This window comes from Rattus rattus, chromosome 1 (assembly GCF_011064425.1).
Source record: "Rattus rattus isolate New Zealand chromosome 1, Rrattus_CSIRO_v1, whole genome shotgun sequence".
NCBI lineage: Eukaryota > Metazoa > Chordata > Mammalia > Rodentia > Muridae > Rattus > Rattus rattus.
In genome coordinates this window covers 252,541,565-252,611,045 of record NC_046154.1, presented here as the reverse complement: position 1 = coordinate 252,611,045, position 69,481 = coordinate 252,541,565, and the positions used below count along the sequence as shown (strand labels likewise).

The 69,481-nt window shown below is 49.2% G+C and overlaps 2 protein-coding genes and 1 non-coding gene across 6 annotated transcripts; 2 read left to right on the top strand and 1 right to left on the bottom strand.

The window, feature by feature from the left end:
- The first annotated feature begins 13,210 nt into the window (after positions 1-13,210).
- LOC116914394 (NADH-cytochrome b5 reductase 3) lies at positions 13,211-35,330 on the top strand. 3 transcript variants are annotated; one of them, XM_032918626.1, is made up of 10 exons: positions 13,211-13,398; positions 15,808-15,811; positions 23,909-24,040; positions 27,079-27,151; positions 27,419-27,525; positions 28,609-28,738; positions 29,069-29,152; positions 29,321-29,406; positions 30,430-30,529; positions 34,178-35,330. In XM_032918626.1, the coding sequence occupies exons 3-10, from the start codon at positions 23,957-23,959 to the stop codon at positions 34,348-34,350; spliced, it is 837 nt and encodes a 278-aa protein (XP_032774517.1). In that variant the 5' UTR covers positions 13,211-13,398; positions 15,808-15,811; positions 23,909-23,956; the 3' UTR covers positions 34,351-35,330. The 3 variants fall into 3 exon arrangements, with proteins under 3 accessions (XP_032774517.1, XP_032774525.1, XP_032774508.1); XM_032918634.1 differs by lacking the exons at positions 13,211-13,398; positions 15,808-15,811 and adding an exon at positions 17,177-17,340; XM_032918617.1 differs by lacking the exons at positions 13,211-13,398; positions 15,808-15,811 and adding an exon at positions 17,421-17,534.
- A 2,890-nt stretch (positions 35,331-38,220) lies between these two features.
- Positions 38,221-38,371, bottom strand: LOC116890300. The gene has a single exon (XR_004386535.1). It is a non-coding gene; the product is annotated as a U12 minor spliceosomal RNA (small nuclear RNA).
- Positions 38,372-38,642: 271 nt separating this feature from the next.
- Poldip3 (DNA polymerase delta interacting protein 3) lies at positions 38,643-67,464 on the top strand. Of its 2 annotated transcripts, XM_032918595.1 has the most exons (9): positions 38,644-38,814; positions 54,854-55,244; positions 55,903-55,989; positions 58,181-58,276; positions 59,825-60,004; positions 60,512-60,589; positions 61,545-61,674; positions 64,300-64,366; positions 65,419-67,464. In XM_032918595.1, the coding sequence occupies exons 1-9, from the start codon at positions 38,756-38,758 to the stop codon at positions 65,591-65,593; spliced, it is 1,263 nt and encodes a 420-aa protein (XP_032774486.1). In that variant the 5' UTR covers positions 38,644-38,755; the 3' UTR covers positions 65,594-67,464. The 2 variants fall into 2 exon arrangements, with proteins under 2 accessions (XP_032774495.1, XP_032774486.1); XM_032918604.1 differs by lacking the exon at positions 55,903-55,989 and having other exon boundaries at positions 38,643-38,814.
- Positions 67,465-69,481: the final 2,017 nt, after the last annotated feature.

Sequence of the window (69,481 nt, the reverse complement as noted above, 5' to 3'; positions counted from 1 at the left end):
TTAAAATACTTTCATGACTCCAGTCCACAACTCTGTACTAAAACAGCTGAAGCTTTATCTCCAATGTGCATAACAAAGACCTAAGTCCTCTGGTAAGGTGAGGTACTTAGCCAATTAACATCCTTAGAAGCTTAACATTAGCTTCAAATATACTTTTCTGGAGTAGTGTAACATGCTACTCCCCAAATATTAAAGCTCATTTTGAGAGCAAAAGGTTTGTAGTAAAATTTTTCATATACACTGAAAGATTTAAGGTTCTAACCTTTTACATTGAAGAAGTAACAAAATTATATAATATAAGGCTGTTAGCCACTTTTAATGATATCACTCTATGGGCTCTCTAAAATTATAAGCAAGCTCACAAAGTAAAAACTCATAATCGCCAGGATGTAAACAAACTGCATAAAAACAATCCTCTAAATCTATCTTGAAATGGCAGTTGGAGTAAGCAAACAAGCTGTAATGTTCTCATAAGTTCTAAAACCTCATCAATCCTTTATAAATCTTGTAACAATCTCTATCCAATACAATCTCTACCTGTTTGATTTTTCTTCAATTATAAATAAATTTGAGTTAGTCAATGTAACACTGGCAATCCTTAATCACAATCTTAAATTCTCCTTGTAACAGCAGACCACCACCACAAGGTCACCTGAGCTCTTAGTATGTGACTAGGCAGCTGTTCTCCGGGCAGTGGAAATTAGCATTAGAATACAGATAACTTCAGGGCAAGCCACACCTATGGAAAGCAAAAGTCAATCCCCAACAATCTAGTCTCCAAGGCACCACAAGTCTATCTATTATGTTGTAAAGTTTGACTATCAATTCTACATTAGAACGCACAATGGCGTGGTCTCCAATACCTTTCGAGACAATGTCCTAAATTCTTTTAGAAGCCTGGTTTCTAGCATAAGAATTTCATAAAACATTACCTCAATTTAGACCTGTCTCACTAGGGTGGCCCAATGTCACGTGTATCTAGAATTACTTCATCTAAATTACAGTTTTAAGCCAACTTTCTGTTACCAATATTATACCTTTTTAACCATATCCAATAACTTGAAAGCCAATAGTCCACAACCAAGGCAAGCAGAGCATATTTATACATTTAAAACCAATGAGAAACAAAATTGAAGTGGCTACACATATCAAACACCATTTTACCTTTTTTAGCTATGATTTTAAGAGATGCACCTTGTCACCTGTTGAGTCAATTAACCAGTCAGGGATTTTTCTAAGAGAAACAGCTATCAACTCTCGTACCAAAGAAGCTGAGAAGCTGTTAGCACCTTTAAGATCAGCCCGTGTAGACGCTTAGCCAGCTTCTAAGCAGCTCCTCCAGCTAATCTAGACACCTGGCTCTAGGCACAGGGCTTTAAAGACCTGATTGAAACTGTTTTTCTATTCATTTGTTCCTTTGAAACGAGTTAAAACCAAGTCAAGGTGTGCACGACCGCAGATAAGGTTTTTACCATTTTTTTCTTTTGAACATGAAACGTAAAACATTTAAACAACGAGAAACAAAAATCACAGACATAAACTGACAGACATGGAGACATCCTGGTGCACCAGAGACAAACAATAGACAAAGAGGGAAAAAACCAGATGGTGTCCACGGTGACTATCCACTCGGGTGGAGTTGATATGGGCGATGGATTGTCTCAATTCCTGGACTAGTCCACCAACGTGTTGAAACCCAATTCCTGTAAGATACTAAGATATATTATCTGAGCGGCACGACCGACATTTGTCAATGGTATGGAAGTGAAGCACAGCCCTGAATATTTTTACTCACAACCCAATTACATAAACTCCATCAGGCTGTGCACGGGCACTGAGATGTCCTTTTGTTTGATTCTCCTGAATAAATTTTCAGGCGGTCTGCCTCGATCAAATCTGATCAGCATGACTCTGCAAAGCTGTCGCGTCAGCGCACGGACGCCGCGGCTTCCCGAGAGCCGGCGCCGGAGCTTAAGTACACCTTTTATAAGCACCAAGACAAAGTTTTTCTGCCAACATACTGTGTTCCTTTTACCTCCTCTTTTATTCTCTCCCGGGACATTCTTTTCCCAACTTCTCACCTCCGAATTGGAGGGGACTGCTACTTGAGATCGATCAGTTTCCTTTTCTCGTTGCAACTTTTCACTACCCCCTGTTTCTGACCATCTTTTTCCTTCCCCCAACGCTCTCCGCTTTGTTGTTTTAACTGAGCAGTTCCCACGCGACCTCTGAAGCCGTTTGGTGGTAGCTAGAAACTCAAAGGTCAATAGAAAAAGCCCGAGGGTTGCCAGAGCAACCCCAGCGGCACCTGCCGCGTCCGGCAAGGGGCTGAGTTGGAGCGGATCAAGGCTAGCCATGGTCTCTCAGGGTCTTACCCCACTCATAGCTTCTGAATTTCTCCCACGAAATGGAGGCTTCCCGTGGCACCGGCGATGTTTTTATCCAGGGTTTCTTGGCACCAAATGTCCCACGACGACTTCCCCGGCAAGGAGCACGCTTGAGACATAGAAATTCTTACTATGAGTGACTTTTATTCCTGTCTATTCTCTCTCATGGTGGAAGTTTCTTGCGCCGCCAGGCGCCTTTATTTATCCCCCGTGCACGCACCACACCTGATTGGTTGCTTACTCATGACCTCATCAGGTACGCCCCGGAAATGGGCAAAGACCTGGCATGAAGGCACTCTTGCACATGCGCACACAGCCAATCTCCCGATAGGGAGCCGGCTTGCGCGGTAAAGGCTAGCGCCATCTTGACTGACCTGGCCTTCCACGTGGGGCTCAGTGGAAGCCAGCGCCATCTAGTGGTGGCGAATGTTATTGCGGCCCTCTACACAGGTACAATGCTTCTTTGTGTTCTCCTGTTTCCCAGATTGAATAACAGCTTGACGTTTGAATTGCAAGAGAGGATTTGGCCAGCAAAAAGCAGTTGGGGAACAAAAGCCCTTGCTACTGTGAGGCAAAGGAGAAAAGGGGGGATCTGCAGAAGGACAGGGGTCCAGGTTCCCTCTGGGCACAGAGCAGGGCACCAGACCCAGAACAGAAGTGATCTAGGGGTGTGTGTGTGTGTGTGTGTGTGTGTGTGTGTGTGTGTGTGTGTGTGTGCTTCCTCCTGAAGCAGGACTCTGTCCTTCTATGGAGCTATGAGGAGGCTTTCATCCATGCTTTGAGGTCACCCAGGATCTATAAGTGAGCCTAGTGAACTCGTCTCCTCAGGGTAAACTCTGGTGGCCTTGAACTTGCTTTGTCCATGGGAAATTCAGAGGGTGTGTGTGTGTGTGTGTGTGTGTGTGTGTGTGTGTGTGTGTGTGTAATAAGGAGAAATGGGCAGAGTAAGGGGAGGAGGCATGAGGGAGGGTCCAACAAGAGTTTAAACTGAGGTAGAGACTTGCTCAGCACTGCTCCTGGGAGAGGGTGTAGGTATCTCCAGGGGCCAAAGTCAGGAGGTCTAAACCTCTTGGATTTTCCAGTACCACAGCCGATAAAGAGTCAAGCTTGCATTGTGTTGAACTGATCTGAAATTTCTTTGAGGCTTTCTGATAAATGACTTGATAGGGAAGCAAACTGGTCTCTTCACTAGAGTTAGTGTTACTGCGATGGAACACCGTGACCACAAGCAAACCGGGAAAGAAGGGTTTATTTGGCTCACTCTCCCATATCACTGTTTATCACAGAAGGAAGTCAGGACAGAAACTCAAGAAGGGTAGGAACCTGGAGGCAGGAGCTGATGCAGAGGCCATGGAGGGATGCTGCTCACTGGCTTGCTCCCCATGGCTTGCTCAGCCTGCTTTCTTATAGAACCTAGGACCACCTGCCCAGGGATGACATCACCCACAATGTGGTACGCCGCCCCTCCCCCCATCAATCACTAATTAAGAAAATATCCTACAGGTTTGCTACAGACTCCATTTTGAAAAAAACAAACACACACACACACACACACACACACACACACACACGCACACACATTACATCTTTTTAAAAAGTTCAAAGAAGAGATCCTATCTCAAGACAATAAAAAAAAATCCAAACAATGCCTATTTCCTATTCTTTAACATTTTTTTTTTTTTTTTTTTTTTCGGAGTTGGGAACCGAACCCAGGGCCTTGCGCTTCCTAGGCAAGCGCTCTACCACTGAGCTAAATCCCCAACCCCTATTTCCTATTCTTAGGTGTAGCTGTACCCACTAGCTTCTTCCACAGCACGCCAAACTGGAGCCTATGGAGTCATGAACTCACCATAATCATTCCCATTTTACAGGTGGGAAAACTGAGTCACAGAGAGTCCAAGTGCTAGGTCAGTTGCTCCAGGTCACAGTTAGCAAAAGGTACTTTTCCAAGTTAGTCCTCTCTTGTTGTGTCTGGCCAGCCACCTGATGTGCGTCCATCTTAGACAATTACTGGGCTGTGAGAACTATAACAGGCACTCAGTAAAATGGGAGAAATGGTGACAGGGAGGCTGGAAAGATGGCTCTCAGGTTAAGAGCGCTGGCTGCTCTTCCCAAAGGATTTGGGTTTGATTTCCAGCACCTAGGTGTTGCTACAAACCGTTTTGTATAACTCCAGTTTCGGGAATCCATCAGCCTCTTCTGGTCTCTGGTGTGCATCAGGCAGGCCCATGATGCCCAGACATGTATTCGGGCAAAGCGTTTGTACATGTTAAATTAAATTAAGCTTTTTAAAAAAGATTTATTTATTTATTTTATGTGAGTACACTGTAGCTGTCTTCAGACACACCAGAAGAGGGCATCGGATCTCATTACAGATGGTTGTGAGCCACTATGTGGTTGCTGGGAACTGAACTCAGAACCTCTGGAAGAGCAGTCAGTGCTCTTAACCACTGAGCCATCCCTCCAGCCCCAAGTTTAAAAAAAAAAAAAAGAGTGAGAGAAAAGAAGGCAAGAAAAAGTGGGAAGTGCAATCAATATTGATTAAGAAATGGGGTGTGTTGGGGGCTGGAGAGATGGCTCAGCAGTTAAGAGCACTGACTGCTCTTCCAGAGATCCTAAGTTCAATTCCCAGCAACCACATGGTGGCTCATGACCATCTGTAATGGGATCCAATGTCCTTTATTAGTGTGTCTGAAGACAGCTACAGTGCACTCATATACATAAAATAAACAAATCTTAAAAAAGAAAGAAATGGGTTGTCACCCTAGTACCTGGCCTCTCCTTGACTCAGTTTCCCTGCCTGAAAAACTGGGAATGATTATGGTGGATTTGTGACTCCATAGGCTGTGCTGTAGAAGCTAGTGCGTATAGCCACATAAGAACATTAAATAGGTACGGTGTGGCACACACCTTTAATCCCAGCTCTCAGGAGGCAGAGGCAGGTGGATCTATGAATTTGAGGCTAGCCTGGTCTACAGAGTGAGTTCCAGGACACAGAAAGCCTGTCTTGAAAACCAAAGAAGAGGAAGAGGAAGAGGAGGAGGGGGGAGGAGGGGCAGAGGGAGGGAATGAATAAATAAATAAATAAATAAATAAATAAATAAATAAATAAATAAATGGGGGTGTCAGCTGGTGATTGCTGTGAGGCTATGTAAATTGAGCAGGCTCCTCCCTCGAGGGATCTCTCTCTCTCTCTCTCTCTCTCTCTCTCTCTCTCTCTCTCTCTCTCTCTCTCTCCTCTCTCTCCCTCTCACCTAAGGCAGAGAAGCCTAGGATGTAGGCTTTCCCACCACCTCCTAGAGTTGGTATGAGGACTGCAAGAGGTTTCATTTGTGTGCTGAGCATGGATTTTACACGAAGAAACAAACAGCCCCTGTTTTCTAAGTAGCAGCCTCCAGTATCAGGCTGATCTCAACTTGGTGCAGTTAGTTCTATCTCAGGAGTTTCTACGTGAGGGGCAGATGGCTGTGGCTCACTCATCCTCCACAGTTTCTGCTGGGGCTCTCACTTCAGGTATCTATATGCAAATTAGAGAGGCGTGCTTTAAGTTAAGCAATTCCCAGCCATCCTCCTTTCTCTGGGTCCTAGTTTACCTGGAAAGCCCCTCTCAGGTAAGGCGTTCCCTTACCCCTTGGTGAGCCCTGTGCAGTCACGAAACCCAGGACTGTCCATTCCTAGTGTCTTCTCTAGCTGCCCAAAAGCATCCTAAGTGGGAAAGGGGGTCTCTCAGACCTACAAGCCTTCCCTGGGTGAAGATGATGCTGAGCTCTCAGAGCCCTTCCCAGGGTGCGCAAGGGAGTCTGCTCCCAGCTAGGCTGTTCAGAATTTTGCCAAGGTAAGCAAGGAAAAGGGCAGGAGAGAAACAGGGCAAGCACAAACCCCAGACTAAAGATCAGCATCTGAGATCGTGACCTGAGTCAAAGCCGCCACTGCCGGCTGCACTTCCGGGTCTCTTTCTATTCACAGAAAATCAAAACTTTGTTTACTCCTCTCCCTCTCTCTTCCTCCCCTCCCCCTCCTCTGTCTCTCTGTCTCTCAGGCTTCTGAGCTCCTGCCCATCTCTTCATGGCTCAAAGTCACACAGCCTGCTAAAGGAGAACCCAGAACCCAGTAGTAGTGATTTCCTTTCTAGCCTTTCTCCCTCCTCGGTGGCCCTGGCTTTGCAGGTCCTTCTGCGGACATTCCAGGCCCACAGGCCCCACTACCTTGGTCCCAGGGAGTTTCTGGATCTCCCTCTTAACCCCACCCCCACTAATATGACTGGATGAAGAACGATCACCTGACCTAAACGGAGCCAGTTAAGGATGCCAACTTCTAGGCACCATTGATATGGCCCAAGATGGACACGTGACAAAGCAGACCAATCAGAGTTTTTCCTGCAGATTTTTTTTTTTTCTCCCTTATTCGCTTCCCTGAACCAAATTATGGCAGGACCCAGGTGGGAAGATGCCCATGTTGGTGGAGGAGCTGGGGCTCCCTACTCAGAGAAGGAGAGGAGAAAGAGGGACCCTGGCCCCCTGCCAAGGATTCTCCTTCCAGTCGATGAGCCATCCCACGACCTTCCTACGCAGCTAGTTTGAATTAGGGTTCTGTCTACCAGAGCCACACCCAGTTAAGAATGTGGCTAGGAGCTCAGCGTGGTTGAGCACGCCTTTAGTCCCAGCACTTGAGAAGCAGAGGCAGGAGATCGCTGAGTTCCAGGACAGCCTGCTCTATAGGAAGATCCTGTCTCAAAAGGCGGGGAGGGCGAGGGAGGGAAAGACAAAGAGAGACAGAGACTCAGAAGCTGGGGTTTTAGGGTCATTTGTCCCGGCAGCTTTAACAAAGTGGCAAAGAATAGCGGAGAAAGGCGACTATTTCAATGAGGTCAGCGAGAAGAGGGACTGACAAAGAGGTCCAGTTGCTATAGTAACTCCAGAACCTCCTGTTTCCCTGGTAGCAATAGAAATGTTGACATCGGCTTTGCCGTCCCTTGACATTTAAATTACCTTATAGTATAAGGCTTTGTATGGCGTTCATACGAGGGTAGAGTGATCTGGACTTTGTTCTAAGTCCCATTTCTATCCCTGGTGGAGACCAGGCATTCTAAGCAACCCAAGAGGAGCTCCTAGCTCCTCCCAGAGCTAACGATTCGCCGCCAGGAGATAATACACTCCCCGCCCCACCACTGCTGGGCCCCGCCCAGAAGCCCCTTCTCTTGGGCCGCCGCTTCCAGCCACTGGCCGGATTTCCGCCTTATTTCTTTTCCACTTTTTGAGTTGCTCAGAAAAGTGGAATCGTTCCTTTTTTTTTTTTTTTTTTTTTCCTCTCTTATATACTTCTCTTTCTTCTGGATACTGGCCGGAGAGTGTTTTCCAAGGTGCTTTGGGCTCTTCCGAGCTCTCTCTGAAGCCCCCTTCTCCTGTTGCTATGTGGCTGCCTTTCAATCTCCATCAAAGTCAGTGCAGTGTTCTCCATTTCCCTTCTGGTCCCTGCTGAGACTTACTGCTTGCCTGCCTTGTTTTCCTCTTAATCTCTAATAAAATTGTCCTTGAGCTTCCTTTGGAGTCTGTTGGTAAATTCTTTTAACAATGAGACTAAGAACCCCCCCAAAAAAGGTCCTTGTTTTTTTTTTTCCAGCAATACAGTGACACCTCCCACCCCCACCGCATATTCACCATCTTCTGGTCCTGATGTGAGATTTAGCCTGAACAAGCAGGTAGAGGTGTGGCCCTGCCCATCAGTCTGTCCTGGGAGGTGGTCCGACAAACAAACATCAGAACTGTGGAATCTCTTTCTGGGAGACAAGCTCCTCCTCGGGCTGGTACCAGGCTTCATCCTTTCCCTCCCCTGCCAGGAGATTTCTGGGGGGAAATTTCAATTCCTTGAGGACCGTTGTCTCAACCGCCTGGTGGTGGGAGGGGAACACCAGTGTCTCTTTTAGAATAGCTTCCTCCTGCTAGGCCAGTTGCAGGGGCTCAAGTCTGCCAACCTGGCTTCCTGTCTCCTCTAGCTCCCCTCCAGTTGTGTGGCAAAACTTGGTGCCATCTCCTTCAGTTTCCCCAGTTGTAATCCACAGCCTATCGCTGTGAGTTACAACATCCATCACATATGGGAAGCCCTGAACAGATGCTTTAACGGAAACACTGAGTCCAGTGAGCTTTTTTTTTTTTTACTTTTCAAGACAGGGTTTTTTTTTCTTTATGTAGCCCTGGCTGTTCTGGAACTCGTTCTGTAGACCAGGCTGGTCTCGAAACTCACAGATCTGCCTGCATATGCCTCCCAGGTGCTGGGATTAAAGGCATGTGCCACCTTGCCAAATCTTTGGTGACCTTTGGTATCTCCCTAAGAGTGAGAGTGCTTGCTGGGAGCATAAGACCTTTGCAAATATAAAAATTCAAAGTGACAAAAACCAGGTTATTATGATGATGATGATCTATTTTATGTATGTGAGTACACTGTCGCTGTCCTCAGACACACCAGAAAAGGGTATGGGATCCCATTACAGATGGTTAGGAGCCACCATGTGGTTGCTGGAACTTGAACTCAGGACCTCTGGAAGAACAATCAGTGCTCTTAACCGCTGAGATGTCTCTCCAGCCTCCTTTTTTAAGAATAAGATTTCTCGGGTTGGGCATTTAGCTCAGTGGTAGAGCGCTTGCCTAGGAAGTGCAAGGCCCTGGGTTCGGTCCCCAGCTCCGAAAAAAAGAAAAAAAAAAAAAAGAATAAGATTTCTTTTTATTTTATGTACATTGGTGTTCTGTCTGCATGTATGTCTGTGTGAGAGTGTCAGATCTTGGAGTTACAGACAATCGTGAGTTGCCATGTCAGTGCTGGGAGTCGAACCCCAGCAGCCCGTGCTCTTAACCGCTGAGCCAACTCACCAGCTCCAAATGTTCTCTTCTTATGGCCAGGACCACTCTTCCCCAGTTATCTGCTAGACTTGTTCCCACACCTCCCTCCAGCCTCTGTTTCAGTTCGCACCTTAGAAAGTCCTCCTCTTGGGCTGGAGAGGTGGCTTGGCGGTTAAGAGCACCAACTGCTCTTCCAGGGATCCTGAGTTCAATTCCCAGCAACCACATGGTGGCTCACAACCATCTGTAATGAGATCTGATGCCCTCTTCTGGTGTGGCTGAAGATGGCTACAGTGTACTCATATATAATAAGTAAATAAATCTTTACAAACAAAAACCCCAAATGATTCCTGGCATAAAACTTCTCCCCATGTATGTCCATGTCCCATGTGTTTTCAGTGCCCTCACAGGTGTCTGAGTTAAAGATGGCTGGGAGCTTCCATGCGGTTGCTGGGAATTGAACTCAGGACCTCTGGAAGAGCAGCCAGTGCTCCTAACCACTGAGCCATCTCTCCAGCCCCTCAAACTTGCTATTTGGAACTGATAGATATTCTTGCCTCCACCTCCCAAGTACATGCACCATCGAAAGATAATCCCTCAGTTTAAGGCTGAAGAAATTGAGGCCTGGAGAGAGGAGTGATTTACGCAAGGTCAAGATTTTGCTCATGGTCAACAGCCAAGATGTGGACATTTCTGGCATTATGGGTGGAGTGACACCACTTCAACCACCTTGGCCACCCCGACATTCCAGGAAGACATGAAAGAAGAAAGACAAGCATCTCATTCCAGAGAAAGGAGGTGGTGTGGGAGCCAGTCTCCTAAGGAAGTAGATCACAGGTGAGGACTCTGGCTTCACTCTTGTCTGCCTGTGTGGCCTTGGGCAAAATTCTGTATCTCTGAACCACAGCCTTGCCTCGTAAAAGCTCTGGGTAAGGGGTTTAGTTGCTCTTGGGGGGGGGGGCTGGCCGGGTTCTTCTTGCTCCCGAAGTAATAACGATCCTCCTGGCTGGGAGCTATTTGGTAGACTTCAACAACATCCTGAGAGGATTACCACACCATGCATGGGCGCCAAGGCCTGTTTCAACAGGACCAGCCCTGCTTGCTTAGAGATTGCTTAAGGATGGATCTGGATTCTGGGACTTCAAGAGAGGCTTCAGGGGTGGCTTTGGTGAGATCAGAGATAAACTCATCACCCCATCACCCCCTCCCTACGAATACCCAACAGAAAGGTACTTGTATTTCCCCTGGGCCTGGGTTTACCTTTCGTTTTCCTGGAACATCCCCAACTCTTTCTTTCCTTTTTAAAAACTTCGTAACTTAATCTTCTCCACACTGTAAGAACCCAGGGATTATGTTCTTAGAGCACAGCAGACCATTTCACAGGCCCTGCAGGGATCTAGCTAGAAGGGTGGTGTGTCTGTGTGTCTAGTTCTTGCTTCCCCTCCTAGGAGAAACTTATTGCCCACCCCTCCTTAAGCCCCGGGATCCCTGGGGGCTTCCTGAAACAGGAATGACACTGGTTTTTGGGGGGTTTTTTGGGGGGTTTTTTTTTTGTTGTTGTTGTTGCTGTTGTTGTTATTTTGTCTTTTTTTCCCCCTGGAGTTGAGGACCAAACCCAGGGCCTTGTGCTTCCTAGGCAAGCACTCTACCACTGAGCTAAATCCCCAACCCCACAAATGACATTGGTAATCTGAGCTAAAACCCATTGCAACATCTCTCCAGGGTCTCGCCTGGTCTTTTTATTCCACAGCTGAACTCAAGTGTTTCCTGGGCTTTCTGTATCCTCTCTTACAGTCCCTCTGATCATAACTCTTTCACACCAGGTCACCGTCCAACATCATGCTCAATCCAGTGCCTCTGTGCCTGGTCTTCCTAGCTGGGGAGCCTCAGGCCTGAGAGTTCAGATGTTCTCTTATTTTCTGACCACGGGCCAGAATCTCGTAGTCACTGAAGGTGCTCTGGCCTCTTACCTTACTCGGCCTACCCCGGAGTCACAGGGACTCCTGTGCTTTCTTAATGGCATGGGTTTGGGAGGGGTGTGTGTGTGTGTGTGTGTGTGTGTGTGTGTGTGTGTGTGTGCGTGAGTGCCTGTGCATGTGTGTGTGAGTGTGTATGTGTGTGTGTGTGCATGTGTGTCTCTCTGTGTGCATGTGTGTCTCTCTGTGTGTATGTGTGTGCATGTGTGTGTATGTGTGTGTGTGTTTGTGTGTGTGTGTGTGTGTGTGTGCATGTGCGTGTGTATGTATGCATCTGTGTGCATGTGTGTGTGTGCATGTGTGTGTGTGCATATGTGTGTGTGCATGTGCATTTGTGTGTGTGCGTGTGTGTGCATGTGTGTCTCTCTGTGTGTATGTATGTGTATGTGTGTGTGTGTGTGTGCATGTGTGTGTGCGCATGTGTGTGCATGTGTGTGTGAGTGTGTATGTGCATGTGTGTGCATGTGTGTGTGTATGTGTGTCTCTCTGTGTGTATGTGTGTCTCTCTGTGTGTATGTGTGTGTATGTGTTTCTCTGTGTGTGTGTGTGTGTGTGTGTGTGTGTGTGTGTGTGTGTGTGTGAGCACCTGAGATAGGGTCTCAGGTTGGCCTTGGGCTCATTATGTAGCCAAAGATGATCTTGAACTCCTAATTCTCCATCTTCTACCTTCTGGGTAGAAGTTCTGAGATGTGTACCCCATGCCTGGATCACAGAGTACTTTATAGTATGGTCTGTCTGTGACCCTCTAAGTTCAAGTTCCCTCTGGCCAAGGCTAGTAGCTGCTCTCAGAACACCCTGGTGTTCAAGGCTCCACTAACTTCCAGCATCACTTGCCTGTCTCATCGTCCTGGCAACCCTTGCCCCACGTCCTACATTCAGTAGAACCTGCCCCATATATTAGTTCAGCAGTCATTGCTTGCCTGAAATTTCGATTTAATCTTACCTGATACCAGATAAACAACATCTGAAGGCCTAGGACTTCTTTATTGTAAGTATACCCCGAACAATCTGTGAGACATACTAAAATGTGAGGCAAGTCTGGGCGGTGATGCCGCACACCTTTAGTCCCAGGGATTGGGAGGCAAAGAAGGGTGGATTTCTGAGTTCGAGGCCAGCCTGGTACACAGAGTGAGTTCCAGGACAGTCAGGGCAGAACAAACCAACCTTTTTCAAAAAAAAAAAAAAAAATCAAAACAACAACAACAACAACAGAAAGAAAGAAAGAAAGAAAGAAAGAAAGAAAGAAAATGTGAGGTAAGAGTTTAACCCTCTGTTCTTTATTTATTTACACTTCATCTGATCATGTAACTCCTGAACCTCTAAGCAGTACCTGGGATAGCTCCGAGGTAGGGTAACTCCAACTCAGGTCCTCACATCTACCCTGGAAGTCTGCCTGGGTGCCTTTATCCAAACCCTCACCAAGTCCTAGAAGGACCAGAGTCAGAACCTGAGACAGTACTGGTGCTTCACTGCCATTCTGGTTCCTTCATCCTGGCTAATCAGGTGACTCAGCAGGGAAAGCCACTCTGCTGCAAGTCTGATGCCCTGCGTTTGCTCCCTGGGTACCACAAGGTGGAAGGAGAGAATCGGTTCTCGTGGGTTGTCCTTTGACCTCCACATATCTGGCGGCACATGGGCACCCACCCCCACATAAATAAATAAACAAATTTTTTTTTTCTTTTTTTGGAGCTGGGGACCGAACCCAGGGCCTTGCGCTTGCTAGGCAAGCGCTCTACCACTGAGCTAAATCCCCAACCCCTACAAATTTTTTTAAAAAAAATCAATTCTCTGTTCTCTCTGGGCCATGGCTCATCCTCATTCCTATACCAAAAAATGGAATGACCTTTGGCCTTTTCTGCGGATCAAGAGTCTGGGCTGGGCCAGGGATTCTCTGCCAATGCCTGAGGGAAGCAGGGCAATAAGGAAATTCTGGTCTTAGTTCATACAGGGCCTTGAGGGATTAGGTCATATCTTCTGCTCATGCAGTTCCTAAACCACTTCAGTGGTTCACTTCAATCTAGGGTCACTGAGGACTCTGAAAACCAGCATGAAGTCGCTGGGGGTGGGAATCCCATGCACACAGCAAAGGACTGCCTTTCCCTGGGAAGGTCTGGCCAGTGCCGGGTGCCCTGAAGGGTGGAGAAAGCTGACACCACATGCCTCCTGATTTTATCTGGATGAAAGGAGACAGAAGGAGACTTGGTAAGTGCCTGGGAGGAGAATGGGCAGGAACACCTGACTCTGGACACAGCGGCAAGTCTGCACTCAGGAGGCTGAGCTGGAGGAGTGCTGAGGTGAGCGTTCAAAACCAGCTTGGGCTATAAGTGAGTTCCAGCCCAGCGGGGTCTACCCAGGGAGATACCCCCCCCCCAAAAAAAAAGAATTAGAGTTGGAAAGATGGCACTGACTGCTCTTCCAGAGGTCCTGAGTTCAAATCCCAGCAACCACACGGTGGCTCACAACCATCCGTAATGAGATCTGATGCCCTCTTCTGATGTGTCTGAAGATAATGCATAGATAATACATATATACATACACACACACATATATAATCTTCCTTAAGAAGAATTAAAATGTATAACAAAATACACCAAAGAACAGGGATGCTGCTGGTCACCCAGGGGATGAAAGAACTCTGGGAGAGAGAGGAGAGCTTTGTGCATAGAAAGAAAAACAACAGCTTCAATGCCAACTGTTCCCAGTGTCCCCCACTTCCTTTTTCTGACCCCCCCCCCCAAGGCCCATTGTCAGCTCCTTGGAGGATCCTGGGAAGAAATCTATCTCCTTCACTCCAAAGGGACCATAGGGTCCCTCGGCTTGCTCTGTCTGCCGTCTTTGGAGCCACTTCTTATCTGAGCTAAGTTTGGATCAGACTGGGGTGGGAGGGCAGGGTTGTTCAGGTTAGGGGGAGGGTCGCAGGAAAAGAGACGGTGTCCCTGGAAAGCAAGGACTTTTGGGCAGCACTCAACCACTGTATAGATCTGGGAAGAGTTTGTTGAGAGTTGAGACCCAGTTCAATAATCAAACAGGGAGCTGGAGAAATGGCTCAGCAGTTAAGAGCACTGACAGCTCTTCCAGAGGTCCTGAGTTCAATTCCCAGCCACCACATGGTGGCTCACAACCATCTGTAATGGGATCTGATGCCCTCTCTGGCATGCAGGTGTACATGCAGATAGAGCATTCATACATTAAATAAATAGATCTTTAAAAAAAAAAAATCAAATAGAACAAAACAGGCATAGCGAGCCAAGCTCGTGATTCAGGACTCAGGAGGCAGCGGCAGGAGGATCACTGGGAGTTAGAGGCTAGCTTGGCCTACACAGTGCGAGAGACATTATCTTCAAAGAGACACCAAATCAGACAACTTTGACAACACACTTTGCTGGAGCTCAGTCCTCATCAGGGCTGGAGGCAGCCAGGTGGGGGGTGCTCCCGCTCCAGGCAGCTGGAGAGTGTGAACAGCAGAGGGGTCTCAGGTGCCTTGTTCTTTTAGATTTATTTTATTTATGTTTGTGTAAGAGCACATGTGTGCAAGGTGCTCATGGAGGGCAGGAGAGGTCGTTGGTTCCCCTAGACCAGTGGTTCTCAACCTTCCTAATACAGTTTTTATACAGTTCTTCACAGAGTGGTATCCCCCGACCATAAAGTTGTTTTTGTGTAATTCTGCTGCTGTTATGAATCACAGTGTAAATAATCTGTGTTTTCGAATGGTCTTTTTGGGGTTGCGGCCCACAGGTTGAGAACGGCCATCCTAGAGCTGAAATTAACATGGTTGGAAGTGCTGGAAACCGAACTTTAGAACTTTGAAAGAGCAGAAAGTGCTCTTAATGTCTGAGTCATCTCTCCAAACGGCGACTCTTCCTCTGTATATAGTCCAGTAGTCATAGCAACTTTCCTGACCACATGACTCCCCTGAGATGACAAGCTCTGTCCAGATTTTGGCACGAGCTTCAACTAGTTTCCACTTTGATATCAGTTCTGTCATCCCAGGTCTTGAGTCAACATGGCCTGGAGGTCAAATAGCCAGTCAGGGGGCCATGCTAGTGAGGCCTGCTGTGCTGTCCAGTTTCCTGTCTGTGGAAGTGTCCATAGAAATAGCGAGAGTGAAATCTCCTCTTTGGCTTTACATCTGAAATATTGCCAGTCGGTTGAAGTACGAGTGCAAGACAGGATCTGAAGTAGCAGAGGTGCCTCAGGGAGGACAGTTGACTGTGACCTCTGACCCATGCTACTTTCAGGAAGAGAAGCAGCCGTGAGGAGGTTCAGCCAGATAGAAAAGAGATAGACAGTAAGGATCCTAAGGAAGGCAACAGTGTAGTCTGGGAAGATGGCGCCGGTCGTGACAGGAACTGTTTCTCAGGGCTGTGTAAGCCTGAAGACTACAGTTTGCATCTCCGGGACACATTGATTAGTTACTTACTTCTAGGCACAGGAAGAGCCCCCATGTCCACCTCACCCCCTTTGAGACAAGGTCTCGCTCTGTAGAACAGACTGGCTTGTGTTTGTGATTCTCCGGTCTCAGCCTCCCAAAGGCTGAAATTAAAAGAAGAATAAAACTTAACTGATGTTAGATCCAGCCTCATATTCCAGGGAGTAGGTGCCCCTCCACAGCCTGGCTCCTATCTGATTCGTTTGCTTCTTTGAGACAGGGACTCATGTAGCACAGGCTGATCTCTTCTCAATCTGTAGCCAGGGACAGATAACCTTGAACCTTTATCCTTTTGCCTCCACTATCCAAGTTCTGGAATCACAGATGAGTTGACCATTGTTCCTTATTTATTTAATTTGTTTATTTATTTGAGACAGGGTCTCTGTGGCGTTTGAATAAGAAATGGCCCTCATAGGCTCATGTATTTGAACGTTTAGTTCCCAATTTGTGATGGTTTTGGGGGGTAAGAAGGTGTGGCCTTGCTGGATGAAGAAATGTCCCTGGGGGTGGGCTTTGAGAGCTTATAGGCTGGCCCCACTTCTGGTTCTCTCTCAGGTTCATATTTAAGGTTCAGGTGCAATCTCTCAGCATCCTCCTCCACTCACGTTTACCTGCTGCTTGTGACCAGCCATGCCTTCCAGCTATAAGGGGCTCTTATCCCTCTGGAACTGTAAGCCAAAATAAACTCCGTCTTTCCTAAAGTTGCCTCTGGTCATGGTATTTTACCACAGCAACAGAAAAGTAACCAGTACAGTCTCATGGTGTAGCCTGGAACTCACACAGATCCACCTGCCTCCTCCGGTATTGAACGCTTGGGTCACCAAGTAAGGCCCTAGTTCCCTAGTTTCATGCAGCAAGTCTCTTCCTCATTCAGTCACTCAGCCCTCCCATGCTCATCTGGGTCTCACATCATTGAAGGCAGCAGCCACACCCATCTCGCCTCTCTGGCCTTGCCCACCTCCTGCTTCTCCCCACTTTGTTCCCACCTCCAGGCTCTGCAGGTTCTGGGTGCTCTCAGAGCGGCCTTCCATTCCCTATCTGGCCAGCACCACGCTGAAGAATTCCAGGGACATATTCACCTCCTCACTAGATCACACATTCAGCAAGTGTTTATAGAGTACCTATGTGATAGGTTCTATTCTGGGTTCCAGGCACACAGAGAACTGACTGCAGACTCCTGACTTGGGGAAGCCCCACCGTCTAGAAGGACGGGTGTGTGGACGCAGAGCATCATGAATGAACAGGCAGGATAACTGAAGCGCTGCAAAGACCACTCTGCACCAGTGGCATCCCACAAGGGAGCAGAGGGCCAGAGCTGGCCTAGTTGAAGAAGTGACACCTGAACTTTATTTAATCCGGAACTGGTCCCAGTACGTTTGGAGATTTGTTCAGGAAGGAACGACGGGTTCACAGGCTTGAAATGGGGCAGTGCAGGGCTGTGGCCTGAACTCGGTGGCCAGTGGTGTTGGCAACACGCCCCGGGGCGAGACTAGAGCCCTGGCCAGCACGATCAGCTCCTGCAAGCTCCCAAGACTGATGGTCGGGATTTGAGAGCCCATCATGGGGCAACATCTTCTTTTCACCGGGACGAAACAGGCCCAGAAGCGACAAGCTGCAGCTGGAGGCCACCCAGGGGCGCTACAGCAGTTAGTCTCGCTGAGCCCCTTCCGTGCAGCGCCATCAGCCACTCAGAGCGTGCTCCCGTCTTCACAAGCGGAAGTGGGCGGGATTCTAGAATCCCCGCCCCCTATCCGCCCACCTCCGCTCTCCTGACTGGCTCCGCAGGGCGTCCCCGCCTCCGAGGTGTTGCGGCTGGGGCGGGTTGTTGGGGGAGCGGCTTGCTGAGTAGCGGGTGTAGAACGGTGCCACCACTGTCTTCTTCGCCACCATGGGGGCCCAGCTGAGCACGGTAGGCGGCATGGGTCTGGGGTCTCCAGGCTCGCACCGTGGGATCACGGGACGATCCGGGGCGCCCAGCACCCTTTCACGAGCACCGCGCCCCACCCGGCCCTTTGCGGACCGTGACTCACGCCCTGGCTAAGTGGCCGCGGCACTCCGGCCCTATCTCAAGCCAGAGGGCCCCGAGCGCGGGATGGACATTGAAGACCCTGTTCCGTGTGCGCGAATGTGACAGGGAATGAGTGACGTGTGCGCCCGCGTGAGTGGGCGTGACTTGTGAGAGTGAGAAAGTTGAAGTGCCTGAGCCCGTGGGAATGTGAAACGTGTGAGGGTTTTGTAAATGAGAACGTGAAGTGTGACTGTAGGTGCATAGGTGTGTATGCATGGAGGAACCCATAGTGCTGTGTGTGAGAGAATGAGGGTGTGGGTGTGAAGACAGGCAGGTGTAAATAGTGGACACGTGTGAACTGGCAGGAGGAGTACTTTGGGGTGCGTGTGTGTATGGGAGAAGTGTGTAGAATGTCCCTACAGGGTTTGGGTGCATCTTCTTGCCATAAAGAAGTAGTTGGCTATGATCTTTCCAGCTGTCGCCCAGAAAACTCTGGCCATTCTTCTTTTTTTTTTTTTTTTTTTTTTTTTTTTTTTGGAGCTGGGGACCGAACCCAGGGCCTTGTGCTTGCTAGGCAAGCGCTCTACCACTGAGCTAAATCCCCAACCCCAACTCTGGCCATTCTTGTTACTCACAGAGCTGCGCAGTCACTGAAGAAGTGTCACTTAGACTTGGCCATCAGCCCAGGGCACTGAGGATGATGGGACCTTCTAACATCTATAAATCTGCTATCTCACTGTTACTCTGGATCGACCAAGGCCCCTTCCACAATAATCCTGGAGCCCACTTTCCTGATTCTTTTTTGTTTGTTTGTTTGTTTGTTTGTTTGTTTGCTTTTTTGTTTTGTTTTGTTTTGTTTTTTTGGAGACGGGGTTTCTCAATGTAGCCCTGGAATGCTCTCTGTAGACCAGGCTGGCTGCCCTCGAACTCACAGAGTCCCACCCACCTCTGTCCCTCCCGTGCTGGATTAAAGGTGTGGGCCACCACCGCCCAGCTTCTCCCAGATTTCTTCAGAGCATCCATGTGAACTGTGCCCCGTCCTGATTACACAAACATATCCTTGAGGTGCCCAGGTCTGGGTCTGACAAGATTAGGCCAGTGCCTGTCTTGGAGGGTGCCCTCCCCTCTGTAAGATCCAGGGCTTCTGGGGGAAGACAGTCAGCTGGCTTCTTGGCATGTCATTTGCTCTTGAGAGAGTGGCCAATCCAGGCTGGACCATCTAAGGAGCAGCGTGGCCCAAGGCAAACCCCAGAGTGACAACGCGACATAATGACATTTCGACCAATTTCCTCAGACACTGCCTATCTCCCGCCTTCCCCTGCCTTCCAGGCTCTCGTCACCTTTTGGACCATGTCGGTGGTACCCCAGCACCTGGCTTTTCTGTCAATTCCAGTCATTCCTTGCAGGCAGTAGAACTCTAATTATCAGGAGGCCCCACCATGGCCTCATCTGTCCAACAGTCGCTCGGTACTGTCTTTGATTTATGGAACTGACTGGGGTCTTACAGTCCTTAGTGCCCACGATGCATATTAGGCCTGGAGGCCCATGTGCTCTGTGTCTGGGCATTGAGTGTACCAGATGTCTTATCTGGGCCATGCAGGCCCTGTGGGAGGCCTCCTGCATATATAGGGGGCCCCAACACAGAGGATGGCACTTGAGCCTGCTGTCCATCTGGAAAACGTTGCATGCTTGGCCCGCTGCTCTGGACTGCCTCTCTGCCTGTTGTGAGTTCCAGCCAGCCCTGATAGACCCATTCCTTTTGTAGAGTATATAAGGCCTGCCCAGTAGCTCCTAGTGACTCTGGGCCTGGTTGGTGGCTTAGATTCCACAGAAGGTGGCTCAATTATCTACCTGTTCCTCCTCATGGGCTCCCTTCCCCCATTGTCTGGAGCCCAGCCCAGAGCCCCCCTGTTTCAGGATTTCCTCCATATCCTCCCACTTCCTCCCACTTAGAACAAGATCAGGAGGGCTGTGGTCACTTGATCCTGGCAGGACAGCAGGAGAGTGGGTGGTGGGCAGGTAAGGGAGCCTATGACTGGCTTGTCTAAGCCCCAGGTCAGGGAGCTGGCACCCGGAGGGAGGCGGGGACTGAACTCTCTACCAACCTTCTCTATCCAGCCTGGGCAGAATGGATTCCAGGGCTTTGGGGGGGGGGGGGATGCCACAGTGAGAAGCCCAGGCAGGATGTCCCGTGGGTGAGGAACAGGCTGTGGATCCCTTAACTATAGTGAGTGAGCTCGGGGCTCCCTCCTGGGACCTGGAACCCAGTTTCTTTACCTCCCTTTGCTGTCAGAGCAAGGAGAAGAAGGGGTAGGTTCCTTGGTACAGTGGAGTGTGGCCTGCAAGGTCAAGGTCTGGGAAGCAGCTGCCTTCAAGGACTTAAAACTGAAAGGGTGTGTGTGTGTGTGTGTGTGTGTGTGTGTGTGTGTGTGTGTGTACAGCTGAGGAGAAGCTGGGGCAGGGACGTGGCCTTGGCCATCTGCCTCCTGTTTACTTGGCCTTTGCTGCTGGGACTAGGGTGGTGCCATGGAAGGATGGGGGACAGCCCGTTTACCCCATGCCAGTGAGGATAGAATATATCCAGTCCCCTGGTGAGTCAGTCTAGTTGGGCCTCTAGCTTTGGGAGACCAAACCTTTGCTCTGCTGCTACTGACTTTGGTGCAGCTCCCCTGTGACTGACTCCCCTCTAGTTTGAGCTCCTTGGACATAGGGTTTAGGCCTGGGAGATACACACACACACACACACACACACACACACACACACACACACACACACCACTTAGACACAGGAGCATCCGCTAAGGTTGTTGAATGACAGCTAAGATGGCTTGTCACAACTGCCTTTCTAGATAGGAATTTCTATATAGGAAAGCTTCACCTCTCCCCTCAGTGTCCAGACCTGTCCCTGGGTTCAGGCTTGTCACCAAAGCCTCTGTTTTCTTACCTGAACTGGGAATGACAACAGCACCTCCCAGATGCAGCCTGAGGGTTGAGGTAAGAGGGCAGTGCTTTTTGGGAGCTGCCAGGAGCCAGTTCTCGGCTCATTAAACCTGTACCTTCTGAGCATGCTCCAGTGCCAGGGACAGGTGGCTCCCTCCCAGCCTGTGCTAGGCCAAAGGTTTGTAAGGCAACTCGGACAGGCTGAGCCCTTCCCTCGTCAGGGAGCCATCTTGGCTTTTGCCCCGTTTTTGGAAACTTGCACACAATGTAAGAAGTCAGAGAGTCAGGAGGGATCAGGAGAGAGGGGTGTTGTTGTCCTTGTGGTAAGTCCGCAAATATTTACAGAGTACCTCCCTCACCAAGTGCTGGCACAGTGGTGACTAGGCAACCCTAAGTTACCCAGAGACAGGAGAGGGCTGTTTTGGGGACCCTACCTATGTTTAGGGACCCACTCAGAGGCCTAGCACTGGTGGGTTTAGGGTGAGTGAGGGTTGTAGGCTGGTCCACAGATGGCCAGCTACATGTTGGGCCTCTCCAAGCCTCCTTTGTTAAGTGGGGGGTGTAGAGACAGTTGCACTGACTTTTGTATTAGTTATGACCAAAGGTAACTTAGGGAAGAGCTTGTTTTAGCGTATACTTCCAGAGGACTAGAGTCTGTCAGAGCAGGGAAGGCTTGGCAGGGGGAGCAGGAAGCTGAGGATCATATCTTTTTTTGGTTCTTTTTTTTTTTTTTTCCGGAGCTGGGGACCGAACCCAGGGCCTTGCGCTTCCTAGGCAAGCGCTCTACCACTGAGCTAAATCCCCAACCCCGAGGGATCATATCTTAGCCACATATAGGAAAACAGAGATAGTTTGCCTGTCCCCAGTGAAGTTCTTCCTCCAGCAAGGTTGTACTCCGAAAGGTTCCATGACCTCACTAAACGGCACCGTGTACTGGGGACCAGGTGTTCAAATCCACAAGCTATAGGGGATGCTCCTCGTTCAAACCACAACAGGCACCCACCATGGAGGTCAGGAACGAATCCAGGTGTGACAGGCCCTGGGAAACCAGCTTGCAGGCTCAGGGGACCCCAGCTAGTGAGCCCGACAGGGTACTCCAGCAGTCCTGCTGGGGAAGATAAACCAGAGTACACTGAGCATGGGCCCAGTTGGTTGGAGTCATTGATGCTCATTCCTAAGACTTCCAACGGTGGTGGTTTCTGGATGAGGTCTTGCTCCCTGCAATGGAATTTTCTGTAGCAGAAAATCGCTAGAATGGCCTTCATGCCCAGAAAGCTTACAGAGACGCCAAGGCTGTGAAAAGGCACCAAGAGCCTAGTTAGCTAGGCATGGCTCCTCAGGTTCTGAAGGATTCACAGATGTCTACTGGTTGGATGCGTCTAGAAGTAGGGCGTGGGGAGAGAAAAAAAAATGTGCAAAGGTCAAAGCTAGGGAAGTTGTGGAGCGAGCCGGGAGAGGAGTCTGTTTGGAAGCCGTAAATCCCATGCGTTGAAGGCTGGTGGGTGGGATCCTTGTGCACCTTGGAGGTGAAGTAGCTTGATGGTTTGGAAGGCTGGGCTTGGAAATATGCTCCCCCCCCCCTTCCAAGGGGGAATAGTATCTGACTATAGACTCTAATGGGGACACAGTAGGACTTGTCCCCAGAGGTGGCTCAGAAACAGCAAGATGGGACAGAGAAGTCCTGAATTCAAATCACCATTGCATTCATGTTTGGTTTTGTCACCTTGACCAGCCACTTGTTTATCCCGAGAGAGCACATGAGAATCTGGTGCTTTGAATGTGGTCCCGGGACTTTGGTGTGACTTGGGGCAGGATGATTCCCTCTATCTTGTTTCCCCTCTGTGGCTTGGAGGAGCTGCTACACTTGTATTCAAGAGCTGAAATGGGGTGGCCCCAGGAACACAAGGCCTTGTCCTTAGAGCAGCACCAGCTCAGGGATTATGACTGGTGTTTTCTCTGTGCATGGCCTTTGGAAGCCCCCTCTGTCTCCAGAGCCCTAGGGAACCCTGTCTGAGTTCTGGGCTGGGCCTCAAACCTTGGTTTCTTTGAGCTTACACTTCATGGTGTCAACTTGGTCTTTCAGTGAGTCTTGGGACAGAGCTAATATGGTGCTGGGTACAGTGGTGTGCATCAAATGGGCGTGGTCCTCATATAAACATACCAGGGGCCTATGGGGTAAGGCCTTGGCTGGGAGAGAGGCAGTTTATTCTGGGCCCAACAAAGGGCCCTTGGCTGCTGGGGCTGCTTGAACCTGCAGGGCCGGTTTGGGGGTGAGGAGTGTATCTGGCTGACCCATGGTCCCTCCACTTCTCAGGTTGCACACCCCTCTGGGGATTGGGGTGGGGGGAGGGCTCCCAGATTAGCTGACTGCTCCCTGGGAAGGGTACCTCATGATGAGCCTCACCTTCTGTTTGCAGATGGGACAAGAGGCTCAGACAGAGCTACAGGGCGGGGCTTTGAGGGATGGGGACCGTGGGGCTGGGCCAACCAACCAATGGGCTTCAGTGAATGAGAGCACTTCCTCACTCTGCTCCTGACAGAAATGACCAGAAGGAAAGATCTCTGCTTGTGATGTCTGTCTGTCGTCTGTCAGTCTGTCAGGCAGAGGAAGTAGGGACCTGTTGCTGAGGCTGTTCACATCCCTGCTAACCAGGGAGCGGAGAAAGGGCAGGAGCCACATCCAGTGAGTCACTTCTTCAGCCAAGCCCAACTTCCCAAAACAGTTGCCCAGGGCTACTCAGCCAGTGAGGAACAGTGCCCAGCCAGTGCTGAAGGCAGCCCAGCGTCCAGGGACAGACTCAGGGTCATTGTTTATGGGAAGTGACTCAACTTATCCACCCTCACTGGCTTGTTTCCTTGGATCTGGGTAGAAGCAAGGAGGAAAAAGTATAGAAGTCCTAGGAAACTGTTGCAGAGATGTGTGGGCCCCTAGGAAACTGGCACATAGACGCTTGGAGCCCCGTGGCCAGTGAAGGGCTTTTAGGTGGATTCGGAGCCAGGCTGAGAACTGGAACTTGGGCCTGGGATTTGACTCCGTCCACAGAGTGCTTGCACACCATGCATGGCACAGGTCTGTAATATCTACACTTGGGGGCAGGAGTCAGAAGTTCAAGGTTTTTCAAAGCTTCCTCACGGTGCTGGACACAGAGGACTGAGTGGTGCAGCAAATGTCGTTGAGTCTGGTTTTGGTCGTTTCTCCTGGTGAGCTGCAGAATGGAGTTCACTTGACAAGGCTGGAGAGGAAAGGTCACAGGAGGAAAGGCCCAAGGATGCTGGTGAAGTGTAAGGTGGGCGCAGGACCCTGTGCTGACCTGGGCTCTGCTCTGTCCTTGCAGTTGAGCCGAGTGGTACTCTCCCCGGTCTGGTTCATCTACAGCCTCTTCATGAAGCTGTTTCAGCGCTCCTCACCGGCCATCACCCTCGAGAACCCCGACATCAAGTACCCTCTGCGGCTCATCGACAAGGAGGTGAGTGCCCTGCTCCATCCCCCCACCCCAGCATCCCTGTGGCTCCCAGGTACCTACACTGTCCCTCCAACCCCCCACCCCCATATTGCAACCTGCCCACCAAGGCCATGGAGAAGTGACAGAGGGGTTCAGTCCCTGCTCTCTGTGGTGTGAACTCTCCCTGGGGAGATAGAAACAAACTTCTGCTCCCTCAGAGAGGCAGGATGACAGACCAAAGTACCATTCCACCAAAAGCACTCTGGGAAACCAGTAGCTTTATTGAGCTTACTGACAAAGCGTGGGTGACTATGGGTGACCCCCAAGACAGCCATGCCAGCAAGAAGCCTGACGTGGGTGATGGATTTCCCCACATGGCACAGGTGGCTTGTCCCCTGAGTTAACCCTCTCTTGTCTGTACACTATAGTACTTTCCGAGACCCCAAGGCCAGGTCGGTTCAGGCAGAATCACAAAGCTGTCTGGGAGGTGCAGGAGGGAGTGGCTGGAACCTCAGGCGAGCATCCAGTCACCCTTCCCAGACCATCCTATGAGGGAAAGCAACTATAGGCCCAGTCTGGGGGGTGGGGCGTGTCTTGCAAGTGGTCACAGCTGCTTGATGCAAGTGATAACAGTTATACCAGAGGGTGACATAACACCCTATGACAGTCTCCCACCATGTTCACTGTCCCACGGAGTATCAGAATGGGAGAGGCCCTTTGGGACTTTGGGGTACACACCCCTGCTTAGACTGGGGAGCAGAGTAAGAGGTTGAGCACCCTGCCACTTGGAGATAAGAGCTCATCCCTTCCCCTGCTCGCTGTGGTAGATACAGCCATGCCTGTTAGCCTGGATGTCTGCCTTTGCTTGCCTCCGTGAAGTATGTCTGCACCAGGCCACTTCTGGCCAGGACTCAGCTGCCTTCCCCCCCTTTCCTCAGGGCACTCCCTGCTCTATTCCTGGCTTCCCCTAGTTGCTTCCAGAAGGGTGTGGCAGGAAAACCCTTTCAGGGAGCAGTGTCAGAGTCCAGAAGAGTAGAGGAGCCTTGGCTTCAGGCGCCGGGACCCAGGTCTCCACTCTGTATGTGTGACCATGGGATTAACCTCCTAGGGAGCTGATGGGACTCATGTATGCATGCCTGTGATGTTCTCCAATCCGTAGAGGAGACAGAAGGGGAAAATTAAAAAAAAAAAAAAAAAGTCCCGTCCTAATGAGTTCTGTAGCTTCTCAGTAAGCCTACCACATATGTAGACCCCAGTATGTAATGAGACCCCAGTAGCTTCTCAGAAAGCCTTACACATATGTGGACATGTATGTAATGAGACCCCTGTAGCTTCTCAGTAGGCCTTACACATATATAAGTTTTTTTCTTACCAAAATGGAGTTCTCATGGTTTTGTTTTTGCTTTTGTTTTGTTTTTGTTTTTTGTTTTGTTTTGTTTTGTAGCCCTGGCTATTCTGGAACTCTCTGTGGACCAGGCTGGCCTTGAACTCAGAGATCCTCAGTGCTGGGATTAGAGGCTCGAGCCACCAGAACCAGCATCATGTTTTTGAACCTTATTGTTTGTCAGGTTTCTGGCTTGTTGTGTGTTGCAGAAGATGGGACCCAGGGCCCGAGCAAGGTCCCCAGGGCTCTGATCCTCAGCCTTAGCCTTGTAACCTGGGTTTGTTTTTAATTTTTGTATTTTCTCTCTTCTCTATACTGCCATTTAATTCTTAAATGACATGACTTGTGTGTCACTCTAAAGGTTCCGCTTGTGCTGTGGGACTTCCCCTCCCCACCCGTGGCTGGCCCAGCCCTGTGGCGTGTTGTTTTGGAAACCTGAAGCCTGGTTACGGTTCACTCACACAGTGCGGATGGGTTCTCATGAACTCAAAGTGCATTGTTTTGTTTGGTTGTTTTGTTTTGTTTTTGTGACTGTCTAGTGTCTTTTAAAAGGAGGGGAGACCACACACTGGGGACCCTGCCATCCCCACTGAACGAGCACTTGGCGTTTCTGGAGTTCAGTTTCTTCTCTTCCCCTCCACAGCCTGGCGCTGCCCCTCCCGGTCAGCAGCAGGACCTGCTCTGTGGCCGAGGTCGTCTGAGTAGTCAGTTATCGGCACTTCCTCCAGAAATAAACCCTGAAGGGTGGTGTCTGTCCTTGGCCCTTCGGCCCAGTCAATAGCGCTGGACTCTGCTCCTGGTCAGGACAAGGCTACACTTGGCCCAGTCCAAAGGTGCTGGGAGGCAGGGTGGCCACAGTTTGCCCCGTGTGGTACCCAGTTGGGCTTCTGCAAGTATTTCCTCTGCTCAAATGTTCAGGGATGTTGCGCTACCAGATGGCTTCCTCTTGCTAACCTCCTCCTGAGGGGCAAGGCCTTCTTCCTCAGACTGAGCCAAGGTGGGGAAGCATTGCATCCCCGGGTGTCAGTGCTGTGTCCGTCTGTGGACACCGGCTCAGGTGAGTATGGCCCTGCAGCTGCCGGTTCTTCCCAAGGCCAGGTTGGATGCCAGGAGTAGGGGCCAGAGTTAGCTCTGACGTAACTCACCAGCAGATTTTTCGGCCTTTCTGTGGCAGCCTCAGGACTGTTTCTCAGGCTTTTAAGCAGCCCCTGACCATCCATGAAGGGGAAGTAGCCACCACATTCCAGCTTTGAATGGAGGCTGGTGACCTGACTTTGAGCTCTTGACTGTGGCCAACCCAGGCAATGGAAGCTGCTATGGTCCCTGGCCCTGCACAGCCTCTCACTTGTGGGGTTTTGGCTGCAGTGACTTCTAGAATTTTCTACTGCCTGGCTTGGCACCTGTCTCCCTGCTTCTTCTCTAGTCCAATCATAAGTTGCTCCTGTTACCCTAGGCCCCTCCAGTTCCAGCTTAGGGTCGATATGGCTCCTACCTGCCATGTCCTGAAATTTTTTGGGTTGTTTGACATTCTCCCTTTGGGACCATTTTGTCTGCCCTGCTACGTGGCCCTCTTTGGGCCCACAAGAGCAGGGGCCCACTGAATGTGCACCTGCCCCTGCTGCCCTGCGCCATACTGTGAGGTGGGGGGCTCTGGTCCAGCAGCTCTACCTCTCTGCAGATTATCAGCCACGACACTCGGCGCTTCCGATTTGCCCTCCCTTCGCCCCAGCACATCCTGGGCCTTCCTATCGGTGAGTCTGCCCAGCCCTGTCTCCTCTCTGGAGTCAAGAGTGGGAGGAGGGGGCCGTACCTGACCTTGCAGAATGGGCCCGTGTCCTCGACTGTGGCACCAGCACGGGTGTAGAGACCAATGCCGAGGTACACTGGGAATGATGTGGAGGGAACAGGGGGGGCCAGGGCCAGGCCAGCGTTTGACGGTGAGACAGGTGTAGGCCCTGGGAAGATCAGCTCCTGAGGGGATAGTGCCTGACCTCAAGCCACCATTTCCTGTCTTACAGGCCAGCACATCTACCTCTCCACCAGGATCGATGGCAACTTGGTTATTCGGCCCTACACCCCTGTGTCCAGCGATGATGACAAGGGCTTTGTGGACTTGGTGGTCAAGGTGGGGTCTCCATGGCAAGGCTGCAGGGGTAGGGTGTGTGTGTGTGTGCGTGTGTGCGTGTGCGTGAGAGAGAGAGAGAGAGAGAGAGAGAGAGAGAGAGAGAGAGAGAGAGAACCTGCTTCCTACTCGGGTGACAGAAAGGGAGACCTGGAGCAGAGTGGGTGTGGAGTAGGTGGTGAGGGAGGAGAGCAGCCTTCCAGGAGGGCTGAGAACTGAGGGTCAGAAGTGCAGGGCAGGACCGTGGGGATGTGGATGTGGATGTGGATGTAGATGGGGATGGGGGTGGGGATGGGGGTGGGGATGGGGATGGGGATGGGGATGGGGATGGGGATGGGGATGGGGATGGGGATGGGGATGTGGATGGGGATGGGGATGTGGATGGGGATGGGGATGGGAACAGGGATGGGGATGGGGACATCCCTAGGGCTAGACAGGGTCTTGTATGCCCCAGTCGGCCTGAGACAAAGGAAATTGGTCATGGACCGAGCATCTGTTCTGGGTTGGAATTACTGGTGGGAAACAAGAGTACAGAGAGGTGGGGAGTCTAGCGGGCAGGGGGGGGAGGGCATAGATGATAGGCTCTCCAACCTGAGTCTCCATTAGCTCCTGTTGGTCCTGGATAAAGAGACAAGGCCCCCTACTGGAGCCTCTATGCCAGTGCCCATGTCTCCCCTTCCCCATCCCCCAGACTCCTGCTTGTCTCTGAGGTCTAGGCCCTTAGGGAAATGGCCCAGCCCTGACAGGGACATTGCTGCTCTTCTGTCCCCATATTCTTTGGCCATGTTCCCATAGGCAGTGATCCCACAGGGTCCCGGAAGGAAGAGGGATGTTTGTGTGAAGCATGCATGCACCAGGAGGGGGGGCAGGGCTGAGCTGAGGCCCCAGTGCAGGCGGACGCACACAGAATCTTGGCCTCTCGGAGGCACTGACACGACCCTCCGCTATTAGCCCTGTATGGCAGGTGGAAGCCTTGTGACTGGGAGGTGTGGGATGGAAGGCTTAAGTTTGGGTGAGTGGCATCTTAGGGGAGGTGCTGGCTTCCCACGAGGGGTGGGGACTGAGACATCCCCACCTGGCTTGCAGGTTTACTTCAAGGACACGCATCCCAAGTTTCCAGCTGGAGGGAAAATGTCTCAGTACCTGGAAAACATGAATATTGGAGACACCATTGAATTCCGGGGCCCCAATGGGCTACTGGTCTACCAGGGCAAAGGTGATTAGAGCAGGCACTGGGGACTGGGAGGGACTCTGGGGACTGGAAAGCTGGGGGTGCTGTGTCTGGGGCGGGGGCTGGAGGGGACAGGTGGTGTTCTCCCCTACCTTGGTTGTTGGCTGCTTAGAGGCTAAGTGCCAGTGCAGGGGCTGTCCCTGGCTGTCCCTGGCTGTGCTGGGGGCTACAGTCACTCTGCTCACCTGTGGCATCTCGTCCATAGGGGACTTACTCAAGCAGATTCTTATCTTCACTCCAGCTGGCTAGGGCTGTGTGGTGTTTTCCCTGCCCTGGACCCCACAGGGCTCAGCTGCTCCTTCCTTCTCTTTCCAGGGAAGTTCGCTATCCGTGCAGACAAGAAGTCCAACCCTGTTGTCAGGACGGTGAAGTCTGTAGGCATGATTGCAGGAGGGACAGGTAAGGGTCAGAACCCTGGCTGAGCTGTGGTGGGTCAGAATGTGGGGGTGGGAGGAGGCATGGCAGGAGGGAGGTCTGTGGCCAGGCCTGGGTGTCCCACTTGTCTCCTTGCTTGGGTGCCTGGCGTGCTCCGGCAGGCACTTAGCGCATGTGGGTCCTGCTTTACAGGCATCACCCCAATGCTGCAGGTGATCCGAGCTGTCTTGAAGGACCCGAACGACCATACTGTGTGCTATCTGCTCTTCGCCAACCAGGTCAGTGAACAGTCCCCAGAATGTGCAGACCTGGGACTCGGCCAGGCCCTGGGCAAGAGTCTGAATGGCTCTGCAGAGATGCCAAGGATGTGTGGAATGAGGGGCAGCTCAAACATTCTGTCAGCAGTAGGGGTGGGCAGCTGCTGCAGTGGGAGCACTGGCCTCTCCCTGTTCCACTCCTCCCTTCACACTTGGCGCAGCCCTCACCTCGGGCAGACTGGGGACTCTGGGACACTGGCCTGGGCAGAGACGGAAGTGAGGGGCCTAGGATGCAAGCCCTCGTGATGCCCTGAGCATGGTTGAGCCTGGCTTTTGTGAACTGCTGTGAGGCCTAGGATGAGTGGCTTGCCCCTTCTGCCCTGCACTTCTCACAGGTAGAACAGGCCAGTAGAGCAAGACTGTCTCAAGAACCTTCCTCTGTGTTGGGTCTGAATATGAAGTAGTGTGATGTCTCTTGGGAGACTAAGCGGAGTCCCATGTGTCCCAGCAGTGTAGAGACCAGACCCTGGCACTTTGTGCTTCTCAGATATGAATCAGGTCATCTTGTCCCCAGGGTCTGTGTGGCCCAGCTCTTCCACGAGAGGGGCCACAGCGAGGGGTGGGGAGAGAGACAGAAACAGAGAGAGACAGAGACAGAGACAGACAGAGAGAGAGAGACAGAGAGAGACAGAGAGAGAAAGCTTAAGCCAGCAGTAAATTTACTATAGTGGAGTCTGGTCCTGAACTCAAGATCCCCCTGCCTCAGCCTCTGAATGCTGGGATTACAGACATGTGCCACCATGCCTGTTCACAGGCTCTCTTTATAAGGAGCCTGCTGGCCAGCGGCTTTGAGGAGCTCTCTCTTTAGGCAAGGTGGCTGGAGAAAGCCACCATGTCACTAGGATTCCAGGGAGCTTAAGCATCTGCCTCTGAGTGCGGCCCACAGGGGCGGGATGACTACCCATGGGTCTGTCCCTGTCGAGGTCCTCAAAGGCAGTCAGTCCCTGAGTCACCTGTCTTGACGGAGAGGCCTGTCTCCTGCAGTCCGAGAAAGACATCCTGCTGCGGCCTGAGCTGGAGGAACTGAGGAACGAACATTCTTCTCGCTTCAAGCTCTGGTACACAGTGGACAAAGCCCCCGATGGTGAGCATGGGGAACCGCTGGTGGGGCGGGAGGCAGCCCTCAGCCCTGAGCCTTCACCAGGCCCATTTAGTACTCGTGGCCTGCTCATAACTATGGAGGAATCAAACCTCAGAGAGGGGAAGTGCCCACCTCCCACAGCTAGGAAGCAGCAGAGCCAGGGTGGGGACCCCAGACCTTGCTTCCCAGTCCCCCAGACCGCCCCCGCTGGCAGAGAAGTCTTTTATCTCCATGGGCCTGGCTCACTTTGGGACAGGCCTTGGGGAAGTGCTGAGGGTTGGGGTGGCTGCTTCTGTGTAGTTTTTAACCTAGAACAGTCTTCGTATGTGTGCTTTCTGGTCACTCTGCGTGAGAGGCTGGGTTGTTCTGGTTGCCCCGACGCTGCCATGCACCCGCATAAGTTGTGGGCTAAGTTCACATGTGTGCTATGGAGGAGCCGTGTGGGAAGGAGGAAATGAGGCCCCCGAACTCCTGTGAGTGTGCTCTCTGGGAACTGAGCTGTCCTTCGTTTCCCTGCTCTGGGTAACCATAAGGGTATATATAGAGAGGTCACCTGCGTGTGGGCGTGGGCTCAGTTGGTAGGATGCTCACTCTGTGTGGGTGAAGCCCCTGTCTCACCTACAGCATCACTACCTGGACATGGTGGCGTACACTCGAAATCTCAGCACTCAGGAGAGGTGGGAGCAGAAAGGTTAGAAGTTCAAGGTCATTCTCAACCACATAGCAAGTTCAAGGCCAGCCTGGGACCCTGTCCTCTTAACACAGCAACAAAATCCAACATTGTACCCTCTTTGCTGTAAAGAAAACAACCCCCGCCCCTTCCCTGCATACTCCAAGACTATATCTGGTCACCCCGGACAAAAAGGGCAAAGATAAGCTGTTTCTATTAGCCTCAGGTAGATAGGGCAAAGATAGAGTGTTTCTAGTCACCCCAGATAGAGAGGGCAAAGATAGACTGTTTCTAGTTACCCCAGGTAAAGAGGGCAAAGATAGAGTGTTTCTAGTCACCCCAGATAGAGAGGGCAAAGATAGACTGTTTCTAGTTACCCCAGGTAAAGAGGGCAAAGATAGAGTGTTTGTATTAATCTCATACAGAGAGGCCAAAGATAGACTGTATTTATCTTGGGTAGAGAGGGCAAAAATAGAACAAAGGAATGATTCCATCCAAGTCCACCTTGGTGCCCAGGGAGTTTATTGGGGTTTCAGAGGAGCACAGCTGAAGGGTCACTAACTGGAACCTGGAGACTAAAAAGTAGCTACATCAGCAAGAAGCCCGTCCCAGCATGGGCCCATGACGGTGGCATCCCAGGCCCTTCTGTGCACCTTGCAGGCAGCTCCACCGAAGAGTCTGCCTTCCCACACACCTCACTGCTTTTGTAACCCCAGGGAGGCCCTGGTGAGTCCCAAATTTCTGGAGGTTTATGAGCCTAGGCCTCCCTTCTCCTCCTGGCTGGAAGGAGTTTCAGTCGGAAGGAACAGCTATTTAACAAGGCCAAGCAATGCGTGTATGAGTCAGCGGGGCACTGGGTGTGGTGTCTGAAGGGCTGCTTTTCTTCTAGTAAAGAAGGGAGGAGTGGGAGGTGGGCTTGCCAGGGAGCAGCTATCTGGAGAATGACTGCCCTCCTGCAGGGTCAGGGCCAGTGCTGCCCCTTTGTGGTGGTTCGTGGAAATGCAGACTGCCTCCCAGGGCTGGTTTCCCGGGGCTAGGGCAAGGGTTGGGTAATCGGTCCATCCCTTTATTCAATACCACCTTGACCCACAGGGAAGCAGCAACAGGCCCTTAAGACCCAGCAAGACACAAGACCCACACGTATGGTGAATGCTAGGTTTCCCAGGGTCACCTTTGGGACCTGAATTACAAAACGCCATCCAAAAAGGCCCAGTGAGCCTGGCCTGTGTACCTGTGTGCACTGTTAGAATGCTCACGCCTGGGCAGCCGCTTGTCTGCACCATGCCTCATTCCAGAGGAATCCTCGGAAGCTTGCAGTGACTCATGAACTGAGTCAGAGGGCTACAAATGGAATTTAGGAATGGAAGAAAAACAAGGGCTGGCCTGGAGTCAGGCTCACCCAAAAGCATGGCGGTGACTCCTGTCTGATACACATGGGCCTCGTGTGTCACTCTGACATCCCTGGGAGCCAGGGTGCAAAGGGACATGTGTCCTGTTACTTAACTCATGGTGTCATGAGCTGGAAGACATTACTGGTTCTTCCCAGTCCTGGGTCCCCTGGGACTAGATGAGTTCCCCCTGTACCTGGGAACCCTGAGAGGAGACATCCTCAGCAGTGCCTCCGTCAGCCAACACCTTTCTAAGAAGTTAACCTTCTTAGTGTGTGTGTTGGGGTTTGCATTCCTCAGCACATGTCGGGGGCTTAGAGGACAGGTTTGTGGAATCGGATTCCCGTCAGCAGACTCGGCTTATACAGCAAGTGCCTTTGCCCACCGAGCCATCTCCTTGGCCCCTGTGCCTTTCTCACCTCAAGCTTCTGTGTGTTTCTGTTGGGTTTAGGGCTTTGAGGATGCCCTCTTTGGCTTGCAAAGGGCAGAGACAAGGCAGAGATAGTCCTGAGTGAGGGGACTGGAAGGTTTGAGGGCCTGTGCCAGACCCCATGGAGCCCTGCGTCTAAGAAGCAGCCTTAGTAGCAGGTGTCAGTGGCCTGCTGTCCCCGCGCTCTGCACTAGCAGGTGTCAGTGGCCTGCTGTCCCTGCGCTCTGCTACTGCCTCTTCCTGTCTACCTCTGAACCCAAGCGGAGGATGGGCCCACTGGGCACAGCTCAGGGACTGGGCTGCACCAGGGACCCTCAGTTAGACTGAGAGGTGTCAGAATTGTTTCTCTTAAAAGTCAGCATTGGACCAGAGCCCACCCTAGCCTCTGTGGGCTGCCTTCTGTCTGATGCAGTGCCCGTTATGAGGAACAGGAAGTGGTGCGTCCACAGGCCCAAGCAGGAGAGAGAGCGTGCCTGAACTGGCATGGCCCACGCCTAGAGTTTGAGTCCACTGGTGTCAGATCCTGGACCGTCCTTGCATGCGGCTATTTCAGGGGACCTAAAGCTGTCCTTGCTAGGAGTACACTCATAAGCCTGTAATCCCGCCTGGCTTGCTCATTGTTTACTGAGTGACAGTTTTACACCAGGGACCAGGATGCAGCTGTGAACAAGACCAATGGGCTGACTGCAGTGGCAGAACGAGGCATTGAGCTATAGCTGGGGTTCAAGGTGTAGCAAATGTCATTCTGACCAGCGTGGGCTGAGTACCTCCTTAGGGAAGGGAGACTGGCTGGTTTGACCTTGAACAATTCTGAGTCCTCTGGGCCTTGGTTTCTATAAAGTGAAGTCCACATGCCACACCATGGCCCAGGGGGACCCTTGTTTAGCATGCATGGGCTGCGTCTCATTCTTAGCACTGCCACACCAAATAACCCTATGGGGCGTGTGGGGCAGGGGAGTCACGAAGGCCTTGGTTCCAGTTGTAGGCTGTCAGGAGGTCATGGGTTTGGGGACCACAGCAGGATAGGTTTACTGAAAGGGAAGTAGAGCATCTGTGAGAGGGTAGGAGAGGGCAGGACAGACAGCAGAACTGTGGGTGGGGTGGGCAGCAGGTCAGGTGGGCACCGGATCTTACTTTGACTCACCTGGTTTCTTGTTCTACAGCCTGGGACTATAGCCAAGGCTTCGTGAATGAGGAGATGATCAGGGACCACCTTCCACCTCCTGGGGAGGAGCCACTGATACTGATGTGTGGACCCCCACCGATGATCCAGTTTGCCTGTTTGCCAAACCTGGACCGTGTGGGCCATCCCAAGGAGCGATGCTTCACCTTCTGATGGCTGGATGCTGGCCACTCCCATGCCTGCTGCTCACGCACTCACCACAACCACCTTCCACCCCTTCCTTTCCCACACTGTCCTTTACCCTGACATATGCCCACATCCATGCTGGGGCCTGGGTTCAGCCTGGCCTGCCCAGCCCTGGTCATCCAGCTGTACTGGCCCCTGAGGGGCCCCTTTGGGAGCAGGCCTGTGTATCAGGTGGCTTCTGTTGACCACTTTCTGAATAGGCTTCTGTCTGGTACTAACTGGCCATTACCAGAGATGTTCCATGACCACCCCTTTATACACACACACATACACATACATACATACAGAGAGAGAGAGACAGAGAGACAGAGAGACAGAGAGACAGAGATAGACAGAGAGACAGAAACAGACATAGAGACAGAAACAGACATAGAGACAGACAGAGACAGAGAGAGAGGAGTCAGAGAGCTGTTAGTACCATGTCTACCCGTTACCATGGACCGCAATCTGTAGTAAGGAAATGAAAGGTAAACAGTTACCTACAGTCCTAGGAACCATGCCTGTCACCTAACCACCTACTGCCTTAGGCTATGGCCTGGTCTGTGCCCCTAAACACTACATTAGACAGTGACACCCAGAGGTTCTCTTAGGAGGGTGTCTGGCAGTGACAGGCCAGCCCCCACTTGCTGGCCAGGAGTTCCGTGGGTCAGCACGTGGACCCTTCCAAAACCCCACACACTGCCCCTCCCCTCCATGATGCCTTGAGCGCCCTAAGTTGTCAGCCCAACAGAGTTGGTAGACCTTGGGGTACCTGGCTTGTTTCTCCATCCCATACCTCCCTCCCGTCTGGTTCCCAGCCTGGGGGGTTCTGAGCAGAGCCTCTTTTCTCGGAGACAGACCCGGTGCCTGGCGCTGCCTTCAGCAGACAGCAGACAGCCTCCTGCACACTGGCTTTTTTTAGTCATTTATGGGCAAAATGAGTTAAAATAAAACTTTGCAAATCCTGACCCTTCTGGTGTCTCTCTGGGGACCAGGGAGGAGAAGAGGGCTGTCGGGGACAGACATGTTATTTTGTTTCAGATAGGCATTTGCACTGCCCATTCAGAGTTTGGGCAGTGGAGAAAGTAGACTGGGAGCCCAGCCTCGTCCTGTCTGTCACTGTCCTGATGACAGCCATTCCCACCTCAGGATAGCCCTGTGGAAGGTGGGGCATGGGAGACTGGTTCATGCTCTTCCCAGGTCACATGCTAGTGCTCCCCTGGGTTGCCTCTCCTGCTGCCCTCCCTTCCCTGATCTCGGCTCTGGATTTTGCTGGGGAAGGTGCTAAACAGATTACACTTGTAAGATGGTCGCTTAAAAGACGAATCAGGTGGAAGTGTGGGCTGTTCTTAAAACCGGGTGGCAGGAAAGCCACCTGTCTTAGGATTTCTATTGTTTCTACGAAATACCATGGCCAAAAAGACAAGTTGGGGAGCAAAGGGTTTATTCAGCTCACATATTCTGTAACTCTCACTGTTCATTATTGAAGGAAGTCAGGGCAGGAACTCAAACAGCAGAATCCTGGAGGCAGGAGCCAATGCAGAGGCCATGGAGGAATGCTGCTTACTGCTTGCTCCCCATGGCTTGCTCAGCTCTTATAGCACCCAGGACCGCCAGCCCAGGGACGGCCCCACCCACATGGGCTGGGCCCTCTGCAATTGATCACTAAATGAGAAAATGCCTTACAGCTGGATCTCACAGTGGCATTTCCTCAACTGAGGCTTTTTCCTCTCTGATCAATCTTAGCTTGTGTCAAGCTGACACAAAACCAGCCAGCATGTCACCTCTGATGAGACAGTTGGGATGTGAAGACCTTGTCCTGCTGGGGCAGAAGCTCAGCTGGTGAGTGTGAGTTTGAGAACTCTATGATTGGAACAAGCTGCTTCAAAAACCTGGAGAAAACTGGTGACTGGAGAAGCTGGGGGGCACTGACTAGGCAGTGTTTGCTGCACAAAGGTGATAGTCTGATCACAGAGCCCCATTGTCATGGAGGAGGTCAGTGGAACTACCCTCAAAAAAGCCTCAAACTAGTCCCAACTCCAGAGTTAGATGTTGTATTAGTCAGGGTTCTCTAGAGTTGTAGAACTTGTGAATAGTCTCTGTACAGTAAGGGATTTATTATGATAACTTACAGTCTGTAGTCCAGCTCCCCAGAAGTGGTCAGTGGTGAATGGTAAGTCCAAGGATCTAGCAGTTGCTCCATCCCACAAAGCTAGTAGATGTGTTGGCAAGTAAATGCAAGCAGGTGAAGAAGAGAGAGAATCTTCCTTCTTCTAATTTGGGTCTGCAGCAGAAGTTGTGGCCCAGATTAAAGATGTGTACCACCGTGCCTGGATCTGAGACTTGTTTTGTCCTAGGCTGACCTTGAACTCAGAGATCTTGCTTTAGTCTCCTGGGATTCATAGCCACTATGCCTCAAGATCTCCATGCCAAGATCCAGGTCAGAAACTTGAATCTCCCAGCCTCAAGATCAGGATTGCAGGTGAGCCTTCCAGATCTGGATTGTAGTTCGTTCCAGATAGAGTCAAGTTGACAACCAGGAATAGCCATTACAGATGATTTCCTTATAGTCCCATGTACTGGAGGAAAACAGATATTTTAATAACTTCAGGAGCAGTCGGGGCCTTCTAGGTAAGACCACTCTGGCCTGTTCCTGTACTCTGCATAGCTCAACTGGCCCCAGCACTGAGGCTAAACCTGCAGCTGTCCCTTTGCTCACCTTGGGAGTGCATGCGTGCGTGCATGCTTGCCTGCACGTTGTATGCTGGCAGTCTCTAAAGTAAGATGACAAGATGGACTACCAGGACCAGGACATGCTTCTCCAGTTAATGGATGCAGTGCTGAACCCTAGGGTTCTCCTGGATCCTGCTCAGCTTTCCTTTCCACTGAACCCTGACGCCTTTTGTTTTAAACAGTTGGCTGGTTAGTGGACCTGTAGTCCAGCCCCTGGCAGCAGGGACGGCGGCTTCTGGTTGTAGAGTCTATGTCCTGAGAAAGGGGGCAGTCCAAGTTGATCAGAGTTCCAACTCTTCCAAGGCTTCAGTCCGAGGGCATTTCAAACTAGCAGCCTGGGATTCCTGAGCCAAGCTTGTGAATAGTCTTTTGGGAAACCGGTTCTTGTCTCTTAGTAAGGCTTTCCTTTCATAACGTGTTCATTTCAAGGGAACGTGAGAAACTGACTGACCCAAGAGCATCATGTTTTTATTTAAAAAAAACAAAAAAACAAAAAAACAAAACCTATTTTTATGTGTAATTTTGTGGTGCTGGAGTTTGTGCTTTACATCTGAGCTATGTTCCCAGGTCTGTGTGTTCCGTAATTATCAAGCACATCTCTTACATCAGGCCAGCTTCTAGAAGTTCTGTCTCACCAACGAGAAACTATCTCATAGGCCAAACACTAACAAATCAGTCAAGTTAGTCCACCCAACCACCTTCATTTGCCCCATTTACACATTCGGAAGACAAACCGTTGACTTAGCTCTCTCATCAACACTACATACACTCATCAGAAGCTGAGCACGACCTGACAACATGGGCAGTTACATCAGGGCATGATCGAGTGAAACGAGCACTTAGAAACAGGAGGAGGAACAGGAGTCTCGTGCCAGGTATGGTATATACACTCGTGAGACCTTGTCTTAAAAACAGTGGGACGGAGCAGAGATGGTGCAGTGAATAAGAGTACGCGCGCGAGCGCGCACACAATAAGGTGGCTCACAATGTCATTGCCGGTTCTAGGGGACCTCTGGCTGCAGTGTTAAAAAGTTGTCTACATTTTCCGCGTCGTGATTACTATCTGGTATAACTAACTGTTAAGGATAACTGCCAGGAATTCTGTTCTTTTATCATATTAGGGGTCGGGCAGATCGCGTTACCTAGGCATCCCGCAAAGTAGGCGGGTCGCCTTAGATAGCAACCTTTACCCGCTCAAAAATTCGTCTCACATAAGCAGTGAGGACTCGGGCGTCACCCCGAATCGTTATTTTCCTTACTCATAAGTTTAAGGCATAAGGAACCTACCTACGTTCCTCAGCGGTAAGAAATTATATTCTTATTACAAGTATGGTGAGTGTTAGATCGTCTGTCTGACTAACAGACTTGTTTTCTTGATAGTTCTTTGAGCGGCTTAGGATTTGTATCACTTTAACTCCTCATTTGTAAAAGGAGAAGGGGGGAAAAAGAATCCATAATGCTTCGCACTTCTACATGCAAATTAGAAGCAAGCACCGCAAAGGCTCACGGGGCGGGGCTCCACCCCTTCCGTTTCGAGCTTCGTTTGAGCTGTCGCGAGAGTTGGTCGTTCCGGTGTCGGAAGCTGCTCATAACTCCGGCCGAGGGGCGGGCTCGCTGCTGACGGCCTTTCATCCGCTCTCCGCTACCTTAGCGGCGCAAGATGGCCGATATCTCGCTGGACGAGCTCATCCGGAAGCGCGGAACGGCGACCAAGGGACGGTGAGCGGCTTTTTCCTTTATTCGAGGCTCGTGGGGCTCGCTGTTTCTTGGGATTCGGGGGCGGAGGAAGGAACAGCTTGAGGGTGCGACGCCGCTTGTGCCCGCCCCCTGCGTCCGCCGCGCTTCTTATTGGCGGGGCCCCGCGGACCCAGCCGCTAGGTAGTCCACTGGCTGCTGGGCCCGGGAGGCCTGGCCGCAGGCGAGCTGAGGGCTGGGCAGGGCGGGCCTTGCTTCCCGGGGACTAGGTCCAGGGGACCACCGTGGCGCAGACTCTGCTCGGCCTTTAGGCCCTGGAGTTCAGTGTGGACGTTGAGCCAAGGAACCCAAAGCTGTACATGGCCAGTTCTGCTGGCTCTCTCACGCCACTGTGGTTAGCCCGACCCGTTTTAAGCTAAGAGCTTTTTCATAAGCGAAGTGCCTTCCTTGCTCTTTCACTAGAATGTCTGTAATGGTTTTTCGTTCGTTTGTTTTCTTGAGACGGGCTCTCACGTAACCGGCGCAGGCCTCGAACTCGCTGTGTCTCTGAGGCGGGCCTTAAACGCCAGCATCCTCCTCCTCCTCCCATTTCCCAAGTGCTGAGTTTGCTTCTGTTTGAGAAGCTGGCATCCTCCATGCTGTCCAGGCTGGTTTCGAATCTTTATCTCAATCGATCCTCCTGCCTCAGTGTTTTGAGTAGCTGGTGCTCCAGGCACTTCGGTGTGGTTTAATTATCTTATACCCATTTCACAAACTGAATTGGCCTCAGGCAAAGACAGAAAAACAGTTCCAAGAGAGTGCATTGACATTCACTGATGTATGCCCTGGAGTCTTAATTGAGACATTCAGATCCAACAGCCTCAAAACATCGGTAGCCGTTTCTAGCTTTTATAAATTTGCAATGTGAAAAAGTGGTAACTCGCCTAGTGGTCAGCAAGCATATAGTTGAGCTGCTGTAAATGTTAGGAACTGTTTTCCCAGACTCTCATCTGTTCAGCTATGCCAGTCCTTCCCTGTGCTTGTGTCTAGTAAACTCTGTTGTCTCCCATACTGAAACGAAATGATCTCAGCGCCGGCCGCCATCTCTGCCTGGCTTACCAGCTCATATCGTCACCTACCTGTCTTCTGGATCATAAGGAGATAATCTTTGAGAGGTTGACAGCCACGATGATTAAGCCATTTAAAGGTTTTGAGACCTTTTATTAATGGCCAGGCCAAGAGTAGGTCACTTGATGACCATGGTCAGGGGTGCATTGTTTTTAAAGACAAGACCAATAAAGTCAGTGCTGGGGAGGAGGTCACAGTAGTGAGGAGGTCACTCACATCAGTGAGGAGGTCACTCACTCGAGTGGCCTTGTAACGTGTTTCCTTGCAGAGTTCAGCAGTGTGTTTCAGACGCTACATGACATTATCTTATATATACTTCTTCATGGTGATTTTAGTTTCATGTTAAGCTTGCACAGACATCAGGTATATTGGTTCAAAACTGCACCAAGGGAGAGTCATGGCCATTGCCAAAGGCGACTGTTGATGGTGGAAGGCTGAGTACTGTTAGACCAGTGGTTCTCTGCCTTCCTAATGCTGTGACCCTTTAATACAGCACCTCATGCTGTACCGACCCCTTCCATAAAATGATTTTCTTTGCTACTTAATAATTTCCATACTGTTATTTGTAATGAATCTCTGTTTTTCAGTGGTCTTAGATGACCCCTGTGAAAGTGTCGTTCAACCCCATGGGTTGAGAATTGTTAGTCTGGGTGGACACAAAATATGGGACCCATTCATTTTATTAACACCGCTCTGCTGTTTTCTCAGCTATTGTCTGCGAATACAAGTCTCACAGATCTTCCCTCAGGTAAATGCTGTGGAGTTGGTTCTGGGTTGTCCAGCATACCTGAACCTGTCCAGGCCGTACAGGTTGCTAACTGTTGGTAGGTTCTGCTGTTAGATGTTTCCCCTCAGTTCCTGAGGCCATGCCATCTTTAAAACATTGGGTTCATCTTGGGGTGTGCAGTCTTAAGCGAAGCAGTAGGGACAGCTTCAGGGAGGAGAAGACGTGTGCATCTTCATGGAGAACAGGTTGTGAACCAGACACACACACACACACACACACACACACACACACGTTCCCCCTGCACATAGTGTTCTTATAATTGTGTTGTTAGCATGTTGTTCAGAGAACTACATGTTTGTCAGCTGTGATATTGCTTTGACAGTACTCATCAACTAAAGGGCTCATGGTTTGAGGTAGCTGAATGGAGAAGTGAAAGAACAAGAATACACCCTTACAAAGGAGGTGCCCTACTTCCTGCTTGTGGGCCTCACTCCTAATAGCCCATTTAGCTATGAACTCATCAGTGGAGTAATCCACTGGTAGGGTTAATCCTTCAAGATTCAGTCACACCACACACACACACACACACACACACACACACACACACACACACACACACACCCCACCCGGAGCTGGGGACTGAACCCAGGGCCTTGTGCTTGCTAGGCAAGCGCTCTACCACTGAGCTAAATCCCTAACCCCGATTCAGTCACTTCTTAACAGCACCATCAAATCAGGCATGGTGACACACAACTTTAGTCTCAGCACTTGGAGGCAGACACAGTTGGGTCTCTTAAGTTCAAGGAAGGCCTGCTTGGTCTACAGAGAAAGTTTCAGGACAGCTAGAGCTACATAGACCACCCAGTCCATCCCCATCTCCAACCCAAAATAAAACCAACATCCAGAAACCAACCCTTCATTCTAGATCTGAACTATAACTTTTTTTAAGCTTGTACCATGTTAGAACTGAGGGTGGTAGAGCATGCTGTGATCTCAGCACTAGGGAGGCTGACGTAGGAGGCCTGATGCCCAGCACCAGCTGCCTAGACCCTGTCTCAGAAGACAGAGAATGCACCTTCTAGTAAGTGTTCAGAGACAGTGTCATGGGGCTTTCCTTGAAGGAAGAGAAGCCAGAGACTACATGGGGAACGACTGCGTAAGAAGGCTCTGTATCAGACATTCAGCCTCACCTTTCCAGTTAACTGCCCTTCTCTTTCCACATGTATGTAGGAAAGGCTTAAAGAAAAATGATGTGGTTTTTCAGTGTGAAAATTCTGCTTTATGTGAAGATTGGATTGGGACTGAGTATTTTGGAAGACTTGAAGGCAGTACAAGAATTGCACAGCCCGGGGTTGGGGATTTAGCTCAGTGGTAGAGCGCTTGCCTAAAAGCGCAAGGCCCTGGGTTCGTCCCCAGCTCCAAAAAACATTAAAAAAAAAAAAAAGAATTACAGCTTCCTGAAATTCCATTTCACTCACACAGTCAACAAACACTAGATTAGGGCTCCATGTCAAGTTCTGTGAAGAGTCTGAACAGTTTCAGTAAGGAAATGCCATTTCCTACAGTAAATACTTTGTTGAGTGCTTCTAGAAGGAATCACTTAACTGTTGTGGCAATTTTGGTTTTGTGTTTAGTGATTTAGAGTGTGTGACTTTCGGAGCAGTCACTCTCCTCTTGGTGGATGTGGCAAAAGCCAGAGTGTCTGCTAGGGAAAACAGCCTTCTTTGACTTACCTGGCTGTTAAGCCCTCCCTACTGCTTACCACAAGACTCTGCACACCCCAAAGTACACCATGTGCAGCCAGGACCTGGGGAGGGAGTTGCAATCCAAGAGCAGCAGCAGTCTGAGAGCAGAAGCCTGTGTAGTTTAGCCAGGTTAGAGAGCGTGGCAGGACTGCATTATAGAGCAGTCAGTATTACCTGGGCCCCTGTTAATCATGAACAGACACTTGGAAGAATGGGTGTTTGTAGAATGAGAAGAGTGGTTTGAGAGACACTTGATTTTTCTGTCCCTTGATGAGACCCTGCTGTCCTACCCACACTTGTCTCTTGTGATTTTAGGTGCAAAGGGCCTATGGTAGGTATCACTGTAGTACAGAGACAGGCTGTGCCCCTCTTGACTTCTGCCTTAGATGTGAGAGTCTCTGATTAAATTAGTTGAGACTGCCTACCCTTTAATTTGATTAGTCTAGTTCTGGGGATCACTGCTGGTCTAGTCAGAGTGTGCTAGAGCTTTGTGTCCTATTTGAGGAGTCTTTGGAGCGGAAGTGGGTGGAGGAGAGTGGATTTAGGCGCAGACTACTGTCTAGACCTGGCCCCCAAGGTTACTCCTAGTTGAGATAAGATGAAGGAAATGTGGCTCCACACACACAGCCAGGGGGAAGGAAAGTTTTCAGTAAAGGAATGTGTCCTGGTGTCTTGTCTTTATTACTAATTTGGGTTACACTGTTTCATTTTCTCTGTATAGAAATTATCTCAGTGCTGGGTCCATGCTGCAGCTCTTCCAGTGGGCTTGGATTGGATCCCAATGGCAGTGTACAACTCTACAGCTCTGGTCCGTAGGGATCTGAAGCCTCTTGACTTCCCTGGACTCTCCATGCACTTGGTACACAGACATACATTCAAACAAACCCATAAAATAAAAGATAGATAAAATCTTCAACAAAACCACCCCTGCCCCCCAAGTGACCTCAGGACCAGTAAAATGGATTGGCAGGTTAAAGTGTTTGTCACCAAGCCTGACAACCTGAGTTCCATCCTGAACTCCTGAAAGCTGACCTCTGAGCTCTACATTTGTGCTGTGCTACATACATGACCACACACACATGAATAAATGGTTTTTAGTGATGTCAGCATACACATTATCTAACATACTCCCCATTGTGTGTTTAAATGTAACTCAGGGTTACTTTCATGAGCCTCTTGTATCTGACATCTGGAGCTGGTCTTGGCTCTGTCTTCCACAGAAGCAGGAAGGCAAGGCATTCCTATCCCTTACACACCTCAGCGTGCACCAGGTTCTAGCTGGAGAATAGGAGTGGGAAGGGTCCACTGGACATCTACAGTGTCCCTTCCAGGATCTCAAGGAGTAGCTATGGGTGCTTGAAAGCTATTGCAGAGTTGCACTGGTGATCTTGTTCAAGGTGGGGCAGCTAAGAGTCCTGCTTAGGGCTAGAGAAAGATGGCTCAGCTGTTAACAGCACTGACTGCTCTTCCAGAGGTCCTGAGTTCAATTTCCAGCAACCACATGGTGGCTCACAACCATCTGTAATGAGATCTGGTACCCTCTTCTGTTCTGCAGGCAGAACACTATATACATAAAAAAGAAAAAAGGAGTCCTGCTCAAAGGCACCCTCCCTTACCTTCCCATAGACAAACATGCAGAACTCAGTAGTTCCTAAAATGGAGTGTGAGGCTGCAGGTTAGAGATGGGGTGAGGCTAAGATCTCCCCATAGGGGGGGCTTTGTTAGTCTTCAGCAGTTCTGGGGCGGGTAACATAATTGACTGAGGAGGCCTGCCCCTAGCTGGAGTGTTTATTTGAAGAATTCCTGATGACTAATGCCTGTCTTGTAACTAGCTGCTGCTGCCTGCTGGGATGAATAGCTGTCTTTCCATGCAGAAAGCAGAGATGTGATTATAAAAAGCTGGGACACAGAAGCTCCCAAAGCTGTGAAAGGAGTTGAAAGAACTCGTGTAACCAGGGAATGAATGCATCAAATTGCAAAGGTAGCTACTCCCAGCAGGAGCAGTGCCTACATCCCTAACTGCCAGCTCCTCCCCTCCACAAATGCACTCTAGGTGTCCAGTTGACAAGTAGCACACATGAAGGTGGCCTCTAGGGTTGTGTGACATGGCCATGCTGAGCTGTTTTTATTACTGTCCTGTTTTTCTCAGTATATCCCTGTCACCATGCAAGGCATTATTACTATAGGTGACAATGTCAGTCCAGGTTGTCTTGGTGACTTCTATGTAAGCAGCCAAGCACTTTTGTCCAGTGTTCTTCATGTGCATTCTCATCCTGCTCAGTAGGAGAGTGTGCTTTGTCCCTGAGTAAGACTAGAACCCTAAGATGTTGCTCCACCTAGGGGCAGTAGTCATTTTTACTTTGAAAATTCACGTCAATAATGCTATTTGTTGGTATTTTAAATAGCTAGAGGGACATTCAGATCTATTCTTCACCAGTAGTGCCTAGGATTAGGGTAATCTCCCCGATTATTACAGTAATCCTGTTTACAAGCTTGTGGTGTAGGGTTTGGTGGTTTGTTTGGTTTTAAAGATTTACCTAGCCAGTATAGTATCCCATACCTTTAGTCCCAGTACTAGGAGGCAGAGGCAGGTATCTCTGTGAGTTTGAGGCCAGCCTGATCTACGTAGTGAGTTCCAAGATAGCTGGAGCTACACCAAGAGACTATCTCAAAAAGCTTTTTTACTTTATGTTTTGGTTATTTACCTGCATGTACATGCATGCCTGGTGCTTTTGATGGGCCAGAGGCGGTTGTCAGATCCCCTGAAACTTGAATTGTAGTTACTTGTCAGCTGCCAGAGTGGGTGCTAGGAACTAAACTCTGGTGCTCTCGAAAGAGTGGCAAATGATCTTAGCCAGTCTCTTTCTAGCCCCTCCCTCTTTCTGACAGTAATGTTTCATTGCTTAAATGATTGATGAAATGGATAACATAACTTTTGAAAGCGATCTTGATGGTTATGATTATGGTGTCTAGAATGCCACCAGATTCCCTTTGTTAGTTTGTTTGAGAGATGAGACAGAGAAGCAGAAACACTTGATCTCAGCAGGCTGAGGCTACTTTGTTGGAGTAGTGAGGGGACACAACCTTCCTGCGGGATGAAAGCTGAACAAACACACTTAAAGAGGCTGGGGACATGTACACATGTATGGGCAGGTATCAGAAAATTGAGTTTTTATACTGGGCATGTGGTCTCTGCTGGAGGAGCAGACTAGTAAGGCTGGGGCTAAACCTACCTAGTAAGGCTAGGAGTTAGAGCCCCTGATTGACCCGATGACCCGAGGCTGTTACCCAGACTCTGGAAGAGTGGTAGTAGAGGATAGTTTCATGGAGGTTTCTTCCAGCTGGAGGGGGTATGACAGTCTCGGTGGGGGTGGGGGTGGGGGATATTGAAGATCCTTTTAGGTGAGATAGAGGCTGGTAGTTTTCCCCCATGAAGAATTCTGTGACCCTCTGGTTGGTGAAAGCTTATAGTGTTTGTGCTTGTAGTGTATAGAGCTTGGTGAGAAAGCTGAAAGGTCAGGGACCAAAGGATAAAGTTAGCACAGTCATAGTGATTAGGCTGCCAAGGGTGTAATCCATGGTCCCCAAGCAGTGTCCTTCCAGAAAGTATTGTCTACCCTTTCTCAGTGTTTGGTTCTTTTTAATAGTTGCTTAGTGTTTTCTCTTTTGGGCCAGATTGGTTTGTATAAAAACAGTTTTCTCTTAGGAAGGCACAGATAGGTCCCTTTTGACAGTCCTTAAGTGTAGTCCTCTGTGGTTTTGGAGGACCACTGGAGCCAAAGGATCTATTTGATTTTGCAGGGTAATGATGCTTTGTTGTACCAAGGTCAGGTCTTCCTTCATCTTGTTGGTCAATTGGCTGGGTCGTACCTGTTGGAGCCCTGTCACTTGTAGGGTGAAAGCCATTGGAAGAGCAGGGCTTACATGGAACCTTTCCTATGGGTCTGGGGGAAGTTCAAAGGGTAAACACTTAAGACAGGGTAAAAATGTGACTGTGGGGATGAGAAGGATGAAAGAAGGGATGGGAAGGATGCAGGCTGGGAGGGAGCTAAAAGCCTATGTATACATATGAGAAAGCCTGTGGTTGAAGGTTTGTATGATCCATGTGTCTTTGGGCCCCATCTCAAATCAGGTGTAACTTGTTGGTATGGAAGCAGCAGCATTTTTTGGAGGAGAGTGCAAATTCCATCCTCAGCTGGAGTCAGAACTAGTCATGGCCTCCTGCAACAGCCAGAGGAGTTGTGTGTCAAGCAGATCTCAAATTTCGAGAGCTGCTAAGACAGAAGTTAATTGATGTAGAAAGGCTTCAGTTGGGGTTGGGGATTTAGCTCAGTGGTAGAGCGCTTTGGCAAGACCCTGGGTTCGGTCCCCAGCTCTGAAAAAAAAAAAAAAAAAAAAAAAAAAAAAAAAAAGGCTTCAGTCCATCTGATGTAGTTCTGTGTAGGCAAAACGAAGGATGAATTGGATCTCCCTTCAGAGATCACCCAAAGTACTTTTAGCAGTTTACAGTGTAGATTTCTCTGACAAGGGGGACAGTGTAGAAAGGGCAGCAGTTAAAGTGCCTCAAAGGAGGGTCCATCCAGGGGACCAGTAAAACTCAACAAATGGCTAAGATCCAGAAAAATCAAGAGGGAATAACCAACTGTACAACCTTGTGGGAACATTAAGAGACAAAATTAACCTGAATTTTGTTTAGTAAAGTTAAATCCAGCCAGATTATGGATCTGAGTTTTATTGAAGGGTAAGGTAACTTTAATTAGGAATTTATTGTGTCAGACTCCTGCATAAGGAAAAGCACCTGGAAACTTTGTAAAGAGAAGCTTAATTTCAGCTAAATTCAGCACCTAGTTGGTAATTTAAAAGAGAAATAGAACTCTTGTCATTTTTTTTATAGGATTGTCTATCAAAGTTTTCAGAGATATCCCTTGGATAGTCAGAATAAATATTCAAAGCTGTAAGTTTGGTGGCCAGTTGAAATGGCATGCAGGTCCTGTACCAGTTGGTAGGTGGGCTTACATACAGGTTCCCACTGCTCATGGGATCCTCATGGCCTCAGTTCAGGACACTGGGGGTAGAGCAATTGCTGCTTGCTTCTCTGTTGTTTGAGGCATTTAGGATGTGGATGTAGACTCTGTAGACTCTCTCACAGGCAGAGAATTCATTCCCCTGTCACGAGAGGTGAGAAGTAATTCATCCTCACTACAGAGAAGGTTTTTTTTCTTGTTTGGCCTACTGAGTCTGAGACGAGCAGCAGGGCTTGGCCTGCCTTATTTTCCCAGCATCCTTATTCTGTAAGAGTCTAGTGTGCAACTTACTCTGGTGGGGTTGTGTCATCCAAGGGAACGATTTGGTCCTGCAGACAGCCTACATGCAAGTATATTATAAATGTAGCCTATTTTACTCATTTAATTTTCATAGCCATTGTCTTAAACTTCTTATTGGTGTTTGAGAGAGAATTTCACATCATGCACCCCAATCCCACTCAACTTCCCATCCCTCCATATCAGCTCTCCGTCGGTCCAAAGAAACCTCCCCCTCCAAAGAAAACCGAAAATAGAATAAATTTAAAGAAAAAGAATAAAAACATTTTGCTGTGATGTGTCATGCAGTATGCCCTTTTCCCAAATGCCTTTACTTGTATATGTTCATTGCCGTGAATCACTGGTCTGGTTTGAAGCCTCTGGCTTCTGCTGCACTATTAATACTGGATCCTCACTGGAACTCCTCTCAGATATCTTGTGTCATGGGCGTCCTGCAGCTTTGGTTCTGCAAGACCAGACCTTTGACGGGCTCCAGCAGTCATAGATGGGGTAGATGTTAGGGCGGGCAGCTCAGAGCCCTGGGCCTGGGCCTGGGTGGTAGCTGAGTCGATCAGCCTGCAGCTTTCCCTTGATTGTGACACCAGGGCCAGGTCTCCAAAACTGTCCTGTCCTGTACCCTTGGGGCTCATTGTACTTGTATCACCAGGGCCAGCTCTAGTGTGCTGCCCAGGTGAGGGGCAAGGGCCACAGCCATTGAGGGGTGAGGCCTGCTCTGTACAGCCCTGGGAAATCAACATGGTCCTAGGCAGCAACCCAGACCAGGGGTGTCCTTATGGCCTTTGGTGGTAATGTGGGCCATGAACATCAACACAGAACCCCACTGCTGCAGGGCCAGGACTTCACCATGGCCTCAGGTGGCCTCGCAGGCTACTCACATCGGGGTGTTCCTCCCTCTCTTCACTGTGCACACAGCCTTCTGCTTCTCTTTCTCTTTCATCTCCACCACTTACTTGCTCACCTTAGTGACACCTGAGCCTCTGGGTGTCTTTTGCCCTATCCATGGGTGGGATCTCTGGGCCCATATCCAGTTTTTTAGTTAAAACATATTATTTTACATTAAACAAGCTAGAACTTTAAAACTTATTTTGAGTTATTTGATTCAGTCTTGACAACACATACAGAAGACTATATATGAGAGAAATAAATTAGTCTCTCCTTCCAGGCTCATCTCTAACTTGAGTCACATACATGTGAACCTAGCATGACTACAAACAGTTCTTTAGAGAGAGTTTGGTAACTTACCAGCTTACTAACCCTTAGCTCATATGTCTTAGTTACTTTTAAAAGTTTATAACAAGTAAATTCTAAGTTAGGATTTTAAGGTTGGCATGGTGGCACATACCTTTAATCCCAGTACTTGGGAGGCAGAAGCAGACTGAGAGGCCAGTCTCCACAAAGCAAGTTTCAGGACAGCCAGGACTACACAGAAGAAATTCTATCTGAAAAAAACCAAACCCAGACAAACAGCATTTTATAATTTTTATCTGTTAAGTTTGTCTTAAAAATTACAGGTTTTGAATTGAAGCTCTTTTAGTATCAAAATAAACTTTAGACTATACCTATAGTACTTGGGGAGACAAAAAGTTAAGTAAGATGTAGACGCATCTTTAAGTCAGATTTTGTTAACATGAATAGACTATTAAAACCTTTGGAGTTTTTACACGTATGAATGTTTGAACTAGTAGCTTTTGTTGTAGGTTTTAAGTTTTCTAGAGTTGGGGGAATATTCAGAGAGCTAGAAAACCCTTATTTAGTCATTTTAACTTTTATATATCCATCTGACCTGATTAATATATTGGGGCTAGAGAATGGCTCAGAGGTTAAGAGTACTGACTGCTCTTCCAGAGGTCCTGAGTTCAATTCCCAGCAACCACATGGTGGCTCACAACCATCTGTGATGGAATCCGATGTCCTCTTCTGGATTGTCTAAAGACAGCGACAGTGTACTCACATACATAAAATAAACGAGTCTTTTTAAAAAATTGTATCATGAACTGTAACAGTCACACTCATCACTCATAAGAAACTTTTCTAGGAGAGGTGTGGCAATAGTTGGTACTTTACTCAGGGTTTCTTCATTGCTGCATAGGTGGACCTTCTCCTGTTTTTTAGTTTTTAAAGCCTGTGTACCCATAAAACCTTGAGGTCTCTCATAATTTGGGCCTAATTGCGCATAACCAGCTAGGAGGAGTAACTGGATACTCAAGTGACAGTTCAATGATCTTGTCTTTCTTTTTGAAGGACTATAATATTTAATAAGCCCAACTGTTTTAAGCAGGTACAGTTGAGGTTCTGAAGATGGCTGACATTTAGCTTGGAAGGTATTGTACAACATCACCTTACAAGAGAAGGTTGAATTCAAGTTACACAGAGTAATGCAGTAAGTCAGTATCACATGTGTACATTTGTTAAACCATTAGGCCTTGTAAGTGTCCAGGTAAAATCTTACAGAAAACATAAGGCAGCCTCTATAGCTTATGTAGCATGTAGAGTTTTTTTTTTTTAAAATATCATAATCATCATTAAATTCATGTTTAAATCATCTGACAGAATTTATTTGAGGGATCCCCATTGAAACTGCGATGCTGGAGTTACTGAGAGATTTAGAACAGAGGGCCTCTCTTATCCTTTCCATGTATGGGCGTCATGTTAGCTCGTTTTATTATGGCGCTTTCATACCATGAAATAATCAACGGTAGCCTCTGTTGGAAATAGCTTACCTCTTGGCTGTTTGTAAGTACATGTTTTTCTTGGCCTGTTGTGTTCTTCTCTCTGTCAGGGAGTTAGGGCCAGCCTGACTCCTGACAGAGGCTTTGGAGGAAATGTTGAGATAAGGAGACCTGTGTATGAAGCAGGCAGACCAAATACCATCCCCAGAGCCCATTCAAGTGAATTAAAACAGCCTGTGACAACTTTTCAGTATTATCCATATTCACAAGACATCCGAGTCTCAAGTCTATGCCCAGTGTCCTGTATTTCCACAACCAGTTTGCTTGTCTAGAGATGGGCTAAGACAACTTGGAAAGCCTAACGGGTAGCTGAAAAAGTAGAAATAAAGGCAAGAGTGTCAAGCTTGGTGGGACAGAAAACAAATGCAGACCAAAGATAAAGAAGTCCCAAGAACAGTCAGGGAAAGTTAGGGACCCAGTAAAAACAACAGGCTTTAGAACCCAATATAGATTCTGTCTGTCTGGGCCAGGTTGTAAGCGAGGAACAAACAAAAGAACAAGAACCAAGCAGACAAAAAAGAAGTGGCAAAACGGATTGGGAGCGCCTTAGCCCCACTGCCTGAGTCAGCCCCAGCTGGGGAGATGGGAAGCCTGAGGGTAGGGAGGAGGCATCCGATGCTCTAAGACTTAGAGGAATCAAAGCCAAAGCTAATCATGGGAGGCTGCTGCAATCTCTGGGACATTGTGATCCAGAGAAGGGATAAAAGCTCCCAGAGCTTCTGGGGCCTGGTCAGGGTGCCTCCCAGTCAGACTCTGACCCAGATAGATGGTTATGATGGATGGTGTGAATGGCAGTGATCACCTCCTGGAAAGTTCTTTGAGCCTTTCCTTCCTGTGATGCAGGGTTGACACAGGTAAGGAGGTACAGGTTATGCTCCTGAGAAAGTCCAGGCTGGGCGGGGGGCACGGGTGAGACAAAGGCTTATAAACAGGTTATTGTGGTAAATGCTGTGGGTGCTTCGGAAGCTGGTTCCTCCCTCTGGGCACCAGGGTGCAGAGAGGCTTTAGTGAAGGGAAGGGATACAGAAGTGAAAGAATGCTGAGCTTGGGAAACGGGGAAAGCTAGACGGCCTCCTCAACTGCTCAAGGCTTTTCTACACACTGCTTGTCTAGAATGCCCTTTGACTGCTTCTCTTCCCAGACTTCCACTTGTTTGTGATGACCCTACCGGCTGTGTGCCTTCCTTTCCCGTAGGGCTGTGTTGATTGTTTGATTAGCTGCAGGCCTTTCTTCAGTAGGCAGCACCTGAGGCTCACCCTTTCCTGCTGCTCTTGGTAATCTGATTGCTGTGACTTTGGAGGGTCAGTAAGTGGGTATTTTAATCTTGGGTGCTCTCTGTTTGCTTTGCTTTTGTTTAGATCTAGATGGTCATTGTTGATTACAATATTTTCTCCAGTTTATTAGGAGGACTTGAGCAGCAGCTCTGGCTGAACCCACAGCCAGTTTCTATTTTTATTTCTAGTGGACATCTCCGACAGATGTGAGAGACTGAGAAAGGCTGTAAAGTCTCAATTCCCATCATGGCTCCTTCAGTATGGTGTCAAGTTCTCTTAAGTAACCGCACTATTGCCTGTGGCTTCTAAGCTGTAGGCCCCTAAGTCAGGGGTAGCCCAACTGAATGGGGTAATGTTGTCTGCCTCATAGCTGCTTTTTTTTTTTTTAAGATTTATTTATTTATTTTGTATGAGTATACTGTAGCTGTCTTCAGACACACCAGAAGAGGGCATCGGATCCCATTACAGATGGTTGTAAGCCACCATGTGGTTGCTGGGAATTGAACTCAGGACCTCTGGAAGAGCAGTCAGTGCTCTTAACCACTGAGCCCTCTCTCCAGCCTCTCACAGCTGTTTTATGCTCCCTAATCATGGGTGCTGCCCCCTCCATACCCCAAACCCCATTCCTTTTCACTGATTTCTCTATGGCTCCATTTCCTTGAATCCTTTTTCCACAGCTGTGCTGGAGATTCGGCCAAGGCATAGTGCACACTAGACAGCCTCTACCACTGAACTATGCTCTCAGCCTGATCTCCCTGGGTCTTTGGGTAAGAAAATAAAGCCACACCAAACAAATACCACCTTCCAACTTAAAGTTACTCTGCCTGATTCTGTAAGTAACCACCCTTCTAGTTCTTGTAGGAACTAATGAAGTGTAACTCTTCCCCTACCACCAGGTGGTTTGTAGAGTTTTGTGAAATTGGTTTTTCTCTAGCCCCGTTACCAAATTAATAATCCTCCCACCTTGGCTCCTTGTTGACTGCTGGGATTACTGGGGTGCAGTCCTTAGCCGGGGAACAGGTGGGCCCTTCTGCTCCAGCGACTTGAGAGGGGAGAGTCAGGTAGGAGGAGGATCCTTGTGACTGGCGACCTGCCCAGTGTGAGGTGCCTTCTGGGAGCTCAAGCAGTGAACTGGAAACAGTAGGGGGCAGCCTTGTTGATACAGCATAAAATGCAGCCTGTGTATCCCCCAGAGTTTGGCTTCCACAGCTGGGGTGGGGTCTGACAGCTCTGTATTCAAGATGTACCACAGGGCTTTCTGAAGCTTCGCCAGCTCACAGTACTACTTTTAAAGTACTGGGTCCTAGGGAAGAGAGAACCACTTTCTCCCCTTCTAGCTTGGGGTTGGGGAGAGGAAATAAGGAAATTAACAGGTGTAACAGGCACAAAGGAAAGTTGTCTTGGAGAATCAAGGAGGGTTCTGAGTAAGGAGCTGCTGGCATAGACCTTGAGAAAGGACGCCCGCCTTAGTTAGCAGTGCTTGCTTAAACTATATGGGCTGGAATGGGGAGAGGCCTGCTGGTTGAGCAGGTAGGAAGGCCAGGCAGGAGAAACATGCAGACTCCTGTGCTTCACTCAGCAGAGCATGTGGACTCCAACCACTGTGGGCCACAGGAACAGGGCTGATTAATGGACTTTAATTCATATCCCCCCCCCCTGTTTTTTTGAGACAGGGTTTCTCTGTGTAGCCCTGGCTGTCCTGGAACTCATTGTGTAGATCAGGCTGGCCTCGAATTGCCTGTCTCCCTCCTAAGTGCTGGGATTAAAGACATACATCACCACTGCCCAGCTCATTTCTGATCTTTAGAAATGATATTTTTGATTTATGTGTAGGCATGTATGTATGTACCTTTGCATGTGGTGCCTGAAGAGGCAGGCTAGAAAGAGGCATCATACCTTCTGTGGCTGGAGTTGCAGGGTGTTGGTTTTAGGCCACCTTGTGTGGGTGCTGGGAACCAAACTTGGGCCAGGAAGAACAGCAAGTGCGTTTAACCACCACGCCATCTCTCGCCTTCCTTTTCAGTTTTAGGAGATTCTGAAATTGTATATTTTTGTTACTGAACAGCTTTTTTTTTTTTTTTTTAAGATTAACTTGTTTCATGTATATGAGTATTTTATATGAATATATATATGTGTTTGCACCATATATGTGCACTTTGGAGGTCAGAATAGAGCATTGGATCCCCTGGAATTGGAGTTAGGGATGGTTGCAGACTACTGTATCAATCACTGTTTCCATTGCTGTGACGAGACACCATGACCAAGGCAACTCTTATAAAGGACAGCATTTAATCAGGGCTGCCTACAGGTTCAGATAAAGATATCAGGTTCAGATAAAGATAAAGGTTCAGATGGCAGGCATGGTAATGAAGGAGACAAGAGTTCTAGTCTTGATCTGAATGCAGTTAGAAGTCTGTCTTCCAGGCAGCTAGAAGGGTCTTAAACCCCACCTCCAAAGGGATACACTTACTCCAACAAGGCCACACTTCCTAATAATGCCACTCCCTGAGCCATACATTTTCAAGTCACCACACAACCACCAACCATGCCAGTACTGAGAGCTGAACTTAGGTTCACTGCTAGAGTAACAGTCTTAACTACTGAGCTGAATTCTACTTTAGATTTTTTTTTTTGAACTGTGTTTTGCAGTCTAGTTCAGACCAGCCTTAAACTCAATAGTCTTCTTACCTCAATCTCAAATGCTCTGATTACAAGCATTGCTTGTGTGGCTGGTACAACCTTTATCTTCGTTCTGCTAGCCTTTTGAGTGCTGAGACCTGCAGGTTGGCCTCCTTAGTTCTGCTAAGAGGCGCCAGCCTACATAGAGGCACCATTTGTTTTAAGAGGCATCTTCACCAGGTCTGCCTTCCTTCCACACAGAAAGCAGGCACAGTAATAGATATTCCAAGGTGTATGAAGGGTTGACTAAAAGCAGGATCAAGGGAGCAAACAGTTTTAACTGGTGATGGGTTCTCCGTGGTTCCGTTTATGAGGCAAAGTGAAAAGCCTGAGGTACAGAAGAAGTACTTGTTTCTGTGTGTTTGGGTGCCAGCAGGGTTCTGGAAACTCCAGAACAAGCTTTTTGCTCAGTGTCTCCCAACTCTCCTCCATGGGCTGCTATTGAGCCCCAGATCCACTTACTGTTTTAATATGTTTGCAGGCTCAGTGTCAGACCAGGAATTGGAGGCGTCCGATCTCGAGTTGGGATCCAGCATAGTCTTCTTAGCCAACCAGCTCGCACAGCCACCTTCCAGCAAAGATTTGACGCCCGGCAGAAGATTGGCCTCTCAGATGCTCGGCTCAAGCTGGGTGTCAAAGATGCCCGGGAAAAGCTTTTGCAGAAAGATGCCCGGTTTCGGATCAAAGGAAAAGTACAGGATGCCAGAGAGATGCTGAACTCACGAAAGCAGCAGAACACTGTGCCCCAGAAGCCCCGCCAGGTGGCTGATGCCCGGGAGAAGATCAGCTTGAAGAGGAGATCCCCTGCTACATTCACAAGCCCGCCCATTGGGACTGTGACCCCCGCTCTGAAACTCACCAAAACTATTCAGGTAGGTTGTGGCTCTCCTCCAGCATTTCAGAAACCCGGGGAGAAGCTAGACGTGTGCAGGGGAAATTGGGGGATAGTAAACATGCAGTTGCTCCAAGTGTTGGTCCAGCACGGTCTGACTTCAGAAAGGCATAGAGGACATTACAGTCTCATGGAACCTTTCGAAGGAGAGGTCCACAAGAATGAACTGACTTTCCAAAGTGAGAACGAAGTAGAGAAGAAGACGGGGAGAGCAGAAAGCATGTTGTAGACAAGTTGTCTACTCCTCACTCAAATTGTAGAATTACTATTTCAGTCTTGAAAAGAGAGTGTGTAAGAAGTGTGAAGTAGTGCTTCTGACATTACTCAATCAGCCAGTCAGTCCAGGACCAGGGTAGGAGCCCGGGAGACCTGACTGCTTGTCCAGTGCCTTGGCTGCCCCAAACAACCACTGTCCCAGGAGGAGAGGAAACTGCAAGGCTAACTGTATTAGCTTTGTGACCGGGGAACAAACAGCAGCAGCACCAGTTGTTGACTGAGCCAAGTTCATTGAGCTCTTCGGGTCCTTACTGCATGACCTTTGCTGATACCTGTCTAAGCCAGCCTGTTTTAAATTCATTGACCTACTTAGAGTGCACATGAACCCTCTGGGATGGATTGTGACTACCGGATGTTTCTAGGTTCCACAGCAAAAGGCCATGGTGCCACTTCATGCCCATCCTGCTGGAATGAGGATCAATGTTGTCAATAACCACCAGGCCAAACAGGTAGAATGAGTGTGTGTGGTACCCACGTGTGAGTATGTATGCATGCATTTTGCTTTGATGAGGTCTGTTAGGGTAGATTGACTGAGGACTGGCCTAAGGCTCCTATTTCAAAGGACCAGAAGGTTTTCACTTTGGAATTTGTGAGTTTTAAGAAGAATTTGTGCTGGGTGTGCTGGCACTCATATTTAATCCTAGAGCTTAGGGATCAGAGACTGTGAGTTTGAGGCTAGCCTGATCTACATAGTGAGAAAAAGAAGCAGAAGCCCCTTAGAAGACATGGTGGTTCATACCTGTAAGCTCAGTACTTAGAGGTTGTCTCAGAGCTCATTAATTTGAGGCCTACCTGGGCCATATAGTGAATTCAGGAAAACCTGGGCTACAAAATGAGACCTTGTTTTAAAAAAAGAAAGAAACTTCTTAATCCAGGCATGGCGTATGTGTAATCACCGGGGCAGAGCCAAGAGGGTCATAATGTCTAGGACAGCCTCAGCTACATAGGGGAGACCTTATCTCCAAAAAGAACCTTTAAAAAAAAATAATTATTTTATATATGCGAGTACACTGTCACAGTCAGATCCCATTATAGATGGTTGTGAGCCACCATGCGTTGCTGGGACTTGAACTCAGGACCTCTGGAAGAGCAGTCAGTGCTTTTAGCCACTGAACCATCTCTCCAGCTCTGAAACTTTTTTTTTTTTTTTTTTTTTTTTTTTTTTGGAGACAGGGTCTCATGTAGTCAGGCTGGTTTCTAGTTCATTATGAACATCATTTGATACTCCTGCCTCCCCCTTGTGGTACGCTGTGCCGTGAATGAAACCAGGGCTTTTGTGTTTTACCATCTAAGCAGCTACATTCCAGCCTCTGAGAAGAAACTTGTTACTGAGAGAGGCGAGGCACAAAGGGCAGTAGAAAACAGGAAAATCAAATAGAGGTTATAAACACTGCATGTGTCTAACGGAGAAAAGCACCCTCATGTGCCTCTTCACCAAGCAGACACTGCTGACTTTCTGCTGGAGCTCCCCTGGAGGTTTGTTTGTTTTTAAAATGTATCAGTGTTTGTATGTATGTATGTATGTGTGTGTGTGTGTGTGTGTGTGTGTGTGTGCTGCATGTGTGCCTGTTGCTATGGAAGTCAGAAGAAGGTCCCTGGAACTGGAGTTAACCCCTCATGTGGGTGTTGGGAGCTGAGAGAGCAGCCAGTGCTCTTACCGCTGAGCCATCCCTCCAGCCCACTTTGTGGCCATTGTTGTTTTGATGTGCTGGGAGTGGAACTCAGGGCCTTACCGGGCTGGACAAGTACTGGACCACTGACCCACTCCTCCAACCTTCTTGTTCTTCATTTGTTGTTGCTACTTTTTGTTTAATACCTGGGTAGGATTGAGATTATGTTCTCACCCAATTTTTTAACATTCTTTTTTATCTTTTCTTTAGAATTTGTTTCAAATTTATAGTAACATCTTTAACAAATCTACTGATTTGACATTTTTTCCAGACAGAAATACTACGCTGTGAACATCTTTGGGATAAAACTCATTGTAGGGTTTAGGTTTACTCCTACAGAACAGACATTGGGATGACTTTCCAAGCCAATTGATAACACAGTCTTGTACTTCACAGTGACATTGCGCTCAGTGATAGACTGCCTACAGAGGCATGTACCAGACTAGCTATGTATTAGGCTGTACCATCTTACCATCTAGGTTTGTGTAAGTATACTTTATCTCACGATGAAGTCCTTCCTCAGACTACATCATTAACTGAATATAAAATATAGAGATTCTGGATATACATTTGCTACCTATAAAAAGGTATTTCTGCCATGTGTTAAGTGCTTGGGAGACTGGGGACAGGAGGATTGAGTTTCAGGCCAGCTGGGCTACACGGATTTTTACCAAAAAGGAATTTCTGAGCTCCTATACATAGAAGTAGTTCTCAGCAGTTACTGGGTTCTGTGGTAGGAGTCCCCTGTGGGGACTTGGGTCACACATCTCTCGACCCCAGTACTTATGTGTTGTACTCCTTTCTAAGTCCTTGTTCATTTCAGCAGCCATTGCTCTGCTCTTGTTTCAGATACGTGTTGAGGGGCTGCATGCCGTTTTAGCGTTTATCCAACTAATTGATTTGTTTATTTCAGGGTGCTAGGGATTGCTGAGCGACATCCCTAGCCCAGCTACTGTTTCTTTATCCTCAGAATTTGTATGACCTGGATGAAGATGATGACATTGTAGCACCCATTCCTACTAAGCAGATGAAGTTTGCAGCCCCGGGCAGCCTTATTCACCACACGGTACGGCGATTTTTCCTTTTCCTTGCTGCATTCTGCACATCAGATCAAGTGGATGGATAAGGTTGTGGACAATCACTGATTTGGGCTATAAGCTTTTTAGAGCTGTAACTGGCCAGCTCCTTTGTTTTAATGTTGCTAAGACTGGGCTGTCAAGGTCCTACAGCAGTGACAGGAAGAGCTGCAGTCCTAGGGGCTGGTTTGAGTCCCTTGAAGGGAATTGTGTCTTAGTCCATCTCCTGCTGCTGTGACAGTACAACAACTGGTTGAACTGTAAGCAGTGTAAGTTTACCAGGAGTCAAGAAAGTTGGACTGCATCAGTAAGGGTGCCGCAGACATCACACGGAGAAGTGAGAAAGCAGCGTGGGAGTCTGAGGAAGGTCCTGCTGCAGAGGCTGAGCTCTGGCCGGGACCCCAGCTGTGATGCCGTCTCCTGGGTACTAATCAAGGTCTCACAGTGCTCGTGAGGTTGAACATGTCAGGGAAGTGGCCTTTCCAGTAATTAGACAAGTCAGTGTGAAGAGTTTCTGTTTCCAAGGAATCACACCCTCAGTTCTGTGGTCTGTGTGTGTGCTCAGTTTCTGCAGCCTGTCTTTACAGTCTGGGAGCTACAGAGGCTATGACTGCATGGTGCCTCTACATGGCCAGGTCAGAGACTCAGAACTAGGAGTTCTGTGTCTTCCTAAGAGTTCCTAGGGGCTGGAGAGATGGCTCAAAAGTTAAGAGCATTGGCTGCTATTCCAGAGGACCTGGGTTCATTTCCCAGCAACCACATGGTGGCTCACAACCATCTGTAACCCCAGTTAAAGGGGATCTGACAGACGATAGATGCAAACAAAACACCAATGCACAGGAAAGAAAGATTAATCAGTAAAGAATGAAGGAGGGTCTGTGTTCAGCTGTCTGCCAGCTGACAATCCTTCCATCAAAGTAGAAGCCATTTATGGGGGAACGAGCTTGAGCTCAGGCTTTGGCCTTCTGACCAGCTGTAAGTGAGCCTGTGGCTGTTGAGTCTCAGGTCACGGCTGACGGTGGTACATGTCAGGCAGGAGCAGTTTATTTACCGCAGGCTAATCCACTCGAGACGTGGCCAGACCCTCAGCAGGTACCACAAAGGCCTTTTAAAGCAAAAAACAAAAACAGGAAAAAAAGGAACAGTAGGGTTACTTGGGAAGGGTGGGTGGGTGGGGTCAGGACAGGTTGTTTACTAAGTAAGGCAGGGGGCAGGGGCAATGGAAGAAGGAAGGGTAGAGTTACCTTGAACCTTTCCTGGCTCTTGGTGAGTTTCTTGGTTACATCTGTATGAAATTCTCTTGCTAAGCAAGAACTAGTGCTATGGGAAGTGGCTTCTATGTTTCCTAGCAAGGGTTCTGGTCCCTGCGTGGTCTATGCTTTTCCCTTGCTCCTCCCTAGTGTGCATGGCTGGTACTAGCTGCCCTACCCTTTGTGCTTGGACTGAGGCTTTGGGGGTCTTGCATTAGCTTGTTGTCATCTCTTCAGACAGTGGTCTGTGTCTCTGGTATCTCAGACTCTTTCTGCTTGTTTGTATAGACTGGAATGAGTAGTCCCAAGCTCTCCATGTCCAAGACCCTCCCTCTCACAAAAGTGGTCCAGAACGATGCCTACACCGCTCCTGTTCTCCCCTCCTCTGTTCGAACCAAAGCCTTGACCAACATGTCCCGGACACTGGTGAACAAGGAGGAGCTTCCCAAAGAGCTGCCACCTGCCGAGGTAAGGAAGGCTACAGCTGAGTGTCAGCCTGTGTTAGGGGTCAGTGTGCTGTATGTGTGCCCTAGAAGGGCCTCAGGACACGCTGAGGCATGGATGTCACTGCTCCTTTCTGCAGTGAATAAACCAGTACCTTGGACCCTTGCCTTAGCTTGCTGGCAATGAGGACCCTTGTAGAGAGATGACACTATGTGGCTTGAGGGTCCCAGAAGAGAGTGCTGAGAACCATGAGGGGATGGCATATTGGGCCTCTCAGAATTTAAACCTACAGCATTTGTTCTGACTGGGTCTAGATACATGGGCAGCATTCCATGCAGAAGCTTGGGTTGAAGGGCCTGTGTCTCCTAGGAAGTACAGGAGTCTCCTGGCCTCTACTATCCAGGATGCCTGCTAAGGTGGATGCACTCTGAATGGGGTTTCTGCTGTGCCTTCCTGGTCAGTTGTCTGGAGTGAGTTCTGTAGGGGCGCATGCTACTTTCTGACACCGTGTCACATGCTTATCCCTGGCAGCCTGTGCTTAGCCCCTTGGAAGGCACCAAGATGACTGTGAATAATCTGCACCCGCGAGTCACAGAGGAGGACATAGTTGTAAGTACCATCATGGACCACCCGACCTTTTAGTCACAGGCTGTTTCTGTGGTACAGGCTTCTAGGACCATGTCAGTTAATGATTTTCTGGAACTCAAAGGATGGTCATGCTCAGGGTAAGGTTTTTTATTTGGTTTGGTTTTAGTTTTGGTTTTTCAAGACAGTGTTTCTCTGTATAACAGAACCCTGGCTGTCCTGGGCTCACTTTGTAGATCTGGCTGGCTTTGAACTCACAGAGATTCCCCTGCCTCACAACTTTGAGCTCAGGTTTAAGTTCTGGTTTGCACTCTCCTCCATCTTCGTATGGTGTACCCTCTGTGGCCTCTGCCTCTGTCACTGAAGTGCAGTGGTTGCATGTGAAGACAGCACATACAGAGCACTCCTTAAAGATGATTTCAGTTGACGAGTGTGTAGCTCACACTCGTAGTTAATGCCACACAGCATCCCAAAGGCTGTGACAGGAAGCCAGCTAGGAGGGGGACACGACCTGAGAGTAGTGCTCTCTCAGCCGGTAGACGGCAGCACCCATTGGCCATCTGTGTCTAATTAGCTAGGATTCTCCTGATTTTAGTGCTCAAAGTCCCATGCCATGTCCTGGGAGCCTCTTCATCAGGCAACCTTGGCTGTAAGTCACCCAGATGGGGCACCAGCATCCATAGTTGCAGCGGTCTCCCTCCCCAGCTGCATTAAGCACTGCCTTTGATGAGCTTCCCAGCGTTCCCTCTGTGGTTCCAGCACAGCTCTCTGAAGGTCCATAATTGTTATCACTGTTGAACTGCACAGGGAGAGCTTGGGGCAGAGCATTTTGCGGGAGGTCACTTGTACTGCAAGCAAAGAATACTAGCAGACAGGGACCTGCCCTGAGATCCTGGGTGTGCGGCTGCAGTGCAGTTCTTGGAGAGTGCGAGCGGCAAGTAGTCTGCATTTCCCTCCCAACCTCACTTGTCCTTTGCAGGAGCTTTTCTGTGTGTGTGGAGCTCTCAAGCGGGCTCGACTGGTCCATCCTGGGGTAGCAGAGGTTGTTTTTGTGAAGAAGGATGACGCCATCACTGCTTATAAGAAGTACAACAACCGATGTCTGGATGGTAGGTTAGGGGAAGGCCGCCATCATGCTCCCCTCTCTGTTTTAAAGCAGTGGGCTTTTGGGGTAAACTATCCTCCGAGATTGGTACAAAGACATCTTGGGGGACTCACCTCCTAGGGCTTCTGGGTAACAGGAAGAGGCAGTGAGTAGGGCATCTCCACGGAGGAGTCTCTCAAAGGGTCTTGCTGGGAAAACTGAGTCGCCACGCTAGGACCCAGTGTTCTCAGAGGTCTTGGCTTCTAGGGGAGATGTACACTGCTTCCTCTTTATGTCAAGCCACACATTGGGAGCTCTGGACCACGCTCCTTTTCCTCTTGCTCAAGATGAGTGTGCTGAGGGCCTTCTGAGGACCAGGGCCCCTCCATACTAGAAGCAAGGAGAGAGAGAAGCGAAGATGGCCTCGGCGCTTCAGTTTGCATTTCCCAGTTGGCTAATGGTGATGATCATTGTTTCCCACGTGCTGCTCTGCCATATTTGTGTCTTCCAGAGAGATGTCTAATTTTTGAGACAGGGTTTCTCTGTGTAGCCCTGGTTCTCTCTCCCTCTGTAGACCAGGCTGGCCACAAACTCAGATCCACCTGCCTCTGTCTCCAATTGCTGGGGTTAAAGGTGTGTCCCACTGTCCAACTGGATTCTGGGGTTTGTTTTTTTTTTTTTAATCCTGAGTTGTGAAGGTTCTTCATATGCTCACAAGGCTAGACAGACAGCACATGGGGTTAAGCACAAGCATCAGGACCAGGGACCCTGTCCTGTAAAAGGCCACACGTTGCTGTGATGTCTATTTGCACACAGCAGGTCTCCCTCTGTAGCTCAGCCTGACACAAACTCAAAGCAGCACTGCAGCCTCTGCCTCCCAGGACTGAGATTACAGCAGGCACCATGAGGGCAGCTCAATTCTATTTCATTTTGTGGTACTTGTTTTTCCGGTGCTCGGTCAAACTAAGGGCCTCACATGAGAGGCAAACATTCTCCCTCCGAGCTCCAGCTCTGACTGCACCTTTAACGGCAGCCTTGCCTAAGCATGCAACCCTGGTTCCTGTGACCATCTCTGTGTCATCATAGCTAATCATGGAGTTCATGCCTAAGCACTGTCTGAGACAGTCTAGCCTGGGCTGCACAGTTTCAGGACAGCGTAGGCTATAAAATTGGGACTTAGCTTAAACTCATTACAGGGTTATTAGTTGATCTGATTTTAGTGTTGTATTTCAGGGCAGTAGGTACACCAGAGACAGACAGATATGGCTGGTTGGTGGGGCAGCCAGAACACACACTTGTGATGCTTCTTGCTGTATCACATGACAGATGTCATAACCCTGAGGCAGCTCCAGGCACTGCAGATTCACCAAAACATGACAGACTGAGAGTGCGCACTGCTAACTCATCTGGGGTGCTGAGAACCTTTAGTTTGGAGAGAGGAGGGGAGATAAACCCTGAAGGCACTGTAGTGCAGGGTGTGGCATCAGCAGTGTGCACGTCGTCCAGATGCACTGTTGCAGGACTCAGTGCCTGCCCACAAGCACTCCTAGTAATCAGAGTTCTGGGTTCTTGAATGGGCTCAGTGTGCATTGAGTTATTCTCTTTGTGGTTGCTCAGGGGTTTGCAGTGCACTTATAATTTATTAAAAAGCTGGGTCAGGGGGTTGGGGATTTAGCTCAGTGGTAGAGCGCTTGCCTAGGAAGCGCAAGGCCCTGGGTTGGTCCCCAGCTCCGGGAAAAAAAAAAAAAAAAAAAAAAAGCTGGGTCAGGTTAATAACGACTTTCCTTGGCACAGAAATGCTCTCCTGGGTAGCTCTGTTCCCTTTGCACATTGTATCTCAGAGCAGGAGTGCGGTCTCCAGATCCTTTGAGACAAAGGGGAAGCCTTACATTACATGCTTTTTCACACAGGCTCATAGCATCCACGTTTACTGTGTGCCTCATAAACTTGTTGAGTGGCTTCTTACTGCATAATTCCTTCCCCACCCCACAGTCACCATCTCTCTTGTAAAGCAAAGTCTGGCCTTTTTGCTTCCCAGTCTCATTCCTGAGGCTCCCTCACACTCTTGGGTTTCTTCCTTAGTGACTGCGTGTGTAGGTGTGCTTTCTGTGGCTCTGATGAAGTACTTGAGGCTCTGTCCTTTTTACAGAAAAGAGACTTTACTTGGGGATTTCAGAGGCTGCAGTAACATTGGTTTAGCATAGCTGAGGACTCCCTAGCCAAGCCTGCTGTTCTCAGAGTATTGTGCCATACTTAGTGATCACATTTTACAAAGGAAGAAAAATTTGAGCATGGAGTTGGGGAAGAGATGCCTCAGTCACCTTCCCGAGGTTAGAGTCTGGGAGACTAATGGGTGACAGACTCGATGTGATCTAAGGTGGACGTCAGACCTCACAGCTCTGTAGGATGCACACTCAGTTAGCTGCACCCCCAGACCTGCTGGATAGCTTCTGTATGTTCTGCACTAGGTATCCCAGGCTGACTGTAAACTTGGAATCCTGCCTGAGTCTCAGTATGTCTGTCTGAGCTGTGCCACCATGCCTAGCTCCAGTGGTAGAATTTGACCCTGGGTCATGGAGTTGGGGATCCTTGTCCTCCGATGAGGGAGAAACAGGTCTCTTGATGGAGCCTTTTCATTTTTGGTTTGCAGGGCAACCTATGAAGTGCAACCTTCACATGAATGGGAATGTCATCACCTCAGACCAACCCATCCTGCTGTAAGTGCTAGGGGCATAGACTAGGACAGAATCCCTGCTCGTTTACTTTGCACAGTCACCTCTTTTCTGACGCTCACTGGTCCATCAGGATGCTTGAATTAGAACCAAGTGGCTTGTCTCAAAATGTCTCCAGGGTTTGATTACAGTCTCATCCTGATTAATATGATAGTGTCCAGCACCTCGGAGGGAAGTAGAGAGCACGCTCTCACGTCTGCTTTGTGTGACTGCCATCTTCATGGTAAAGAAAAGTAACTGCACTTCCCTGGAATGACCGTGTTGAGGCACATGTGCCTGGCTCACTATTGAGGACTTTTTGGAGCCTGAGGTGCATAGAATATTAAGGCTAGCAGAATAGAATTTTTCTTGAAAAAGGAAATATACCCAAGAAGAAGCTGAGACCTACCAAGGAGGGTGGAATTGTGCCAGGCAGGCCCAGAATAGACTTGGACATGCAGAGGCAGGATCTGAACCTAAGTAGTAGATGGTGATTGGACAAATTCTGTAAAACCTCCCCAGAAGTAAGTTGTGCTTTACAAATGTTTTGGGAAGGGACTAGAGAGACAGTTGAGTAATAGGAGTGTATACTGCTCTTACAAGAGGACCCAGGAAGGTTGGGCAGCTCAAAACCATCTGTGAGCATTGTATACACATGCATAGATACATACATATACATATGTATTTGAAATTTAAAAGTTAAAATATTGAAGTTTTTTATGATCTGATAAATTCATCATTGGACTAACCAGAATTAATGCAATTGACTTAGGTGAGAGTTGAAAGATTGTGTAATATGTGTCCTTGTTTGACCACCCAGAAGAAGATGGAGTGTTTCCAAATGTGGAACTGGAGCACTAGAAGGCTGTAGCTAGGTTTTGTTTTGTTTTGTTTTTAATAATAAATAAGAAAAGTAACAGTTTCCAATAAGGTGAGGTGAGAGAGGGGTGTGGATAGCATTGAGCTCCATGCCCAGCTCCCAGCCGACACTCAGTGGGACGCAGCACCACCTAGGTAGAAACTGACACTGACGGGGGTTGGGTTGTCTGTTCTCACAGGCGGTTGAGTGACAGCCCCTCAGTGAAAAAGGAAAGTGAGCTGCCGCGGAGGGGCAATCCTGTCTCTTCCAACCCTCCTGCCGAAGTGGACCCTGACACCATTCTCAGAGCACTCTTCAAGTCCTCGGGGGCCTCTGTGACCACACAACCCACAGAATTCAAAATTAAACTTTGAGGAGGGGATCGAGGCAGTCAGAAACAGGGCAGAGGAGGGTGGCTCTGTTTCCCAAGGCAAAGTTGAGACCAACGGGCTGGGCCGTCGGACTGAAGCCCCCTGAGCAAGGGACAAGGTACCAGGGAGAGCTTCTTCGCTGGACGGGACCCACCTTTCTGTGTTGTTCTACACCTTGCCCTTCTGTGTGTTACGTTTCTGTAGTAGGTTTCCTCTCTCCTCCATTCATCACCAAGGTAGGCTGTGTTTGTCCGTGTGCCTCCCCTATCCTCGGCCCCTAGCTGATTTCTTCCCTAGAAATGGTGCACTGTTTCCCTGGGTGGCCTTGTGGCCCCATGGGACACAGTGCAGGAGCATGTTGGAAAGTGCTTTTTTTTTTTTTTAATGTTTTGTTCTCAAGAGTTTTCTTGTTCTGTTGAAGTTTTCAAACAAAACGAAATGAATGGGACCTCCTGCCATTCTGTGGGCACTCAGTCAGCCAGGGGGCTGCATCAGGTCACTGGCTTCTTGTGTTCTCACCACTGTCATCTCCAGGACTGACTGCTAATGTGCAGCCCTATGACGGGCAGGTAGGGCAGCTGTGTTGCCTGCTCTTGGCTGCCTGTGCTGTTTTGGACAGTGTCCCAGAGTTCATGGCCCCTTGTTAGTGTTGTGCCAAAGGCCCTGGCTCAGTTCTTTGAGCTTCCGTATGGGAGTAAGGAAGGGACCTGTGCCTATTAGCCCTCTTGGTTCTCACCTGATAGGGCAGCATCAAAGCCTGGCTTTGGTGCCAGTGCCAGCTGCAAGTTGGTTGAGCCTTTTTCCAGGTTCTACCCCGGGCTGCAGCACAGAGAACTTGGGGAAGACTGATTGAATCAAAGCCATTGGCTGGCTCTGGCTCTGCTTTTCTGGCTTCGGCTATCTACAGAACAGCAGTCAGGGTTGCCCAAAGTGCAGCTGCCACCAGGGCATTTTCTCTGCTAGTGTAAGTGACCCACATTGATGAATGGTCTGAGTAGAGCCAGGCTACAAAGCAAGCTGGTGGGTTACTGGGTAAAGTGTACTCCTACATTGTTAGTGTAGGACTTAGGCAGGTGCCGAGTGTCAAGTAGCAGCATTCCAGAGCTGGGCAGTAGTCCCCTGACAGTGGGGACAGAAGATGCTAAGCTGTCATAGCTGGAGCAGGATTCTAAGGGCGCACATTATCAGTAGTGTGTGCTGTAAAGGGACAAGCTGAGGAAGGAAAGGAAGCTGAGGCATGGTGACCCATTCAGGGCTAGCCCAGGAAAGAGAACTTCAACTAATTCTTCTTTCCTGAGTTAGATCTGCCCAGCTGGAAGGGTGTTTTGAGTCAGAATCAGCCCTTCAGCTCTGAGGTTGCCCAGCAAAGGAATCCAGGAATGACATCTGGGGTGTCCACATCTAAAGAAGCCTCCTTCTCTTAAACCCTTCTAGATGGGTACAAACTTAACTCTTCTCAGAAACTGGAAGACATTCCTCTGTGTTTACCCCTTCCTGGCCCAAGAGAACACCCCTAGACAAAAGGGCCTCACTTCTCTGCCACTGGGAACGGTTGGCATGCTTTTTGCTTTGTATAGAGGAGGGATGGCTGAGGCCCTTCCTGTCCCCTACTCTCTTTGAGCCAGGCGTGCAGTGATGGCACACTCAACTGAGTCAGCCTCACCCTCCTGGCCATGTGGTACTTTGGGGAGTGGGGCGTTTACCCCTCCTGCATTTCAGAATGTCATTTTGGGAAACAGAAAAGAAGATGGGCCAACCCTCATGTCCCCTGCTCCCTTCCATTACTTCTTTGTGTCTTGTTTAGGAGAGAAAGGCATTGTGGGATGGAGGGGCTTGTTACTTTCCATTTCTCAATAAATGTTTGTTATTCCTAACTTTGAGCTGTAACGTCTTTTTTTATTGCTTTTATTATATCTATTGGGTGCGTGTGCATTTCATGATCCATGTGTGGTAGTCAGGGGTCAACCTGAGGGGATCGGGAGTCCATTCTCTCCTTCCACCATATGGGTTCTGTGATTGAAACTCAGTTTATCAGGCTCAAGAGTAAACACCTTTACCTACTAAGCCATCTTGTTGACTCTGGGCTGTTCCCCCCACACACACCTCTATCCCTGTGTACGTGTGTTTGTGTGTGCGTGCATGTGTGTGTGTGCCTGTATACACTCAGGTGCACAAGTGTATGGGCATACTTGATGCCTGAAGAGAACCTATAGAATTGGAGTTACAGTTGTGAGCTGCCTTGTAGGTGTTGGGAATCCTAGCACTGATCCTTTGGAAGAACAGCCAGTGAATGGTCTTCCCCACTGAATCACTCTCCAGCCTCAGTAAATTATTAACTGACCCTCTTAAGCTCAAATGTTATACACTTCCAATACACAGTGTCACAGAATGCACATTCCCATTCCAAAAGGAAGGAAAGGAATGGGGGTAATTGGGCCAAAGGGAGGCCAAAGCCCTGCGATACCAACACCAAACCCTGTGGCTCCGTGTGCACTGATGGAGACTTCAGTTCCCAACAGTTTAGAGAGCTCTGCCCCTCCAGCTTTGCTCTCTGCAACAACTCCCTGCTGGTTCCACTTCTTGCATGTAGCTTTCTGTCAAATATCCATCTTCTGACATCTCCACCGTCTGGGAGTGGAGTCTCTAATGCAGCCCAGACTTCACCATAGCAGTTACGCTGTGCGATGGCCTTGCCTCAGTCCAGCTTTGTCACATACACCAGTACCCCATGAATGACACTGCTACCTCTGGCCAGCTTGATGGGACCCCGGCCCCTCCCAGCACAGTAGCAGTCGCTTCTGTGTGGAAGCTAGTAAACTTTTGGGCAGTTGCTTTCTGGAAGCAGGAGATGACTTTCTTTCCTAGCAGGGAGTTATACAACCTCTTTCAGCACATGACTGGGCTGCAGCATGAGGCTTCTCAAGCCGTTCCTCTCCAAGTACTATTCTATCCCCATCAACAAATAACTACTTTTCTAATGCCATAGATCACCTATACACTGTAAAGTATTCCTGCGAGTTTAGGTTCTCCAGAGCAAGACACCAGCTCCCTTGTTCCTGCACACCAGGCCTCACACCTACTTTTACGTCAACTTCACACAAGCTAGTTATCTGAAGGGGGGGAACCTCAACTGAGTCTTAATAAGTGATTGATTGGGGGGAGGTCCAGCCCATTGTGGTTGGGGCCATCCCTGAGCTGGTGGTCCTGGGTTCTGTAAGAGAGCAGGCTGAGCAAGCCAGTAAGCAGCACCCCTCCTTGGCCTCTGCATCAGCTCCTGCCTCCAGGTTCCCGACCTACTTGAATTCCTGCCCTCACTGCTTCTGGTGAACTATTACATGAAACTGTAACCCTCCCCCCACCAAGTTGCTTTTAGTTGTAACCCTACCATGCCCAGCTGGAAAAAGTTTTTTTGGCCTCACTTCAGTTTGTACATTAAAAAAATCCGTCAGGCACGGTGATGTGTGGTGGTGTCCACCATAATCCCAGCACTGGAGGAGACAGAGGCAAACAGATCTCCTTTGAGATTGAACCCAGCCTAGTCTACATAGCTAGCCTCAGGCCAGCCCAGGTTACACTGTGAAATCCTGGCTCAAAGCACGCACACATTTTCTTGTGTGAGAGAGCTTGTATCATAGGAATATGTGGAGGTCAAAGGGTAACTTGCCGAAGACTGTTCTCTCTCCCATTTTCCACCGGTGTAATTCAGGATGTTAGGCTTGGTAGCAAGTACTCTTTGTTGGCCAAAGGCTTGGCAGCATGGCTCAGGCTGGTCAGTCCCTTGCTCTCTCAACTAAAGAACTGACTATGACAAATCTCTGCTCAAAATCCCACAGTTGCACCACGATTCAAACAATGCTATTAAAAAAAATTGTTGGGTTGGGGATTTAGCTC

Coding starts and splice junctions, on each gene's coding strand:
- LOC116914394 (XM_032918617.1), top strand. CDS start 17,514: ATGGGGGCCCAGCTGAGCACG. Junction 17,535..23,908: donor TGGGGGCCCAGCTGAGCACG/GTAGGCGGCATG, acceptor CTGTCCTTGCAG/TTGAGCCGAGTGGTACTCTC. Junction 28,739..29,068: donor ACTGGTCTACCAGGGCAAAG/GTGATTAGAGCA, acceptor TTCTCTTTCCAG/GGAAGTTCGCTATCCGTGCA.
- Poldip3 (XM_032918595.1), top strand. CDS start 38,756: ATGGCCGATATCTCGCTGGACGAGCTCATCCGGAAGCGCGGAACGGCG. Junction 55,245..55,902: donor AACTCACCAAAACTATTCAG/GTAGGTTGTGGC, acceptor GGATGTTTCTAG/GTTCCACAGCAAAAGGCCAT. Junction 64,367..65,418: donor TCAGACCAACCCATCCTGCT/GTAAGTGCTAGG, acceptor CTGTTCTCACAG/GCGGTTGAGTGACAGCCCCT.